At 42.7% G+C, this 72,089-nt stretch overlaps 1 pseudogene; it reads right to left on the reverse strand.

Moving 5' to 3' along the window:
• Positions 1 to 614: 614 nt before the first annotated feature.
• Positions 615 to 47,963, reverse strand: LOC100591918 (annotated as a pseudogene).
• Positions 47,964 to 72,089: the final 24,126 nt, after the last annotated feature.

Raw genomic sequence — 72,089 nt, forward strand, 5'->3', positions numbered from 1 at the left:
TTCGTCTGCTCTTTGGATGCTGTAAGATCCATATCTTTTTAATAAAGTTCCCTTTTATACGTACTAGCTTGAGTAAGTATCTAATTGTTGCACCCAAACATGCCCTGAGAAAAACAGTGAAGATGTATACACTACTCAAAGTTGCCCAGTTGGTAAGTGATAGAGACATGATTTGAAACTAGTACAAAGGCTATTCTACTTTGCTACACATTTATAGATCTTTGTAATTTTTCTTCAGTGACTTTTTTTTTTCCCACAAAAAGCACTTTTTATTTGAGGCAAAGAGAAGTCTTGCTGAAAGGATTACATTTCCAAGCAGTCAAAACTCAACTGTTAGTGGCACTGTTTTGACCTGGTAGATTTTGCTTCTCTTTGGTCAGAAAAGGGTATTCAGGGTGTACTTTCCCCAGCTGGGCAAACAGAAGGGCAAAGCAAAGCTACTCTATTGACAGGGCTCTTCAGATCCAACATCAAGCTAGACACACCCTCGCTGGCCACTACAGGTTGCTGTCCCACTGCTGAGTGACACAGGCCATACTACCTTTGCAAGGAAAAAAAAAATGAGGCAGGAAACATGGTATAGGTCACTTGGGGACAAGCAGGCATCCACAGCTTCAAAACTCTTCGTGGAAGGGGTAATCCTTGTGGGAGGCACAGCTCACCAAGGCACAGACCCTCCAGTTTCTGTTGTAACTGAATAAGGTGGTCATATCCTGGCTGTTCAGTTCAAAGCTGAAGACCTTAAAGTTCTCAGCAATGCGTTCTGGTGTGACAGACTTGGGGATCACCACCAAGTTCCTCCTCATGGGGAACCAGATCAGAACCTGGGCTGTAGTTTTATTGTGTTTGGCTGTGTTCGCCTTGATCCTGGGATCTTCCAGGAGGGAAGGGTCCTCAGGCTTGGCCAAGGGCCTGTTGGGAGAGCTGAAGGGGTGGTAGGCAGTCACCATGATGCCTTTAGACTGGCAGTACTGGATTAACTTCTCCTGAGTGAGGTACAGGTGGCACTCAATCTGATTAACCGCCTACTTATACTTTAAGTCAGGTTTGTTTAAGATCCTCTCAATCTGGAGATGGTTGAAGTTGGAGATGCCAGTAGCTTTCACCAGCCCTTCATCCACCAGCTCTTCCATGCCCGCCCATGTGTCCAGAATGTTGGTGTTACTGGGAATCACATTACCCAGCTCATCCAATGGGAAAAATTCCTTCCCAGGCTTGAAGCTGGTTGGCCAGTGAATAAGGTAGAGGTCCAGGTAGTCCAGCTTCAGGTCAATGAGCATCTTCTGGCAGGCTCCTTTCACCAGGCCCTTCTCATGGTACGCTCACCACAGCTTGCTGGCGATGAAGAGCTCCTCACACTTCACCACCTGCTCCCTGAGCTTCTCCTGAATGGCCACCCCCACCTCATTCTCATTCTGGTACATGTGGGCACAGTCGATGTGGCAGTACCCAACGTCAATGGCCACCTTCACAGCCTCAGTTACCTGGCCCGGAGGGGAATTCCAGGTGCCTAGCCCCAGGATGGGCATCTTGGTGCCATTGTTGAGCACAAGGAGGCTGGCCGTGGCTGCTGCATTCTCCAGACCCCCACCCAGAACGATGTACCTCAGTGACTCTTTAAGCAACTTAATAATATTAAAATAGTTATGTCTTTAAGAATGCCTGGTCTAATCAACAATGAAATACTTACTGTGACAGTAGAGCCACTTAATAGATTTGGATTTGCAAAGCCAGTAAGTGGGAGGTTGCTTATTTTCTAGTAGGTCCCTGACGTGAAGCAGTGGGTCCTTTTATTATGGCCACAGGGACCTACCTGATTTTCCCAACTATGGATAGGTAGAGAGACTGAAGTAGCATATAGTCTAGCCTACATGCATTTTATATATAAATATACTATTAAAATGTCAAAAATAAACTATATATTTTCTAATTAGAATATATAAAAAATGGACTCATATGTGTAATCCCAACACCTTGGGAGGCTGAGGTGGGAGGATCCTTGAGACCAGGAGTTCAAGACCAGCCTGGGCAACACTGTGAGACCCTTTCTCTATAAATATATAATGCTTTTTTAAAAAGAACATATGAAAAAGGGAAATACCATTTACAAAAAAAGATGGAAGGAACTACAAAGCATCTTCATGCAAGTGAATTACCTTCCTAGTTAATAAGATCTCACTTGTAGCTACCTCTCCTTTACCTTTTTATCACACATTTCCTACCCTGGGAAAAGGTAGGGAGACTACTCCCTTCACAAAGGAAACATGGAAAAAAGACAAACAGCTCCCCAAGAATTAGTTTCTCATGCTTGAGTTCTGATATGGGGTGTTATATTTTCACACAAAAAGCCCTGCTGAATTCCTGACTCAGGGTTAATTTGCTGAACTACTATTACCTAGTTCCACTTAATCTCATTCTAGTTTTCCTTATTCTGCCTTAGAAAAGGACTTTTCTTGGACTCCCTCATATTGATAAGCTAAGTGTCAATAACTTCCAGCCTTATGAAGATCTCCAAGTAGCACACTGCCTAAATTCCAGCTTAGAGTTCCACAGCAAAGGCAGCGGCTGAGCTCGGCTTTTCCTCTATGCCTAGTCAGACCCATTTTCATCCATCTCCAAAAAAAAACTGTACCTTGCACCTTGTGTTTTAAGCCCCCACTTCCTACATACTCTCTTCCTGAAGTAGTAACTAAGAGAAAAGGAAGATTGAATGAAAATAGAGAATGGAAAAACAATAAGGAAAATCAACAAAACCATAAGTTGGTTCTTTGAAAAGATCAACAAAATTAACAAATCTTTGATGATACTGACTAAAAATTTGAGAGAAAAGACTCAAGTTACTAAAATACAAAACGATGCTGGGAACATTACTACTGATATTACAGAAGTAAAGAAGATTACAAGGCAGTATTATGAACAATTGTATGTCAACAATTTTGATTATTGATTCAATCTACTTAATAGTTGTAGGTCTAGTAAAATTTTCCATTTCTTTATTAGTCAGTTTGGTAGATTATGTGTTTCTAGGAATTGCTCATTTCATCTAGGTTATTCAATGTGTTGCACTCCAGTCTAGGCAACAGGGCGAGACCCTGTCTCAACAACAACAAAAAACCAACTTAGAAATAAATTTAACCAAGGAAGCAAAAGACTTGTACACTGAAAACTATGAAACACTGCTGGAAGATAAATAAATGAAAAGACATCCTTTCTTCATGGATTGGCAGACTTAACATTGTTAAGATGACAAGACTACCCGAAGTAATCTACAGCTTGAATACAATTGCTATTAAAATCCCAACAGCATTTTTTGGGGCAGAAATATTGAAAAAAAAAACCCTATCCTAAAATTCATCAAGGGATCAATCTCCAATAATCTTCTAACAGGATTGCTGTAGGTTCAATTAGATCAGGGGTGTAGTGCTTTCTTTTTTTTTTTTTTTTTTTTTTTTGAGATGGAGTTTCACTCTGTCACCCAGGCTGAAGTGCAGTAGCGTGATCTCAGCTCACTGAAACTTCCACCTCCCAGATTCAAGTGATTCTCACCCCTCAACCTCCCAAAGAGCTGGGACTACAGGCGTGCGCCACCTTGCCCAGCTAAGTTTTGTATTTTTAGTAGAGACAGGGTTTCACCATGTTGACTAGGCTGGTCTAAAACTCCTGACCTCAGGTGATTTGCCCCAGCCTCCCAAAGTGCTGGGATTACAGGCATGAGCCACCACACTGGGCTGTGAATTCTTATAATTCTGTGTTGCCTTGGCATCCATTTTAAATATAAGTTGGACTTCCTCATCCCAGAAGTAGAGTTTAGTTGCCTTTGACACAATTTCTAGTTCTCTACCTCCTCCTAGTTCTGCAGTGTGGTTAATCCAGATATCTGCCTTATACAACCACCTCCTGGTGACCACCTCCCTATAAGACAACTAGATGCAACCTACTTGACTTGCCCCGCTGACCCCCATATCTTGCAGTGTCTGTGCAGATATGCTGCAGTGACCACCTCTCAGTCACAGCATGACCCCATGGAACTCATGCCTGCTTGCTTTAAACCTACCAGTTAGAACTCCCTGTGGAAAACCTGCTTGGGCAATGCCCTGGACACCAAAAAAGGCTTCGGCCCTCAGGTCCCCCCCAAACCCTCTCTCTTTTGCTTTCCACCCTCTGGTTGCCCCTGCAGGTCCCAGTCAGCACACCTCTTCCTGTTGGACCTGCTTGGGGTTTTTTTGTTTGTTTGTTTTTGAGATGGAGTCTCGCTCTGTCACCCAGGCTGGAATGCAGTGGTGCAATCTCGCCTCACTGCAACCTCCGCCTCCTAGGTTCAAGCGATTCTCATGCCTCAGCCTCCCAAGTAGCTGGGATTACAGGTGCCCAGCACCATGCCCTGTTAATTTTTGTATTTTTAGTAGAGACGGGGTTTCATCATGTTGGCCAGACTGGTCTTGAACTCCTGACCTCAAGTGATCCGTCCACCTCAGCTTCCCAAAGTGCTGGGATTATAGGCATGAGCCACCGTGCCTGGCCCCTGCTGGTTTTATGATGCCCTCTTCTCTCTGTGATCTTTAAGTAATTAAAAACTGCTTCTGTTATTTCATATGTTTTGCTGTGCCATCTCTTCCGTGTCTCACCTGGCTGACATACCTGATCCTAGCTCTCCTCAGGGCAGGCCTCTCCTAAAGAGTGACAATCTTGCATTAGGGCCACTCTCAAAAGAGAGACCTCAAAACCCAATGAGAAGAAAACACAACAAGGGGTTTGGGGGGAATTTGATGGGTTAACCCAAAGTTTACAGAGAAGTGCAAGGGACCAAGAATAGCCAAGACACACTCAAAGGAGAATAAGACAAGAGGCCTTGCCCTATTAAGTATCAAGAATTATTAAAAAGCTCTAGGAATTAAGATAGTGGAGCCACAGAGGTATACTGAACAATGAAATAGAATAGGTTCCAGAAACAGATCCATATGTATATGCACATTTATGACGAAGCTGCCATTGCTTACAGTATGGAAATTCACGGTGCTGAGAGTACTGAGTATTCACACAGGAAAAAAAAAAGAAATATGATCCTATTTCTATTGGATCTATCCTATTGAACACAAACATCAATTTCACGTAGACTGTAGTAGGCCAAAACGTGAAAGGCAAAACTATAAAACTTTTAGAAGATAATATAGGCAATGTGATTATAACATTCAGTAAGAAAGATTGCATACAAAGTTGTTGTATAAATAGTTTATACAAAAATATAAACTATAAAGGAAATGTTTGATAAGTTTGGCTAAGCTAAAATTGGAACATACGTTCACCAAAAGAAACTGTTAGAGAATTTAAAAAACAATTAAAAATGGAGAAGCTATTTGTTGCAACATACAAATGAGGTAGTATCTAAAATACATAAAGAAGTCATATAAGTCTATAAGAAAAAGACATCTTAATAGAAAAAGATAGGTGCAGCCATAAAAAAAGAACAAAATCATGTCGTTTGTGGCAACATGGATGCAGCTGGAGGCCATTATCCTAAGCAAATTAATGCAGAAACAGAACACCAAATACCACATGTTCTCACTTATAAGTGGGAGCTAAATATTGGGTACACGTGGACACAAAGGTGGCAACAACAGACACTGGGGACTACTAGAGGTGGGAGGGAGAGGGAAGGATTGAAAAACTAACTATTGGGTGCTATGCTCACTACATGGGTGACAGGATCGATTGTACCAAACTGCAGCAGCACATAATATACCCATGGAACAAACCTGCACATGTACCCCTTGAATCTAAAATAGAAATTGGAATTATTTTAAAAATCATTAATATTGGCAAGACTTTATCTCTTTAGAGTAGAAGAAACATAAGTATCCATATCCATATGAAAATATGCTTGGCCGGGTGCAGTGGCTCAAGCCTGTAATCCCGGCACTTTGTGAGGCTGAGGCAGGTGGATCACCTGAGGTTGGGAGTTCAAGACCAGCCTGGCCAACATGGTGAAACCCCATGTCTACTAAAACTACAAAAATTAGCCCAGCATGGTGGTAGGTGCCTGTAATCCCAGCTACTCTGGAGGCTGAGGCAGGAGAATCGCTTGAAGCCGGGAGGTGGAGGTTGCAGTGAGCTGAGATCACGCCATTGCACTCCAGCCTGGGCAACAGAGCAAGACTCTGTCTAAAAAAAAAAGAAAGAAGATATTCTCAACCTCATTCATAATCAGATAAAAGGAACAAACCACAATAAGATACTATTTCATACCTACCAGACTGGCAAAAGTTTAAAAGTCTGACAAAATCAGGTGTTGGCTATGATGGAAAAACCAGAACACTCACACTGCTGGTGAGAGTGTCAATTGCTACAACCACTTGAAAAATAATTAGAAATAATCTAGCAAGAATGAAGATGCATGTGCCCTGTAATCCAGCAGGTCCACATGCAGGATTATACCCTAGAGCTCCTGTACATGTGTGCAGAGGGACTCATACAAGAATGATCAAAAAAGTCTTGTCTAGATCGTGTTTTACAAATGGAAACAATGCAAATATTCATCCACATCTGAATGAATAAACCACACTGTGGTGTATTTATATGCTCTAGCGCCATATAATTCTTATTATAGGAATTAATTACAGTGACACACAACTACACAGATGAAACTCAAGATCAAATGTCTGAGTAAAATACACAAGTTGCAGAAAATTCATACAGTATGATTCCATTTGTTTAAAGTCCAACAACATTCAAAACTAAACAACATGTCATTTTGGAATATAGCAAAAAGTAAAAAAGCATTTTAGAAAAAAAGTGAACAAGGCCAGGTGCAGTGGCTCACGCCTGTAATCCCACCACTTTGGGAGGCCGAGACGGGCAGATCACCTGAGGTTGGGAGTTCGAGACCAGCCTGACCACCATGGAGAAACCCCATCTCTACTAAAAATACAAAGCCGGGTGTGGTGGCGCATGCCTGTAATCCCAGCTACTCAGGAGGCTGAGGCAGGAGAATTGCTTGAGCCTGGGAGGCGGAGGTTGCAGTGAGCTGAGATCACTCCATTGTACTTCAGCCTGGGCAACAAGAGTAAAACTCTGTCTAAAAAAAAAAAAAAGTGAACAATAAACTTCAGGAGAAAAGCTACATCTGAGAAGGGAAGAAGACAGATTCTACAGGGCACCCAAAGGTAATGCTGGACACAGGGGTTCACTCTTTTGTAATTCTTTCTATATTTTAGAGACAGGGTCTTGCTCTGTCACCCAGGCTGGAATGCAATGACGTGATCAAGGTTCACTGCAGCCCCAAGCCCCTGGGCTCAAGCAATCCTCCCACCTCAGCCTCCTGAGTAGCTGGGACTGCAGGCATGCACCACACCTGACTAATTTATTTATTTTTTGTAGAGATGAGGTCTCACTATGTTGCTCAGGCTGGTCTTGAAATCCTGGCATCAAGCAATCCTCCTGCCTTGGCCTTCAGAAGCTCTGGGATTACAGGCATGAACTACCATGCCTGGCTAATATTATAATTCCTTACACATCATATATATATTATATGAATATTCTCAATATCTAATCAAAACAATTACATGAGGTGATGACTAAGTAAAACACACAGCTCAGTAGCTGGCATCTATTAGGTGCCCATTCTTCTTCTAAGTCTTGTTTCATTATAAATTTTTTTTGTTTGTCTGCTTGTTTGTTTGAGACAGAGTCTTGCTCTGTCACCAGGCTGGAGTGCAGTGGCATGATCTCGGCTCACTGCAACCTCCGACTCCCTGGTTCAAGCAATTCTCCTCCCTCAGCCTCCAGAGTAGCTAGGATAACAGGCACGTGCCACCATGCCCAGCTAATTTTTGTATTTTTAGTAAAGACGGGGTTTTACCATGTTGGCCAGGATGGTCTTGATCTCCTGATCTCATGATCCACCCATCTTGTCCTCCCAAAGTGCTGGGATTATAGGTGTGAGCCACTGTGCCTGGCCTCATTATAAATATTTTAAAACAAATTTGAGTAAAACTAAGTGGTTTTCTTTCAAATCCAATAATTGCTCTTAGATGGAAGAATGCCACAGGATCAGATTCTAGGTCTGTTCCAAGTCAAAGACTAACAAGGCTCCCCTACTCTGGGTTCTCAATCTTACAACATCCCAGTGGGGTCATTTATGCCAACTGAACTAAAAATAAATATCTGCAACTGTTTCATCCTTTCCCCCCACCTTGATTTCTATCTGTGTGGTTCTCTTTTTGACTAGAAAATAATCCTTTTGTGAAACTATGATGAGAGAAGCCACACCCCTAAGCTGGAAGAAATAAAAATAGAGGCACAGTGGATGCCTGCACAGTCACACACTCTCTCGTTTGGGTGCTCTGCATCATCACACGTTATATTTAGGTTGGTGCAAAAGTAATTTTAATGGCAAAAAAATGCAATTGCTTTTGCACCAACCTAATACAAAAGGCAGACTAGGCGTAAAGACAGTGATCTGCTCACTGCCTGCTCTTGGGCTATCTTCTGGTCCAAATGCTGTAAATCTCAGGACACAGGCATGGGCAAAGACTTCATGTCTAAAACACTGAAAACAATGGCAACAAAAGCCAAAATTGACAAATAGGATCTAATTAAACTAAAGCGCTTCTGCACAGTAAAAGAAATTATCATCAGAGTGAACAGGCAACCTACAGAATGGGAGAAAATTTTTGCAACCTATCCATCTGACAAAGGGCTAATGTCCAGAATCTACAAAGAACTTAAACAATTTACAAGAAAAAAAAAACCCATCAAAAAGTGGGTAAAGGATATGAACAGGCACTTCACAAAAGAAGACATTTATGCAGCCAACAAACCTATGAAAAAATGTTCATCATCACTGGTCATTAGAGAAATGCAAATCAAAACCACAATGAGATACCATCTTATGCCAGTTAGAATGGCAATCATTAAAAAGTCAGGAAACAACAGATGCTGGAGAGGATGTGGAGAAATAGGAATGCTTTTACACTGTTGGTGGGAGTGTAATTAGTTCAACCATTGTGGAAGACAGTGTGGCGATTTCTCAAGGATCTAGAACTAGAAATACCATTTGACCCAGCAATCCCATTACTGGGTATATACCCAAAGAATTATATATCATTCTACTGTAAAGACACATGCACATGTATGTTTGTTGCGGCACTATTCACAATAGTGAATCAACCCAAATATCCATCAATGATAGACTAGATAAAGAAAATGTGGCACATATACACCATGGAATACTATGCAGCCATAAAAAAGAATGAGTTCATGTCCTTTGCATGGGCATGGATGAAGCTGGAAACCATCATTCTCAGCAAACTATCATAGGAACAGAAAACCAAACACCACATGTTCTCACTCATAAATGGGAGTTGAGGAAGAAGAGCATAGACACAGGGAGGGGAACATCACACACCAGGGTCTGTCGGGGGATGGGGGATAGGGGAGGGATAGTATTAGGAGAAATACCTAATGTAGGTGACAGGTTGATGGGTGCAGCAAACCACCATGGCACGTGTATACCTATGTAACAAAACTGCATGTTCTGCACATGTACCCCAGAACTTAAAGTATAATTTAAAAAAAAAAAAGAAATTAAACTCATGCTTAATCCTGGAAAAAAAAAAAGGAAAGAAAACATCTGTGACACAAAGGAGCCCCAAAACAAAGAGAGTTGCAAGTAATGCTGACCTTTTAGTAATAAAGGCTCTGGCACTGGTCTTCTCTCCAGTTTGGCTTTGCTTTATAACCAGGAGGCAGCTGGAAAACAAACAAAACATACAAGGTTTTATCACTTTATTCAAACAGACTTCAGAGAAGTGGCATCCAGGTATACTATAGAGATAATCAAATTCTATTGTTTGTCTAAGTGTCCACTGAATTTCTAAGTTAATTAAAGCAATTGGGAGAGAGTAAAAAAAAAAACAGAAGGCCAGGCAAGGACTGTGTTTTCACTGGTGCTCCAGAAGAGTCAGCAAGAAACAAGGGAGAGGAGAAAGGGAAACGAGCTGGCCAGACCTTCTCAGTGTGAGGGAAGCAAAGAATCACCGAGATGGTCCATTCATCTGCTCAACCACTGAGCACCCAGTGTGCACCAGGCTCTGTGCTGGAAAAATAAACACATAAGTCCCTACGTCATGGAGAATGTAGCTCAGTAGGGGAAAGTCAGAAGCAAGTTGGCAATAAGTGGTGTACAGGAGAAGCAGGGGCTGCCACAGGAGCACACAGCACCAGGCTTGGGGGCTCAGAAAAGCCTCCCCACAGGAAGCAACAGCGAACCTCAGACTCTCCTGCGGAGTAAGACCAGTTGGCCTGACATAGTGCATAGTGGGCTGAGGGAGGGAAGTACGAAGCAAGAGGAGAAAGCCTCAATCTGGAGAACAGCAGGTGTCAGGGCTCAGGGAGCAAGCATGGGGTATAGGAAAAGGACAACTAGGTGAGAAGGCCTGGAGCAAAGAATGCAAGCAGGGTGGTGCCGGGTTCGCCACCTCTAAATATTATGCTCTCCATGGCTTCAGGCCCACTGGACAAACCCAGGCAATGAACGGCCTCAGACCTGAAGAGCAGAACTCCTGACTCATACAGCTCATCTGTCTTTGCACAGTGCCTTGTGTTCTTGCAGTCACACTCTTGGTTGCAGATACAATGCCAGCCAGAAATATGGCTGTGACAGGACAGTGACTCAGAGTATACAGTTGGGCAATGAGAACTTAAACCATAAGACTTTTTGCAAGAAAAACCTATTAGACAGAGACATACACACACTCAGATCAGCTACTCCTAGCAACTCCTCCATTATATATCAAGAGGAGAGCTCAAGCATTGCAAAATCTATTTGGGGGAATGGTGACCAGTCTTATTGTCTGCCTGTTCTTGAGAAAACCTGTGATAAATGGAATCAACTGAATCTTTTTTATTTTCAAATCTGCTCACACATAGCCTTAGGGTCATTTGTGATGTGAGACTGAAGGGGACTGGGATGCAGTGGATGACAGCTGCCCACCATCTATCTGGTCCTAAACCATCCACCTTCCCACTGTAGCTGCTCAGGCCCTCCTAATCAGAGGCCTGTCAGGAGCCAATTGAGCTGTATCTATCCAGGTATCGTTACATATTTGTTTCAGTTGTGATTATTCTTTCTGGCAGACAAAGCCATCCTTGTGGAAGGCAGAGCAGGACAATCCCACCCAGGCACATGGACCAGGCAGCTGGCAGAGTGCATTGAGGTGGCTCTGCCATCTGCTGCTTAGAAGGAAGGGCCTGAGGCTCACACATGCCTCCAAAGCCTGTAAACCCCAGACTTCACCAAACCAAGTGGTAACGCCTCCATCCAAGTGGTAACGCCTCCATCCAAGTATCGTTAGCCCTTCTGGTCACATGGATGCATTGTGCAATTTGTCATCCTCTTCAAGTTTTAACCCTTGTCATTCACTTTGACCTGATAAAAACGATGGGTTGCCAGTGGGAGGGGTTGAGAATAGGAAGCAAAGAGACTTCATAGTACGATTTGTCTTGCACTGGAGACGAATCAAGCCCTGGGGATGGCCTTAGCCTCTTCTGTCCAGAGATGGTCCTGCTAAAAATAATAATGGATTATACTCCTCAAAAAATTCATGTCATGTTTAGAGCTAAATCATTCTTCATTTTTGTCATTTTAGAAAACCAGAGATATATTTCAAACTGGTAGTGACACTTTCTTCTACCACTCTGTGCCACCAGTGCCTAGCATACAGCAGGTATTTATAAACAGTTATTGATACTATGTGATGAATTACTAGCACACAAACCTGCTTATTTAGAAAAGCAAATCCTACAAAATCAAAGATCTAGAAGCACAGGTATGGACTATCCAGTATAGAGTACACTTCAATATGTGACTGCTCAAGAAGCCACTTATCAAATCAAACACAAGTGTGACTCTCATCACATGGGTCCTTTCAATGTGGGGACCTATTCCTCTCCAGGATCTCACCTATTAGAAAAATGTATATTCACCCTATAGATTTTGTTTAAGATTCTGTCCTCTCTGTGGGGAGATACTTGGAGTTGTCACTCAGCAGCAGAGATCCGGAGGGACCAGATGGCTGGTAAAACAGGAGGCTATTCTCAATCCAGGGCCAACAGGAAAGCTGGAAGGCAGAGCCCAAATTTAGTTTAAAACCTGATGCCCAACAGTATAAAATTAGAAACTCCTTTGAACCATCTGGTTCTTTTAAATAAATACCTGTCTGTCCAATCCTAGAATGGAAGGAGCTTCAAAGTCTAGCTCCCTTCCCTAAGACACAACATCTGTCCCAACATTAGTGAACGGTAGCCACGGGAGATACTTAATATTGGCTAGCTGACAGAGCCTAGGCTAATGGCTGCCAATCTTAAGTACTCTAAAGTTCTTTAGAATCTTTCTGATTCCAATATCTCTTTCACTCTTCTCTTCCAACCACCAAATCCCCTCTTCTTACTCTCCCTGAGGCTAGAATACACACACACACACACACACACACACACACACACACCCTCTAAAATATTTCAATGTATTATTGTCCTTCTTCTGCCAACCCACCCATAACGATCATTCCTTCTATATATTGCTCTACTTTCTGTTGTCCTTCTCTCCCCTTCTCTGACAGTGATATAATTTATCCATGACCCCTAAAAATCAACACTTCACACCCTTGTGGGGTGACCGTCTTAGTTCATTTTGTGTTGCTATAAAGGAATACCTGAGACTGGGTAATTTAAAAAAAAAAGAGGTTTATTTGGCTTATGGTTCTGCAGCCTGTACAAGAAGCATGACCACAGGTTTACTGTTGGACATTTGCTTCATATTAATAATAGTGAATAATGCTGCTATGAACATTCTTGGGCATGGCTTTTCATGTGTATATCCTATATTATGTAAAACCACTTCTAGGCACTTCCATACCTAGGAGTGGAATTTCTGGGTCACAGGATGAGCAATATTGAACAGCAGATTTTGCAAACAGTTTTCCAAAGTGGTGGAATCATCTTACACACTCTTCAGTAGCACATAGGAACTTCTATTGCTCCTCATTCTTTTCAGCACTTTGTGTTATCTTTTAATCAGGACTGTCCAACCCCTGGTATCAGTCTGTGGCCTGTTAGGAACTGCACCAGCATCTGCTCCTGGTGAAGACTTCAGGAAGCTTCCAGTTGCAGTGGAAGAGGAAGGAGAGCAGTGTGTCATATGGTGAGGGAGGGGGTGAGAGAGAGAGTGAGGGGAGGGGTGTCATGATCTTTTAAACAACCAGTCTCATGTGAAGTAGTAGAGTAAGCACTCACTCATTATGATGGGAAGGGCACCAAGCCATTCATGAGGGATCTGCCCACCTGATCCAAACACCTCCCATTATGCCCCATCTTCCAACACTGGGGATCAAATTTCAACATGAGATTTGGGGGGACAAATATCCAAACTATATCAGTCACCATCCTTAAATATTATAAAATAATCTGTCCCCAGCCAAATCAATGTATATCCCAGACCCTTCTCCCTTAAACCCCCATTTTTCAGCCTTCACATGGCCTAAGATCTCTTCCACCACACATCATCTCACCACATGCTAACACCACCCCGACCTTTTATCTTGACTGGAGATGGCCCAACCTGAGTGATTTAGTGATTTCATCCCTTGGACACAGAAGTGAAGAAGAGTCTGGAGTGGAAGGGTCAGCAGTGAAGACCACAGGAAAGGAGAGTCAAATAGGACCTCCCTAAGTGCTTCCATTTTCTCTTGTATTCCAAAGGCCAGTTAAAGAGTAAATGAGATGATGTATAAATTCATCTAGTAAACTGGTGAAGCCCAATACAAAAGTAACAACATTATTATTAAATTATTTCCACAAAAATCCCTTAATTAGCATAGAAATAGTGTCATTATGTTTCCCTCAAATGAGTTCCTTTTCAGTGATATGGTGATCAAGTCTCAATGTTGGAGTTGTCTCCAACTCCACCCCCTCCCTTGCCCTCTACATTGTTAGGCACAAGTTTCCATGCACTCTTCTTCGAGAAAGTCCTTCAATCCATTCTCCATATCCATTCTCTTTTGCCCTGAACTTAGCCCAGCCCTTTGTCCCTTTGACACTGAAGCATGACTCCTTATTCTAGGGTCTACTCACTCTATGTGAGCTCAGGTCCTCCAGTAAGCTGATGTGAACATGAACCAGACATGCAAGATACTTGTTGGGGGAGATACTTGGGCAGGATAGAGAGGGAGAGAGCATGCATAGGCAGAGGGAGCCTTCAGACCACACCTGTCTGACACCGTTGACAAGAGGGAAAGAAGACTGGTAGGAAGATCCTCAGACCACACTGCAGTTCTAAGAAAGTCTTGTTTGGCTGATGGGTAGTATGCTAGCCCAGGTTCCCATTAGAAGAGTCCACATCGAGCAGAATTGGCCCAGCTTTAGTACCTTCAACATGTCAATGAGGGACAGACACAGCTCAGGGAAAGTGTGGCCCCAGCGTAAAGATCAGAGTAATGAGGAAAAGATAGCTTCTCAAGTACTAAGTGAAACGGATAGACAAGGGCAAAAACGGAAACTTGACTCCCTCTCATGCCATTCACAAAAATCAGCTCCGGGTGGATTGTAGATCTAAGTTTGAAATGATAAAACTTTTAGAAAATTATATATAGGAAAATTCATGACTGAGAAAGGAAACCTGTAAACCATAAAGGAAAAGAGAGATGCACTAGAATACATTAAAGTTAGGAATTTTTATTTACCAAAATTAAGAGCTTCTGTTTTGATAAGCAGAAGAGTGAAAAGACAAACAAAAGTGGGAAAGTGTCATTTTAATACATATAACTAAGAGGCTCATAACCAGACTATATTAAAAACTGGTAAAAGTTAATCAAAAGCAAAATAACAGAGAACCCAGTAGAATAAAGGGTAAGAAACTCAAACTGGTATTCCACAAAAGAGGCCATGCAAATGGCCAGTAAACATATATAGGTGCTGAATATCATTAATCACAAGGGAAATGCAAATTGAAATCACAACAAGATACATTCAACACACACCTGAATGGTCAAAATCTAAAACAGTGGTCTCCAAACTTTTTGGCACCAGGGACTGGTTTCATGGAAGACAATTTTCCCACAGACCCAGGGGAATGGTTTCAGGATAATTCAAGTGCATTACACTTACTGTGCACTTTATTTCTATTATTACATTGTAATATATGATGAAACAATTATTCAACTCACCATAATGTAGAATCCGTGGGAGCCCTGAGCTTCTTTTCCTGCAACTAGATGGTCCCATGTGGGGGTGATGGGAGACAGTGACAGATCACCAGGCATTAGATTTTCATAAGGAGCATGTAACCTAGATCTCTTGCATGCACAGTACACAATAGGGTTGACGCTCCTATGAGAATCTAATGCTACCACTGATCTGAAAGGAGGCGGAGCTTAGGTGGCCTGTTAGGGATGGGGGAGCAGCTCTAAATGCAGATGAAACTGCGCTCGCTCACCCACTGCTCGCCTCCTGCTGTGGGGCCCGGTTCCTAACAGGCCACAGACTGGTACCAGGGGTTGGAGGGTCCTGATTAAAAGATAACACAAAGTGCTGAAAAGAATGAGGAGCAATAGAAGTTCCTATGTGCTACTGAAGAGTGTGTAAAATGATTCCACCACTTTGGAAAACTGTTTGCAAAATCTGCTATTCAATATTGCTCATCCTGTGACCCAGAAATTCCACTCCTAGGTATGGAAGTGCCTAGAAGTGGTTTTACATAATATAGGATATACACATGAAAAGTCATGCCCAAGAATGTTCATAGCAGCATTACTCACTATTATTAATATGAAGCAAATGTCCAACAGTAAAACTGTGGTCATATTCATTCCATGGCATACCGTAGTGAAAAGTAATGCATCAAAACTACACCCAACAATATAGATAAATTTCACAAATACAATGCTGAGTGACACATATTCTATGATTATATAAAGTTATAAATATATAAAGTTCAAAAATTTTTGAAACTAAAATATCATATTTAGGGATTCACACTTAGGTGGTAAAACTATTGGAAAAAATGCAAAGACATGATAACCATGAAGGCCAGGATAGTGGTTACCTTTAGGGAGAGGGAAAGAGTATAATTGGGGAGGGGTATGCAGGGCCTACTGGAATGCTAGCAGTAGACTATTTTTGCCCTGAGTGTTTGCTTTATAATAATTCAAAAAACTTTACTAACATATTTTATGCATTTATCTTAATTGTGTTATATTTCTCAATGTTTTTTAAAAGGAATTCTTTTTTAAAAAAATTACAGATGTAGTGGCTCACGCCTATAATCCCAGCATATTGGGAGGCCAATGTGGGAGTATTGCTTGAGGTCAGGAGTTGGAGATCAGCCTGGGCAACACAGTGACACCCCATCTCTACAAAAATTTTAAAAATAAAAATCTAGCCAGCCATGGTGGCACGTGCCTGTAGTTCTAACTACTTGGGAGGCTGAGGCAGGAGGATCCCTCGAGCCCATGAATACAAGGTTACAATGAGCTATGATAGGGCCACCACACTCCAGCCTGGGTGACAGAGCAAGACCAGAAGCTTAGTGTAACAGAGAATAAGTGAAAAACCCAGCAAAACATAGAAGACTAATCACAAATAAGTTAGTTTCATCACACGATAAAGCATGTTTATCATTTTTTTAAAACAAAAGAAGTGGGAAACAGAAGGTATTATTAATAGAAACATCCTCTGAAGCAAAACTGTCTGCCTAGAACCCAAACTGTATAGAAAGAGTAGAAATTACTCTGCCTCTTCCTAGCAGGTAAAGATTCCCTTCCCTTCACCTGGCTGGCAGTTTGAATTGCAAGGAAAGATGAAACACTGTGACTCATGTTGGCAAAAGATGATTGAGGACTAATTTTACCAACGTACTTTAAGTACCAGTTTGCAAAGCGTGCTTTTAAGTACTCTGATAATTAATGGGTAAGCTGGCAGGCACTTTTTCACTCAAATACATTTATTTCTTAATTAAAACGACATGCAGATGTTAACATTTATTAATTATTTTACTAGTTCACAGCAATATAATTAACTGACTTTAAAAAGCTGAAAATGATACTGCCATCCTTCAGAAGTTGCAGCATTTGGTCTAAATGAAAATGTGAAGTAGGAAAAGGTGTCCTCATTTCACAGTCTTTCTCCCCATATCTCTCCCCTGTGACTGCTTACAAAGTGGGCTATAATAATTCTTCCCAACCCAGTGCATGTGCCCCTTTGCAATGTGACTTTGTCACCACTCCCATCAAGGGGTGGGGACTTTTTCCCCACTAGGGACTGACTAAGAAGGAGGAGTGGTGGGAGCAGTTTACTCCAGTGGGGAAGAGAATTTTATTGCATTGTTTAGAATTGCTAGCATACAGTGATAATAAAATAAAAAGCAACCAACTTTTCATTAGTTTTATTATTGCTTTTCAATTCTTTACAGAAAATGCACCCTTTTACTGTCTGCACCCAGGAGTTGTTCTCCCACTGCCAATCATTTCCCTGCTTGGTATGCCATCGTTCCCCACCCCTTGAATCTGAGCAGGCCTGGGACTTGCTTTGACCAATAGTATGTGGTGAAAATGACACTTTGGGACTTCCAAGCCAAGACCTCAAGACATTTGCAAATTTTGCTCTAGTCCTCTTGGAACCCTGAGACCTCCATGTGGGGAAGCTGAGCATGGCCTCCTTGAAGATAGAAGAACACATGAAAAGAGAGGTCCAGCTGATAGCCAGCACCAGTTATCATCAGGCATGTGAGTGGGGCCATCTTATATCATTGACCCCAATCCAGCCATCAGATGGCTACAGCCACATGAGTGACTCCAGGCAAGACTGGCAGAAGAACTCTCCAGCTGAGCCCAGCCCAAATGGTGGACCCACATATTTCTGAGCAGTTCGAATGGTTGTTTGAAGTCACTAAATTGGGTTCTCATCCTAGCTCTTCCTCTTAGCGGTGAGACCACGAACAAGTCACTTAACTCTTCTAAGCCTTTTCCTTTATCGGTAAAATGGGGATAACAATGTAGAACTTTCTACAGATGCCTGTGGTAAGGACTGAATAGGATTATGTGTACGTGCCAGGGTGGAGACACTAAGATGTGAAAGGTGCTAGATACCAAAATGAGTATGAACATATCCCACTGAAGGAATTCTCAAAGTAGACAGTTAAGAACTGGTTGAGGGCCAGGTGTGGTGGCTTGCACCTGTAATCCCAGCACTTTGGGAGGCTGAAGCGGGCAGATCATTTGAGGTCAGGAGTTCAAGATGAGCCTGGCCAACATGGCGAAACCCCCTCTCTACTAAAAATACAAAAATTAGCTGGGCATGGTGGCATGTGCCTGTAGTCCCAGCGACTCCAGAGGCTGAGGCAGGAGAATCACCTGAACCAGGGAGGTGGAGGTTGCAGTGAGCTGAGATCGTGCCACTGCACTCCAGCCTGGGTGACAGAGCGAGACTGTCTAAAAAAAAAAAGAACTGGTTGAGGACTCTTGAACCCCTCAATTCCACCTCAAGGGAGTAAAGACAGAGAGAGGATTTTGTGAGGGGGTTTTCTTTGAAGAAAGCACTGTTGTAAGACTCCTTCTAAGAGGGGAGAGTGGGCTGGGTGCAGTGGCTCACACCTGTAATCCTAGCACTTTGGAAGGCTGAGGTGGGAGGATTGCTTGAGCCCAGGAGTTTGAGACCAGCCTGAGCAACACAGCAACACCCTGTCTCTATAAAAAACTAAAATAAAAATAATTAGCCAGGCATGGTGATGCACGCCTGTGGTCCCAGCTACTAGGAGTCTGAGGTGGGAGGATTGCTTGAGCCTGGGAGTTGGAAGCTGCAGTGAGCTGTGATCGCACCACTACACTCCAGACTGGGTGACAGAGTGAGACCCTCTCTCAAAAATACAAAAGAGGGGAGGCTGCAGAGTGCTTCCCTTTCTCTTCAAGCCTGTTTGAGAATGGGTCCTTCACCAAGGCTGCTCAGAGAGCCTGAGATGTGCTCCTTGTAGTCCAGGAGCTCCTCAGATTCATGCCTGAGAAAGTGAAACAGCAAAGGGGAGGGCTGTCTTTGGAACACAAGGTCTAGAGAGCAATTTTATAGGGAGCTGCTGCCTAGACCAGGGATCCCCAACCCGCAGGCCACTGACTGGTACTGGTCCGTGGCCTGTTAGGAACCAGGCCACACAGAGGAGGTGAGCAGTGGGTGAGAGAGCACTACTGCTTGAGCTCCGCCTCCTGTCAGATCAGTGGCAGCATTAGATTCTCACAGGAGCGTGAATCCTTTGGTGAACTGCGCATGCAAGGGATCTGGGTTGTACATTCCTTATGAGAATCTAATGCCTGATGATCTGAAGTGGAATAGTTTCATCCTGAAACCATACACCCTGCCCCAGCCATGGAAAAATTGTCTTCCATGAAACCAGTCCCTGGTACCAAAAACGTTGGGAATTGCTGGCCTAGAGGGTCCAGCAAAAGTGTTTGAGGGAATCTATGGAAGAAAGTAAGGTTTAAACAGCTGCCAGCTCCAAAGAACACAAAGCCAGCCAGTTTGGAATAGAATCTATGAAGCAGGTACTATTACTATCATTTTACTAACTAGAAATGCAGGCTTAGAGAGGTTAAGTGGTTTGCCTAAGATCATACAGTAAGTACCACAGACAGGATGAGAATCCAAGCTGATTCTTAACTATGCTATTCCACATTACCTGGTAAACCATATGTGAAATAGACAAACACCATCACCAAGCAAGACCAAGTGATAAAAAAAAAAAAAAGCAGGAAAACCAAGCTATAGGCATGGCAGTTTCTCTGTTATCCCAGGAAACAAACTAGATGTCCCATGCCTGCAGGCAAAGAATTGAAACAAGTAAATGAGAGCACTTTGAGACATGAATATACCATGCCAGCTGTAATGTACAACCCTTCCTCAGCAGTCTTCGCTCAGCTCCCCCTGTAAAAAACCCCAGCAGCCAGTGAGTAAAGCCGGCTGGGGCAGGAAGGTCTTTACATCCATCAAACTGGCGAGAGTCAATATTCTGCCAGCTGTAGGAAACAAGGAACCATGGAGGATGACTGGGAGCACAGCCATTTCATTCATGAGGTCCCACAGCCACAGTGCAGGACCTACAAGTCAGTCAAGGGCAAGGGAAAGGTTTGAGACCGAGGAAAAAAAAGGATTAGCTCAAAACACTAAAAGAAACATTGCTAATTCATAATCAATAACTTTTAATGAAATCTCTACCAAAAGTAACATTATGCCAACCTCATTTGTTAAATTAATATTCATAAGTATTTCATTACATTTGTAAACAATCTGTAGGTTAGGTTTCCTTACTTCACAAGAATTCCAAGTGTGGGTGAGAAATCACAGGAATTGAAAATTAAAGAAGTTGTTCATAGACTGATCATTTCAAAGGCAAAATTGTTATTTGTTAAAAGTCTTCCAAAATACTTATAGAAGAAAAAGTTACATTTAATATAGCATTTTTTAAAATTGTGCAGGGTGGGGGCCTCTAAAAGGATGAGTTCCTAGAGTCTTTAAACAGTGTCATCCTGAGCAAGGAAAGAAGGGCCATTAAAGCCATCAATTAATTCAAGTTTTTCACACAATGTCTGAGATTAGGGTGGTCTTCACTAAATCTTCATTACATTTACAGGCAACACTTTCTGTGACAGCACAGGATCTGAAGTCTGACTGCCCCCATTCAAATCCCCACTCCACACTTAGCTGTGTGTCCTGGGGCAAGTGGCTCAATCTTTTTGAGCCTCATTTTCCTTATATGTGAAGGATGGAGATTAATGAACCCACTTCAAAAGGTTGGAAGAACTGAGCTAACACAATTATCCCATAGTATCCATGGGGGATTGATTCCAGGACACTACCACCTCCCCTACTACCCCCCACAAATACCAAAACCCACGGATGCTCAAGTCCCTGACATAAAATTGTGCCATATATTTGCATATAACCTATTCACATCCTCCTGTATACTTTAAATCCTCTCTAGATTACTTATAATACCTAATACAATGCTATGTAAATAGTTGTTATACTGGACCAAGCACAGTGACTCATGCCAGTAATCCCAGCACTTTGGGAGGCCGAGGCAGAAGGATCACTTGAGCCCAGGGGTTAAAGACCAGCGTAGGCAACACAGTGAGACCCTATCTCTACAAAAACAATAATAATCATTATTTCTCCACATCCTCTCCAGCACCTGTTGTTTCCTGATTTTTTAATGATGGCCATTCTAACTGGTGTGAGATGGTATCTCACTGTGGTTTTGATTTGCATTTCTCTGATGGCCAGTGATGATGAGCATTTGCATGGTGGCATGCAACTGTAGTTCCACCTACTCAAGAGGCTGAGGTGGGAGGATTACGTAAGCCTGGGAAGTCAAGGCTTCACTAAGCCATGATCACACCACTGCACTCCATTCTGGGTGACAGAACAAGATGCTGACTCAAAACAACAACAACAACAACAAAAAACCTACAAAAATTGCTGTTGTTATACTGTAATACTATATTGCTTAGGGAATAATGACAAGAAAAAACATCTGCGGGTGTTCAATACAGACTCAACCATCCATTTTTTAAAAAAATATTTTCAATCTTCAGTGGGTTGAATCCGTAGACGTGAAACCCATGATACAGAGGGGTGATTGTACATGTAAAGCACTGTACAGTGCTGGCACACAGTAAATGTTGAATAAATGTTAGTTGTTCACAGAAACTTGGATCTGCCAAGAGAACCCCATCCCATGGCCTTACTGTGTAATCATTTTTATGTCTTTCCAACGTGAGTGTGTGCAAAGGTGGAGATGCTTCTTCAACAAGTTTCCTCCTGCACAAGGTCAGGGCCTGTCTGCCAGACAGAAGCCAAGCAGGAGTTCAGGGTCAGGCGCCAGACAGGAGTTGAGCAGAGAGCTATTAATAGAAATCTAGGGCACAGGCATTTTGTTCAGAACTGCGTCCCTTACTCCGTGTTGGTTCTAAAAATCATTTTCTAGCACCCCTGTGGTGGACTATTTATGCCTATGGTGATGAAAAAGATAATTTTTACAAAGCTATGTAACGAATGAATCCTCAACAAACTGAGTGGTTGATCTGCAGCAAATGGATTTGTTCTACAGAGGTACGAAGTATTTGAATGCAAATTCACTGTTTTGTAGACCCATAGAGGATCAAGATAACTGTCTATAAACATCTATTTGGCTGAGGGTAGGGGGAGAAAGAGGGAGGGAGGGAGGGAGGCAGAGAGACATAAAGCCAAAGAATTTGTAGTATAAACTCACTTGTATTAAAAAAAAGAAAGAAAGAAAAACCCAAATTCCACTCTTGTTTATACCACACGTGTAAATGCACAGAAGACTGGAGGGTGCATGTCAAACTGTTTGCAGTGCTAATTCTTACTGGGGAGCAGAGCAGATTTTCCACAGCGAGCTGTAGCAGGAGCACAATAGGAAGCAGAGGGCACTAACAGCCTGAAGGGATGCCCACAATCTAAAGGGAATGAAATTTGGTGAACCAGCTGAGTCCCAGAACCTTGAGCTGAACTCACAATATGGCCACATCGCACCAGAGGTCTCCCAGTGAGATTGGGTTGTGAGAGTGAGCATTGAGGAATTCTTGCCAGGGAAGAAGAAACCCCATCTGCGTCTTTCAAGCGAAGTAGCATCACCAGGCAAGGATGGCAGAAAACAACCTGGATATTATAGATATATCTAAGGGAGATACATTACTCCTAATATCACAGGGGGTGTACACCCTGTGATATTATTCATGATATCTAAGTGAGATGATATATTACTTCTAATATCACAGGGGATATACACCCTGTGATATTATTCATACTATCTAAAAGAGATATATTACTCCTAATATCACAGTGGGTGTACACCCTGTGTATACACCCTATGATATTAATCATAATATCTAAGGGAGATATATTACTCCTAATATCACAGGAGGTGTACACCTTGTGTGCCCACCCAATGTCTACCCCCTGTGATATTATTTGTAGTATCTAAGGGAGATATATTACTCCTAACATCACAGGGAGTGTACACCCTGTGATGTTATTCATAATATCTAAGAGAGACTTATTACTCCTAATATCACAATGGGGGTACACCCTGTGAAAATATTCGTAATATCTAAGCGAGATTTATTACTCGTAAAATCACAGTCCACCCTGTGATGTTTTTCATAAAATTTAAGGGAGATATATTATTCCTAAGATCACAGTTGGTGTACACCCTGTGATATCATTCATAATATCTAAGGCAGATATGAGCACAATGAATGTACATCTTGTGATATTATTCCTAATATCTAAGGGAGATATTACTGCTAATATCACAGTGGGTGTACACCCTGTGATATTATTTGTAATATCTAAGGGAAATATTACTCCTAATATCACAGTGGATGGACGCCCTTTGATATTATTCATAGTATCTAAGGGAGAGGATATATTACTCCTAATATCACAGAGGGTGTATGGCCTGTGATATTATTCATAATATCTAAAGGAGATGACATATTACTCCTAATATCAGAGTGGGTGTTAACCCTGTGATATTACTGGTAATATCTTAGGGAGATAGATTACTCCTAATATCACAGGGGGTATACACCCTGTGATATTATTTGTAATATCTAAGGGAGATATATGACTTCTAATACCACCGGGGGTGTTCTCTGTGTGTGTTCATCCCCTGTGATATTATTCATAATATCTAAGGGAGATATATTACTCTTAATATCACACAGGGTATACACAGAGGGAGTACACCCCGTGTGATATTAGTAGTATAACTCCCTTAGATATTACAAATAATACAACAGTGCGTGTACACAGAGGTAGTACACCCCCTGTGTAATCCCTGTGATTTTATTCGTAATATTTATGGGAGATACATGACTACTAATATCACAGGGGGTGTACTCCCTCTGTGTACACCCACTGTTGTATTATTCATAATATCTAAGGGAGATATACTACTCCTAATATCAAATCCCTAAAATATCCAGGGTGTACACACTGTGATATTAATGAAATAACATAGCTGTGATATTTCTATAACACCTAGTGTTTACATGCTGTGATATTTCTATAATATCTAGTGTTTACACACTGTGATATTAATGAAATAACATCGCTTTGATATTTCTATATAATCCAAGTGTTACACCCAATGTTAACACACTGTGATATTAATGAAATATCATTCCTCTGATACTTCTATAATATTCAGTGATTACATACAATGTTTGTCCACTGTGATATTAATGAAATATCATCACTCTGATATTTCTATTATATCCAGTGTTTACACACTTTGATGATATTTATGAAATATCGCTTTGATAGTTGTATAACGTTCAGTGTTTACACACCGTGTTTGCCCACCGTGACATTAAAGAAACACCATCACTCTGTTATTGCTATAATATCCTGTGTTTACACACTGTGTTATTACTGAAATAACATGGCTCTGATATTTCTATAATATCCAGTGCTTACACACAGTTTACACACTGTGATATTAATGAAATATCATCGCTGATATTTATTTAACATTTAGTGTTTACACAGTGATATTAATGTAATATATTCGCTCTGATATTTCTATAATATCCAGTGTTTACACAGTTTTTACACACTGTGATAATAATGAAATAACATTGCTCTGATATTTCTATACTATTCAGTGTTTACACACTGTGATATTAATGAAATATCATCACACCTATTTTCTATAAAATCTAGTGGTTACACACACTGTTTACCCACTATGATATTAATGTAATATCATTGCTCTGATATTTCTATAATATCCTGTGTTTACACACAGTACATGTACATTGTGATATTAATAAAATATCATCACTCTGATATTTCTATAATATCTACAGTTGTCATACTGTGACATTGACAACTGTAGGTATTATAGAAATATCATCCCTCTGATATTCTATGATATCCTGTGTTTACACACTGTGATATTAATGACATATAATCGCTCTAATATTTTTATATTATCCAGTGGTTACACACAGTGTTTACACACTGTGAAATTAATGAAATATTATCTCTCTGATATTTCTTTAATAACCAGTGTTTACATGCTGTCATATTAATAAAATATCATGGCTCTAATATTTCTATAATATCCAGTATTTGTCAGTGTAAATGTAAGCACTGTGATAATAATGAAACATCATCACTCTGATATTTCCACAGTATTCAGTGTTTACACACCGTGATATTAATGAAATATCATCGCTCTCATAGTTCTATAATATCCAGTGTTTACACACTGTGGTATTAGTGAAATATCATCGCTCTCGTATTTCTATAATATTCAGTATTACATACTGTATTTCTGATATTTCTATAATATTCAGTATGTACACCCTCTGATATTAATGAAATGTCATCGCTCTGATTTGTCTGTAACATTTAGTGTGTGTGTACAGTCTGCGAGATCAAGAAAATATCATCACTCTCATTTATCTGTAACAACCAGTGTATGTGTACACACTAGGATATTAAGGAAACATCATCACTCTGATATTTCCATTATATCCAGTGTGTACACATGGTGATATTAATGAAATATCGTATTAATGAAATAGAATCGGTCTGCTATTCCTATAATATCCAGTGTGTTTGTACACACTGTTATTAAGGAAACATCATCACTCTGATATGTCTATTCATCCAGTGTGTGAGTACACACTGTGATATTAATGAAGCATCATTGCTCTGATAGTTCCGTAACATCCAGTGTGTGTGTACACACTATGATATTAATGAAGCATCATTGCTCTGATATTTTTATAACATCCCCTGTGTGTGTACACACTGTGATATAAATGAAATATCATCACTCCGATCTTTCTATAATATCCAGTGTGTACACACTATGATATTAATGAAATATCATCGCTCTGATATTTGTAATAATTATTTGTAATAATGTGTACACAAAGTGTACACCCACTGTGATATTACGAGTAGTATCACCATGGGATACTATGAACAATGTCCCAGGGTGTACACACAGTGTGATGCTACCAGGAGTATCTCCCTTGAATACTATGAATAATGTCCTAGAATGTACAAACAGGGTGTATACCCGCTGTGATATTACAAGTAGTATCTCCCCGGGATACTACGAATAAAGTCCCAGGGTGTACACACAGAGTGTACACCCCCGTTATAATATGAGTAGTGTCACCTTTAAATGTTACAAACAATGTGCCAGGGTGTACGCACAGCGTGTACACCCCCTGTGATATTAAGAGTAGTATCTGCCTTAGATATTACTAATAATATCACAGGGTGTACACACAGGGTGTACTGCCATCATGATATTGGCAGTAATATCTCCCTTAAATATTACAAATAATATTACAGGATGTACACAGAGTGTACTCCCACTATGATATTAGGAACAACATCTTTTTAGAAATAACGAATAATATCACAGGATGTACACTGACAGTGATATTAAATGTAATATCTTTTATAGATATTATGAATAATATCAGAGGGTATATACCCACTGTTATATTAGGAGTAACGTCTCCCCTATATATTACAAATAATATCACAGGGTGTACACACAGGGTGAATGCTTACTGTGATATTAGGAGAAATATTTCCCTTAAATATTACAAATCATATCACAGGGTGTACACCCACTGTGATATTAAAAGTAATGTCTCCCTTAGATATTGCAAGTAATATCACAAGGTGTACACACAGGGTTACGTTAACTGTGATGTTAGGAGTAATATCTCCCTAAGATATTGCCTATAATATCACAGGGTGTACACCCATTGTGATATTAGGAGTAATGTATCCCTTAGATATTACAAAAAATATCCGAGGGTATGCACCCACTGTGATATTAGGAATAATACCTCCCTTAGATGTTACAAATAACATTAGGGGGTGTACACCCACTGTGATATTAGGAGTAGTATCTCCCTGAGATGTTATGAATAATATCATGTGGTGTACACTTACTGTGATATTAGGAGTAGTATCTCCCTTAGATCTTACGAATAATATCACCAGATGTACATAAAGGGTGTCTACCCACTGTGATATTAGGAGTAATATCTCTCTTAGATACTATAAACAATATCATGGGGTGTACACACAGGGTATACTCCCACTTTGATATTAGGAATAATATCTTCTTTAGATATTACAAATAATGTCATAGGATGTACACCACTGTGATATTGGAAGTAATATCTCATTTGGTATTATGAATAATATCACGAGGTATACACCCATGTGATATTAAAAGTGATATCTCCCTTAGTAGATATACGAATAATATCATGGAGTGTACACCCACTGTAATATTAGGAGTAATACCTCGCTTAGATATTACAAGTAATATCATTGGGTGTACACACACTGTGATATTAGGAGTAACATCGCCCTTATATATTATGAAGAATATCACAGGGGGTGTACACACAGGGTGTTTCACCCCCCTTAATTATTACTAATACTATGACAGGGTGTACACCCATTGTGATATTAAGAGTAATAGCTCCCTTAGATATTATGAATACTATCACAGTGTGTACACCCACTGTGATATTGGGGTAATATCTTTTTTCAGATATTATGAATAATATCACAGGGTATATAGCCACAGTGATATTAGGGGTAATATCTCCTTTCAGATATTACAAATACTGTCACAGGGTGTACACCCACTGTGATATTTGGAATAATATCTCCTTTCGGATATTATGAATGATATTACAGGGTGTACACCCACTGTGGTATTAGCAGGAATTTCTGGCATTGTTTCCAGACTAATTGAGAATTACAGGGCCCTCTTTATTCTTCCCCAGTCATCTGCCAAATTGCCAGAGAAGCTGGAACATCTCCAATTGTTAGGAAATCTTGCAATTTTGGAGATAATATTCTTTTGTTCATTCAGCCTCCAGCATGGAGACAACCTTGCGTGTATGAACACAGGTGGGCCCATTAGGTACTCACCCATCTTACCACTACCAATTACTACTTCAAAAGTCCTAATTCAGTGGTTGAGTGTCTTCTTTCTGGCTTACGATAGTCACAGTCTTTGTCACTAAAAATATGTGCTTCTTCCAGCACCTGCTGTGTCCCATGTCAAATGGCCCCATCATCATCTCTTCAGGGAAGGTGTTCCATGAGGATCACTGGAGGACAATGAGGGAGATACAGACTCCAGTGTATTTATTTGTCAAAGCTGAGGCTCTGCTGACCTTAGAGTTTCATGAAAGTTGGAAGATACATTTTGACAACTCAACAGAAGGCATGAAGAATAGGTGCTTCCTGGAGCAGTGGGTTGGATAAGGGATATTTTACATAAATTTTCTCTGGGACCCATGACACACACGGGGTCACAATGGAACTCCTCCCTTTTCTTTGTTCTCTACGTCTCACCAAGGCGTGAGACTCCAGCTCCACCGCACCTCTGTGACCTCTTCTCCTCATTTCCCCTGACACTATTCAGCATTCATTACCCCCTCCAGGTTGACTACGACCTGCTGGGCTGTCTAACCTCGTGTGTCTCCTAATTCATGCTAACTGATGGCACCACGGTGCAGTTTGGAGGCTGGGTGTCTTGGGACAGCAGGGAGTGCAGCATCTTACTGTGTTCTATTGTCATTTTTGTTTGCAAACCATTTCAGTTCTCCCTGTAAGCCTTCTGGAAATTAACGGCATGGGAGATATGAGTTCATATATTGGGATTTCCCTTTGAGAAAAACTTCCATAAAAGATGTATCCAAACATACAAGAATGAAACAAAGCTTGCTGCTTTGGTGTTAGGGACTGAATTGTGTTCCCTTAAAATTCATGTGTTGGAAGTCCTAATCCCAAGTAACTGAGAATGTATCTGCATTTGGATATAAGGTATTTAAAGAGGTAATTAAGTTAAAATGAGGTCATTAGGGTGGGCTCTAACCCAGTACGACTGGTGTCCTTATAAGAAGAGGAGATTAGGACACAAACACACAGAGAAACCATGGGAAGCCACCTGCAAACCAAGGAGAGGGGCCTCGGGAGAAACCAAAGCTGCCAGCACCTTGATGTTGGACTTTCCAGCCTCCAGAACAGTAGAAAATCCATTTCTATAGTGAAGCCACCCAGTCTGTGGTATTGTGTTACAGCAGCCCTAGCACACTAAGCCACATAGTAATTTTTAATGTTGCAAAAGCCAAATAGTGACTAGAAGCCTGATGTTCAAGCTGATTCAGGGGAAATTACCCTCTGCATCACACTTTGTCCAAGGCCACAATGTCCTGACCCAGACTCTTTATTCACATAAATCCCCTCCTCTGTGCCCCTTCTTCCTCTGCCAAGAACTTAATGATGTTTGTTCTTACAGACACTGCCTTTATATCCTTCCTATGGCACCTAGTCTTCCAACTGACACCTAAGCTTAATGTGACCTGAAAAGAGGAGGGACACACAAACTTGCATGCTCATCCTGAGGGGCAGGAATTCTGAAAGGACTAGAATGCCTGGGAATTTGAGTAGCCTAATTGATACTGTTGTGAAATATGTATTTTTAAAGGTGATGAGAACTCATCTAAAAGCTCGTTTCTCACTCCAAGTCTCACAGTTCATTGTAGAATCTGAATGTTATAATAGAAAGGGACTGAATTAAGATGAGAGAAGAGACAAGGGTGAAGGATGGGCAGAAAGGCAGAGCTGTTTGAAGCCGTTCATTGGTTCAGCACACATTTGAGTCCCCACCATGTGCAGGAGCTACAGGTATGGTGGAGAGCAAGAGCTACACAGTCACTGCCTTTGGGGAGCTTCTACACACATAGGAGATACACACATACATTTGTACATATACATTGCAATATGCAATCACAAACTGTAGAAACTTCTATGAGGAGAAAGTGCCAACAGCTTTGAGAGTGAGCTCAGCGTGATCTGCTCTGGTATCGGGGGCAAGGAAGGCTTATCTGAGCAGGACCTCTGAGTTTGTGCCACGTGGCATCCATGGTCTCTTAGCTAACACTCGCCCCACTCTACTTCCTCCTTCAGGCCAGAAGCCTGAAGACTACATTTTCCAGACTCATCTGCCAGCTGATTATGCTCATAGGAGGCACTGGCAGGATACTGGAAAGTATGAGGCATGGAGATGCCATGTGTTTTCTTGATTCTAGCAGTGACAGCAGCAATAGCAACAGCGACAGTGACAGCAGTGACAAAAGCAATAATGGTGGTGGTGGTAGTAGTGCCAAGAGTAACTGAGAGCTCTTTAGTTCCTCCTTGGGCAGTCAAGTTCCAGCAGCTGCAGCCTCAGCAGCACAGCGGTCATGGGCTCTGGGTGACATGGTGTTTGCTTCTGTGCACTCAGCCCTAGAGGTGGAGTGGTGTCCTAAAATTACCAATCTTTGAGTCATTTTGCCTTCCTCTTTGTTCTCCCACCATTCCAAGACCTCTGTTACCAATTTCCTGAATTGAACTCCCTATTTTAAAAACATAGAGTAGTTTTGCTTCCCTGAATAAACAAAATATTCCTAAAATAGCTCCAGGAATCTGATTCAAAGATAGGATCTGGGACTGATTATCTGAGTTGGCGTGCATGAGATGATGACCTCAATGCCAGTGGAAAATAAGATACTGGTAGTCCATAGGATGCTGTAGCAAACTGTTAGTTAAATTATCACTGCTGACTGCTTGAGATGAAGTGCATATGGAAGGTAAGGAAGGCTTCCTTCTCCCTATGGAGACCAAGTGATGGTTGCAACTATTTTGGAGGGAGCAATAAATATAAAGACTCTGAATGAACTGGCTGTTTCTGAATGCACTGGTGAGTTCACAGAAAGAAAACTACAAACTTGGAGCTTAAATATCTTAGCTAATGCCATGGTCCAAGAACCAAAAAGCTTTGATAACAGCACAAAAAGAACCTCTATCTCTTAACAGCCAAAGAGCCAATTTAGCTAAAAAGACAGACCTAGAATCTGATCCTGTAGGTTGCAGAATTATAATGAACAGACCCACCCAGATCTCTTATGTGACCTATAAGTGTATAATCAATCAACCAATGCAGTTACTGCTGTAGGTCTTGGGTATAAAAGTAAACAAGACCAACAGTGCTTCTACCCTCAAAGAAGTCCACACAAAGATCTGGAAGAAAGGTATTCCAAGCAGAGGAAAGAGCAAGTGCAAAGCACTGAAATGGAGTCAGCTTGGTGTGTGCGAGGGACAGGAGAAATGTCATCCTGAAATGCAGTGAATATGGAGGAGAGTAGAGGGAGGTAAGGCCAGGGAGAGAGGCAGGAAGAAGATCTGGCAAGGTCACTGCAGGCCATTGTGAACAGTTGTTTTATTCTGGTCTAATAAAAACCATTTGGAAGTGCTAAGCAGGTGGTGTAATGCAATACAATTCTGACACTAACCACCCAGAGTCAGCACTGACTCCATAAGCCAAAAGGCATGGTCTCCAACAACACTGTCCCTATTTAGACACCAGCTGCAAGTTTGAGGGTCTTTAGGCCACCCACTCTTCTGACCAACTAGCTACAAATTCTAAGATTTTCATGGCCCCCTCAGGTTTGCTAATTGTTAGAATGACTCACAGAACTCCCGTGAACTAAAGTACACAGGAGAGTACTGGTAATTACAGTTTTATGATAAAGGATACAAATCAGAAGCAGGCAAACAAAGAGACACACAGGGCAAGATCCAGAAGGATCCCACACATAGAGCTCCTGTGCCCTCTTTCCCCACAGAATCAGGGCATGTCACCCTCCCAGCACCAACCAGGAAGCTCCACTAAACTTCCGTGTCGAGTTTCTATTAGGATTTCGTTACCCAGGCATGTGTCAATGAATTATTGGCCCACATGATTAGACTCAATCTCCAGCTTCCCTCCCCTCTCCAGAGATCGGGCTGATATCACATAGCTCAAAGCTCCAACCTTCTAATCTCATGGTTGGTCTTTCTGGCTCAGCCTACCCACATCCTGAATCATCTCATTTGCGGAAGCTGTCTAGAGGCCTAGCATGAGTCACCTCATTAGCATAAGCAATCAGGACCCACCATGGGTAACAAAGACATTCTTATCACTTGGGAAATTCCAATGGTATTAGAGGCTCCATGCCAGGAACTAGGACAAAGACCAGACAAATTATTACATAATAGCAGGAGAATATCATAATCTGAGTTAAATTTTAGAAAGATCACTGCAGCTACTATCTGGAGGGGTTGATGAGAAAGAGGCAAGAGTGGAGCTTACAGTGGCATTCTAACTGTACTGTTCCTAGGAAGACACCTTGGCTGTCTTTGAGCTGCCTAGTCTCTCTTGGTCCATTTTCCAAATCTGGTTCCCAGCCTTCTCACTGATCCTATGAGCTACATAATATCCTTACAGTAAATATTTTCTGCTAAGCTAACTAGAATTTGTTTCTGCTGTTTTCTACCAAGTACTCTAACTATTACATACTCTCTCTTTCCCTTTCTACCATGGGGCTGCCATAGTTTCTCTTCCACAAAATAGAATGTGGCTATTCTATTTCGTGTTCCTGAGTCACATGTTCCATCTCTAGACACCCACACTGGTTTTCAGTTCCATTTCCAAATTCCTAGGGAAGAGAATTTGATCATTCCATTTTAGGTCATAGGTACTCTGTTAGTCCAATCAAGTGTGGCTAAGAAAGCAGGGTCATGTAGTACAAAATCGTTGCTAGGGCTTCATTGCCCAAAATTATTTTTATGTAGAATAGACACCCCAAATGTTGCTTCCTACAAATAGATGGAATTTAGGTAGCCAAGGAGAAAAAAGAATGAATTTTAAGAAGGAAAACATGAATTGATGATGCATAGAAGCTGGAATGGTTGTGGCATTTTCAAACAATAGGAAAGATTCTGGCCAAACCAGAGCAGAGGCATCTGATAGGAAGTGGAGGAGGTGTGGGCTTGACTGGGAAGTGTGAAGCCATTCTATGGAGGCCCTGAACATCCGGCAGAAAAGTTTCAACGTGTGAAGAAAATTGGAAGCCACTGAACTTGTCTTGGCTGGAGAAGATTCTGAAAGGTATTACCTAAACAGCAGTAGCAAGTAGAATTGGCGGGGCCATGAGTTTTGGAGTTCACTGGAGGTGATGCTTACAAAGAGTGAGAGACATTAAGATTTTTAAAAAATAAGATAAGATACAGTCATTTTCTGTGTATGGAAAATGAAAGAGAAATAAATCATAGTTATGCCCACAAAATTAGTTAATGACAGAGTACCATGAATTGCAAAGCTATAAACACCCAATTTGTGAATCTCCTCTAAAAAAGAATAGCCAGTTGCATACAGAGCTCTTTCTGTGCTTGTTCCTCTGGTAGCCTCTACCCTTTGAGAAGCAATAGCATGGCCTGGGACTGCAAAGAGCTCTCAAATCTAATGAATAGCTTTTTTCTTCTTTAGGAAATCATGCATTTTTGCTGACTCAGCTCAGGGTAACCACGGTAGAAAATTTATTTTTCATATGCATGCACATCCTTTTTAAGGGCCTTTTCTCCCTCTTTCCTCTTATCTAACTTTTGCTCAATTATCTCAGAAGAAAATGTCCCATTTTGTCCCCTTTTTCTTCCATTTGTAAGCCAAAGAAAAATGACCCTAATCATGAATGATAAGCCTAAAGTACTGCCAGTGATACAACCATATGAGGAAAAAGGAAAGCCATAAATTTGGAAGTGAGACTTAATGTCATAAAGAGCCAGTAGCATCAAATTAGAAAGTCCTGGAAAGGGCCCAAATTTCCCTTCGGAATCTCCACCACGGTACTCATCTATATTTTCAGCCCTTAATTAAATCTGCTTTCCGCTGTGCTTTTCATTCACCATTTAGTAAAAATGAAAACCTTTCTTAATAGATTTCAGAGATGGGAGATTAAATTACTTACATACATGCTAATATGGCAATGGAATTTTTTACTTAATTTTTTCTGGTAAATACATCATATGGCATCAATATAAATGAGTATGAATGACTTTAGTGGGCTAACCTGGGCACCCACTTGCATTTATAATACCATTTTTATGAGAAAATGTGTTCTATCTTCAAGCAAACAGACTTGCAGGCTGATTTCTGGAAATCTAGTTTTCGAAAGTTGAACACTGTTTAATTCTATAAAAATATTCTAATGAGAAATGCAAAATTGTATAATTATTTTAAGTATGAAATTGTATAATTATTTTAAGTCCAATAATGGAGAATTCCAACATGCAAGTTTAATGCATGTGACTTCCTTTTCTCACCACTTAATTAGTTTTGGCAAGCAGCCAGTTCCTTATTTGTTGTTCTTAAGCTATCATTACAAATTCTGCTAGCTTACAGAGTAAAAAAAGATGAGCTGGAGGTAGGGGTTTGGCTGCACGAGTTTTCTAAATATATTTATTAATGCTTCTTAAATTATCTTCAAAGCTGGGTATCTCCCTCAGTTTGGAGCATCTTGTCACTTGGTTTAGCACCACGATCTCACTTTAATGTCCATATAGCCAGATGCAGCTGCATTTATTTACATCTTTTAAATGAATGAAACTCTTAACTTGTTGACATATTGGAGAGTCTAAAAATGTCCCTTTTAAACTCATCCTCACAACTACATCCGCATGGGTGGCAGTTGAATTAGCCCCACTTTGTAGCAGAGCTGATTTTCAAGAGAAATGTTTGAGTGAAACTGAAGGGTTTAGAAAGCCTTATTATTGGGTGACACAGAAGAAACTACTTTGGTTGCATTTCAAGTTTCCAACTGAAATTTTGAGTCAGGGCCATGAGACAAAACCACAGGAACAAAATGGAACGAGAGTGCAGCTGCATTTCTACATAAGTTGGCCCGCAGGATACTTCCCCAGGAACTAGAAGATTTTCTTTTGAACTTTTAGCTATGGTGAAGAAAGATCAGAAATTTTGAAGCTATGAGACATACTTCAAGGCCAGCCTCCCAATTACCCACGTTGTGTGCTGTGAATAGTACCCATTCATTCATTGATATTTGAGAGCCTTACTATGTGTAAAGCTCTGTGTGATCAATGTTACAGGAATACAGAAAGGAATAAAATTCAGTGCACCCTCAAGGAGCTTACAATCTGGAGGGAAGGCAATTAACTATAATATAAAGCATATAGCACTTCTCAGAAGAAGTACTATATGAATAGAAAATAAGCAAAATATAGAAACACAGAATACAGGAAATACAGAAAGACAAAGTTCAAAATACAGAAAGACAAAGTAGGGAATGATTAGTTCTAACTAGGTGGCACAGGGAAAGGTAGAGAGGTGGGTCTACCTCTCACAGATAGCATAAGCAAAAACATGGAGGTATGAATGGCATATTCAGTGAAAGGCAAGTAGTGCAGTGTGGCCAGTATGGGGCAGTGACCAGCATGGTGCATAAGGAAGGCATAGGGTAGGTTGGGACTGAATCCTAGAGGGTTGTAAAGTCCCAGCCTGGAACTGAACCACATATCTTGAAGAGCAAGGAGCCACTGACGATTCTGAGGAGGTAAAACTATCTGACCTGGATCAGAGAGAAAGATAACTCATGCGACAATGAAGAAAAAGTAGAAGTTGGAAATTTGATATGTCATGAAGCTATTGAAATAATCCAGAAGAGTCAAAAAGTACTTAAATTATAGCAGAATCAAGGTATTGGACTGGGAGGAAAGTTCAAAGGAAGAAAGGACAGAACTTGGCAATTGATGATTTGGATGTCAGGAGACCCTGGAGTTTAAAGAGAATGGAGAACAAGAAATGGAAGATGACTGAGGCTTCTGGCCCAAATGAAAGCAAGGGTAGAAGTCCCAATAGCCATGATAAGTAAATACGGCAAGAGGAGCAGTATGCAGGATGACATGTTAAAGTAAATGTGCTAAGTTTTAGTTAAGGAAGAGAAATGCATGGGAAAATATCCAGGAGAACACTGGAAATCTGTGTTAGCCACAGGAAATTTAGAGGTGAATATAGGTGAGCCCCCTCAGACAGAGAATCTGAGCAGGAAAAGATGGGAAGATAAAACTTTGAGGAAAGGTACATTTAAACAATAAGTAGAGGCCAGGCATAATGGGTTTACACCTGTAATCCCAGCACTTTGGGAGGCTGAGGCGGGAGAATCACTTGAGACCAGGAGTTCGAGACCAGCCTGGGCAACATGAAACACCATCTCTACAAGAAAAAAAAAAAATTAATTAGCTGGGCTAGGTGGCCATTCCTGTAGTCCCAGCTACTCAGGAGGCTGAGGTGGGAGGATCACATAAGCCGAGGAGTTAGAGGTTACGGTGAGCTCTGACTGCACCACTACATTCCAGCCTGGGCAACACACAAGACCCTGTCTCTTAAAAAAAAAAAACAGAGAGAGAGAAGGAGGAGGCAGGGAGAATCATAGAGAAGGCATTATCCAAGATGTAGTAAAGAGGCCGATGTTCTTCCTCGCAGCTAAAGGATGGGGTACTGGGAGGCATGGGGTTTGAAAACTCCGCCAAATAAAAGCTCTTCAAGATTGCTACTTATATATGTAGCAATCTCATTCGGTGCCACGACCACATCAAAGGACTTAAACAGGGTCTCTCCTTAGGAACAGAATTCTGTCCCCAAGCTCTCCTCCATACTCCTAAGAGACTCATCTTGGTCAGACAGTTATGGTGCAAAAAATTACCACATTCCTGAGACTCTTATGGGATGAATTAAGCAGAGAACAAATCTAGAAGCTTGGTAAAGCTGAAGGTACAAACTTTTCTACTTTAACATGTCTGGGCCAGGCGCAGTGGCTCACTCCTGTAATCCTAGCACTTTGGGAGGCTGATGCGGACAGATCACTTGAGGTCAGGAGTTCAAAACCAGCCTGGCCAACATGATGAAACTCTGTCTCTACTAAAAATACAAAAAAATTAGCCGGGCATGATGGCCCCTGTAATCCCAACTACTCGGGAGGCTGAGGCAGGAGAATTGCTTGAACCTGGGAAGTAGAGGTTGCAGTGAGCTGAGATCACGCCATTACACTCCAGCCTGGGTGACAGTGAGACTCTGTCTCAAAAAAAAAAACAAAAAAAGTGTCTGATTTCTACTCTACTCCACTTCATATCCTGGGTCCTCTACCTTTAGTTGAGAAAATAAAGTTCCTTTCGCTTATTATGGATGGTACTGACAATAAATAGTCACACACTATCTATCAGTTAAGCTAAAATTAATCCCACAACTCCCTGTGTCCCCAATTAAATGGCTGTTATTGTTCTTATAACTGCTGTTATATATTATATATGCATACAGTGCTTTATATGTGTGAACCAAAAGTATCTGAGACAGGTCTCGATCAACTTAGAAAGTTTCTTTTGCCAAGGTTAAGGACAAACCCGTGACACAGCCTCAGGAGGGCCTGACAATGTGTGCCCTGGTGGTTGGGGCACAGCTTGATTTTATGCATTTAGAGAGACATGAGACATCAATCCATATGTGTAAGAGGTACATTGGTTTGGTCTGGAAAGGCAGGACAACTCAAAGCACCGGGGCGGAGGCTTCCAGATCATAGGTAGGTAAGAGACAAATGGTTGCAGTCTTTCAAGTCTTTGATCAGCCTTTCACTGAATACACGATTTACATGTGAGGGGTGGGTAGAGGAATGGTCACTTAGCCTTAGTGAATCTGCAGTTTTGCATAAACAGTAAGGCAGGGAGAGCAATCAGATACGCATTTGTCTCAGGTGAGCAGAGGAATGACTTTGAGTTCTGTCCTTTGTCCCACAGCTGTGAAGATCAGCTATCAACTTACATTGCCAAGGTGAAATTCAACAAAACCGTTTTAGGGTAAAGATCTTGAGGCCCACAAAAATTTCCTTGCGGGCAAATTGTGACGGAGATATGTAGTTTTTTTCTTTTTTAAAAAATCTTTGTAGCTACCTTATTTAGCAATTAAATGGGAGGCAGGTTTGCCTGATGCAGTTCCCAGCTTGACTTTTCTCTTTGGTGTAGGATTTGGGGGTCCCGAGATTGAATTTCCTTTCACAGACGCGACCATCCCTTGCCCATGCATTGATTCATTTGCTCCTCACCACAGTCCTGTAAGGAAGACACTGTTTTGCCGTCTCCAGTTCTCACTTTCAGAAATTCCTTATGCTAATCTCTTCCCCCAGGATTGAGTCCAGTCATCTTCCCAAGTCTTTCTCTAGCACTTGCTCTCCACTAACTGGAATCCCTCTCACCTCTTTTCCTTTAATATGATTCTTTCTTTCTAACTTTGTCCCTAGTCAATGTCTTTCTTCTGACAATCATTGCCTCTGAGCTAACAAGACCACTACTGTCTATCCCATTTTGTCTCATCTGTCCCATCTCTGCCCTGTCACCTTGGAGCATTAAAGGGCTCTACAGTATGACTTAGCATTTCCCACAATTAAAACAATTATGGGCCAGGAACAGTGGCTCACGCCTGTAATCCCAGCAATTTGGGAAGCCGAGGTGGGCAGATCACCTGAGGTCAGGAGTTCGAGACCAGCCCGATCAACATGGAGAAACCCCGTCTCTATTAAAAATACAAAATTAGCCAGCCATGGTGGCACATGCCTGTAATCCCAGCTACTCGGGAGGCTGAGGCAGGGGAATCGCTTGAACCCAGGAGGCGGAGGTTGCAGTGAGCTGAGATCATGCCATTGTACTCCAGCCTGGGCGACAAGAGTGCAATGTCTCAAAAAAAAAAACAAAGACAACAATTATGACAGCTATTTCCCACAATTAAAAAAAGGGGATGCCACCAAAATGCAGATAGGCTTGAAAGGGAGACTTTTCCTACTAGACATATCCTTGGAAAGTCAAATGAAAGGTGGGGAGGGGTAGGTTGCTGACAGATGGATCCTAGCCCCATCTGACATTGTCAGGACACATTTCCCATCCTCACCCCTGCCGGGGGACCTCACTTTTGTCCACTCTTCTTTGTACCCCAGGGAGGCCGACTTTTGCAACTGCATCCACAGGTTCCTTTACCCTCCAGCTTCTGGTTAAGGGATGTTAACAAAAGAGCCAGAGGGCGAGAGAAAGAGCAAGTGTTTATCCTCTAGCTCCCTCCCTGCCTTGCTGCAGGTGACAGTGGTCCCATGCCTCTACAGAAGGCCACAGATCCCACTAGGCAGCCATCTCCTGCGGCCACACTACGGCTGTCCCCAGCTCTAGGAATAGGCCCTTTCCCTGCCTCCTTGACGCCTACAGGTGGATTTAATGGCGCCCACTGTTACCAGCCCCAGTGGCAGCAGCCCTCCCTTGCATCCTTGGTGCTTCCCTTACCCCTGTTCACATCTTTCTAGTGTCCCTTCATTCCACTCTCCTCGGTTACTACATTCGACAGTGACCTGCCAGACAAGGTCCCTGCTACAGACCATGCAGTTCCCCACACCCCTATTATGCCATCAGCAGCTGTAAATCCCTTCACAGTAATTAATTTGCTAAGTCAATTCAGTTGAGTACAGTAACATTAGAAAATGAAACTTCAGACAGGTAAACCTTGGTGAAAGGGACAGTCTGTTTCTCAGTGATGCTGTAACAAAGTACTATATATTGAATGGTTTGAAACAACATAAGCTTATTCTCTTGCAGTCTGAAGTCTGAAGTCAAGGTGTCAGCAGGGTCATCCTTCCTCTCAAACCTGCAGGGGAGGTGCCTTCCTTGCTTCTTCTAGCTCCTGGTGTTTGCTGGCATCCTTGGCTGCAGCTGCAGCCCTCCTCTGTCATGGCATGGAGTTCTCCCTGTGTGTCTCTGTCTTCTCTTGATGCTCTCCTCGCTGCGTCTACATTCAGATTCCCCTCTTCCTATGAGGACATCAGTCCTATTGGATTAGGGCCTGCCCTAATGACCTCACCTTAACTTGACTTCATCTGCAAAGTGCCTATTTTCAGATAACATCCCATCTGAGTTGCTGGGGGTTAGGACTTCAACATATCTTTTTGCGGGGGAAACACAATTCAGCCCAGAACAGACAGATGTAGAAGTATAGGCCGGTAGGTGTCTATGAGTACCTGATGTTTCTGAAGAGGCTGAATCTGCAAGGCACACTGCCTACAGCTGATGAGTACCTGCCGGGGTGGCACCTGCACCTGCCACTGGGGGATTGGCAAGAGGTACTTAGGAAAAACAGACCAACCTTCGGGACTTGTTCATTGCGGATCAGCCCCTATAATGCAGCTGTGAAAAGGTGAGGAAAGTAATGTGTCAAGTTTGTAAAATACTTGAGGGGGTGCAGGTGGAAGACACTGTCTGTGGTGATATATGATCATAGCAGCTATGTTTAGACTCTCCTGTTATAGAAAAGGACTCCATGTTCATGCTAGTCTCACCACTGATTTTTTCCATGTTTTCTCTGTTGAGTCCATTACTGCTTCTTCCAAAGACTTTAACTCAAGAAAAATAATCTCTGTTCTAAGACCACAGACTTGCTGCTTGGGTGTTCCAAGCTGACAACTGGTATTTTTAACAGTCATTTTTTTTATAGAATCGAGAGATAAAAATCTGGGGACATCTATAGACAGATTGAAGATCTAAAAGTCTTAAATCCCAAATTACAAACTAGAATCCTCCACTTCCTCACCCTATAAAATCAACTCCCAGCATTTTGATGAACAAGTTTTACCACCCTGGATAAAGCATTTTCCAAACTCCACCAGACATTTCAGACGCTCAGTAGTTTCAACCATTTACACTCTTCATATCCAATCACACGTCATCCATTTCATGCATTCATTCAACACATAGTAATTTGCTTAGCAGATGTTATGGTTGAATTGTGTTCCCCAAGAAGATATGTTCAAGGGTTTTTTGTTGTTTTGTTTTATTTAAGACAGGGTCTCGCTCTGTCACCCAAGCTAGAGTGCAGTGGTATGATCATGGCTCACTGAAGTCTCAACCTCTGAGGTTCAAGCAATCATCCCACCTCAGCCTCTGGAGTAGCTGGGACCACAGACATGTGCCACCATGCCCACCTAATTTTTGTAGTTTATGTAAAGACGGGGTTTCACCATGTTGCCCAGGCTAGTCTCAAACTCCTGGGCTCAAGTGATCCAACTGCCTCAGCCTCCCAAAGTGCTGGGATTACAGGCACGAGCCACTGCTCCCAGCCTATGTGCTTCCAGCCTATGTTCAAGATTTAACCCTCAGTACCTGTGAAAGTGACCTTATTTGGAAATGGGAACTTGCCAATGTAATCAAGCTGAGATGCGGTTAGACTGAATTGGGGCAAGCCTTGATGCAGTATGACAGGTGTCATTATAAAAAGAGGATAGGAAACACAGGGACAGACATGCAGGGAGAGCTCCACATGATAAAAAGGCAGAAACTGGATGAGGCAAGAAAGGCCACGGATTACTAGCAGCACCAAAAGCTAAGAGAAGGGCACACAACAGATTCTCGCCTTGAGGCTTCAGAGAGAGCGTGGCCCTGCTGACACCTTGATGGCAGACTTCCAGCCCCCAGAACTATGAGATAGTATGTTTCCGTTGTTTTAAGCCACCCAATTTGTGGTGATTTGTTACAAAAGTACTAGAAAACTGACACAGCAGACAGACTCCTAAATTCAGCCAGACTGTCCTCTCTCTGATTCTTTTTTTTTTTTTTTGAGACAGGGTCTCACTCTTCAGAGCTCATTGTAATCTTGAACTCCTAGGCTCAAGCGATCCTCCCACCTCAGCCTCCCAAGTAGCTAGGAATATAAGGGTGCATCACCACTCTCAGCTAATTTTATTTTATTTCTTTTGTAGAGACACGGTCTTGCTGTGTTTCCCATGCTGGTGTCTCTGATACTTTAATCTGTAACCCAACTCTATGACTTTGCCAGAGCATTTTCCTCTATTTGGAATTCTCCTCTCTACCTCTACAAATCAACAAAGTCTAACCTTTTCTCACAGCCTGACTCAGGTTTCTCTGTTCCTTGAAGCTTCCTGAATGATGCCAGCCCACATAAATTTCTCCTGAATAGACTCACATAATATTTATTATATAAATGAAATTATTTAGTCCCTCATTATACCCTTTGTTTTATTGTCTTTGCCACCACTTCTCTACTGAAACTTCCTGAGCCTCAATGTCCTCATCTGTACAATAGGAATAATCTAAACTCACAAGGTGGTTGCAATGGTTAACTTAGATAATATTAAGTTGAACCATATAAAGCTGCGAAACAGTCAACCTGATATATATAAAGTCTTTATTATAGCATTTAGCATTTAGTAGATACAATTTGGCGATGGTGTTATTCCTGCTCTTGTTATTCTTGACTCAATTTAGTTTTATCTCCTAGATCATTTAAAAGGTCTTGAAAACAAAAATATTTCTATTATCTGACATTATGACTATGTTAGGTAGATTCTATTCCACTTAATTTAGCAAATGTTAATAAATACCTGTTGGTTGTCCTATGGGCTCCAAGCTAGATCTCAGGCCCAGAATCCAACCACTTCTGCCCACTTCCCGTACCACCACCCAGATGGGAGCCGCCATCACCTCTCACCTGGATGACTGCAAGAGCCTCTGCTGGTGCTGCTTCCACTTTGCCCTCGACAAGGTCTGTTCCTAACGCAGTTATGAGAGCGGTCCTCTTACTTGTCACATCATCCCACCCTTCTTCTTCAAACCTTCCACAGGCTCCCCCTTCTCAGACTAAAACCCAAAGCCCACAAGGCCTTCTGTGCCCAGACCTCCTGTTTTCTGTCTGACCTCATCTCCTGGCTCCAGGCACTGGGTGTCTGTGCTGTTCCTCACACTCGCTAGAGCCTTTGCATGGGAAACACTCTTGTTTGTGGCTCTCTCCTTTACCTTCTTGGAAAAACCTACCTTGATCGCTCTATTTAAAATTGCAATCCACTCATGCCCCAAGTTCCCACTCCCCTTACCCTCTTCTATTTTGTCTTTCTGCACCATACCTTATAAGTACATCTTTATTACTATAGATCTGTTACTTATTGTCTGACTTCCCTCCCACTCCACCCTCTACCTTTCCTTACTAGAATACAGGCCCCACAATGGATGAATCTTTGTCTTTTTTATTCTTCAACCCAAGTACCTAGAACACCAGCAGTCAGGAGCAATACCTGTTTATAGAGTGAATGAATGCCCTCCCTTGCCTCTCTACCATCTCCCCAAATAGACTTCCTCCACTTCGTTTGTTTTATTTGTGCCAATTGTCTCTCATCTGCCTCTGTGCTGCAGACCCTCTCCTGAGCTCCAGCTGCCCACCTCAGTCACTTGGATGTCTCACAGTTGGGTCCAGAACTCACACACATATTCTCCACAGTGCGGTTAAATTCATACTTTGAAATTCAAATCCAATCATGTCACACCCCTGCTAAAAATCCTTCTATTGCTTCCCATTACTCTTAGGATAAAGACTAAAATTCTTTCATTCTCTGCATAACCTGGTTCCAACACACCTCCATTGATCTACAATCCTCCCTTGACTCATTCCAGTTGTCCCGGCCTTTCAACAATTCAAAAGTACCATATTCTCTATGACCTAGAGCTTCACTTCGCTAATTGCACACTCAGCTTTAACACTGCTCTCCCTAGAAAGCCTTTCCAGACACCGTAGGTGGGGTCTTCCTATCTTAGACCCCCGTATTGTATAAAGGTACACAGTGCACCTCTTCATAACATTCAGTAGAGTGACTAATGACTCACTGAGTCCCTGTTTTCCCCATAGAGTTCCAGGCTCCATGGAGTTCCAGGCTTCATGAGGGCAGGGTTCATGCCTGTCATCTTCCCCACTGTACCCCCAGTGCCTAGGGCAGTACTTGGCACAGAGCAGGTATTTAGTAAATGGTTACTAAATAAATGAAGAGACTGATGTGACTACAGCTGGAGTACACTATTCTCTCTTTCTCCACTCCCACATTCCTGAATCTTTCTTCTTGATGTCTCCAAATCAACATGATAGGAAGAGGAAATTGGAAGATGAAGAGAGGCCCTACACCCTGAACCCCCAATTCCATGCCTAGGAAGTCTGCCCTATTCAGCTAGCCCAGGAAAAGTTTATTTTATCCCAGGGGGCAAAAGAGGAGAGTCATGGAATGATGTGGTGGAAATAATGCTGGGTTTACAGTAAGAAATGTAGGGTTTAGGCCGCACAGTGGCTCATGTCTGTAATCCTAGCACTTTGGGAGGCCAAGGCGGGTGGATCACAAGGTCAGGAGATCGAGACCATCCTGGCCAACATGGTGAAACTGCATCTCTACTAAAAATACAAAAATTAGCCATGCATGTTGGCAGCCACCTGTAATCCCAACTACTTGGGAGGCTGAGGCAGGAGAACCGCTTGAACCCAGGAGGCAGAGGTTGCAGTGAGCCGAGATCATGCCACTGCACTCCAGTCTGGCGACACAGCAAGACTCCATCTAGAAAAAAAAAAAAGAAACGTAGGGTTTAAAATTCCAGCTCAGCATCTTGAGAGCTGTGTAGTTTTGGATGTGTCTCAGCCTCACTCCTTTCATCTGTAAAGTGTGGATACTAATCCCCACTTCACAGGCTTGCTGTATTAAATGTAATACTGTGCATGAAAGTGGTTCCTAAGCTCTAAAGCCTAGAACACACAAATTTTAGTTAATATTGATAATGATAACCTAGGAGTAATTACAAAGGAACAGCCAAATGCAATTTGAGACTTGACTAATGGGACTTAATTTACTCTATACATAATAAATAATTGAGAAATAATTCCTGAATGGAGGCACATAGAAACTGCACAAACAAAATATAATACTACATAATGATTTATAGAAACAAGATTTTACAGCATATTCTCTAGTCCCCTCCAGCATTCCTCCTGGAAACGACCTTACCCTGGGACCCAGGGAACTGCAGAAGATGCATTTGGTGAAGCTTTGCCCAGGTTCCAGACTTCCCAGAAGTGCACCCCTCTCCTGCCCCAGAAGGCAGACTGTTTTCCATGCCTCCACAGCACGATGTAAGGGCAGCAAACAGCAGGTGCTCAGCAATGCCAGTACATAGCAAGTGCTCAGCAATACCAAGCTGGCTCCCCTCCATGGATCTTTGGGTCCATGTTGGCCAAAACAGTCTTGGTTCCCATGCCTACATCAGCATGTAAAAATTCAGGACAAAGTCTCTAACCCCTCATTATGTCCATTACACCTACAAGGGCATGAAGGTACAGCCCGTTATCAGAAACAATGTCTGACTTTTAGCAGGTTAGCCCTAACTAGAGTTCAGAGGAATATACAAAGCATTTCTTCATTTTCCCCATGGAGTCCCTTATCAATTCCCACTCAGATGAGCACTAGAAAATAACCTTCCCTCTCTGCCTTCCCACTTCGTATGTCCTATCCTACCAACTGCCCCCATTAGCATTTGAGTTTCACCTGAAAGGGGCAGCATAAGTTCACTAGGGTTGTATGTGAATCTAGAGGAGGCTATAGGTCCTTCTGGTCATTCGGAGCAGCACATCTCCAAAACAGCCCTCTCTTTTTGCTAATATTGACTACTTTGATAGCATCCTTGTGTCACATCAAAACCCCCGTCCTGGTAAGATGGAATAATGTAATTATGCATCCCTCCACTGCTCAAACCTGAATGTTTCTTCTCCTATACTTTATTTTGAATTCACCCTCTCTTGCAAAGATGCTGATAAATATCCTGCAGGAGCTGGATTTTATGCAAAAAAAAAAAAAATTAAGATGCCGCTAAATAAATTAACTGCCAGGCTGACACAGATTGTATCAAAGTGGAAACTGTGTCTCTGTGCCAATGGATGACTGGATCCCAGTGTAACACAAACAAAGTAAGAACAAAGCTGAACAGTTGCTCTGAATTTACAAACTTAAACAAGCTGGAAACCAAAATTCAGGAGGTCATCTGACCTATGACTCACCCTGCTTTCCCATTTCCGGTGGGAGCAGGGAGAGCTGCCTGGGGGAGGCTGCCCTGGCCGACTCGCCCTCACAGTGTCCATCTCCTCTTCCCCCAAATGGTACACAGGCCATGAAATAGTGATGCCAGCAGTCCGCCTACCATAGGCACGTGGGCAAGGGCTCTCAGGAAGACAGCAAAGAACCTCAACATTCTCCAAATTCAATTCTTAATCCCACCATTAGCTTCCTAAATGGCCACACGCAAATTGGGTAGTCTCTAAAATGTAGGATATTTGTGATATGCTCCACATGGACATTGTCAAATACATTATTATTGTTCATAGGTTTCAGGTAATTCTTTTTAAAAATGAATTTGTCTTTATATTGTGACCATAAAATATAATCATGTAGAAAAACAACACATAATCATTATAGAAAATTTGAAAATACAAAGGAAGAAAACCCAAATTGCCTGTAACGCTATGACCTAAAGGTAACTACTGTTAGCACCAGGCATTGGCCAGCTGCCGTGGCTCATGCCTGTAATCCCAGCACTCCAGGAGGCTGAGGTGGGAGGATCACTTGAAGCCAGGAGTTCAAGACCAGCATGGGCAAAAAAGCGAGACCCCCAACTCTCTAAAAAAAACTTTTTAATTTGCCAGGTGTGGTGATGCCCACCATGGTACCAGCTACTCAGGTGGCTGAGGGAGGAGGATCCTTTGAGCTCAGGAGGTTAAGGCTACAGTGAGCCATGATCACACCACTGCACTCCAACCTGTACAATATAATAAGATCTTGTCTCTTAAAAATACATAAATAAATAAGCAAATAAAATTTCAAAAAATAGGCATTTTGTTAATTTTATTTTATTATTTTAGAGACAGAGCCTTGCACTGTCACCCAGGCTGGAGTGCAGTGACATGATCATAGCATACTGCAGCCTTGACCTCCCAGGCTCAATCAATCCTCACACCTCAGCTTCCCAAGTAGCTCAAACTACGGGCATGTGCCACCAGACCTGGCTAATTTTTTGTATTTTTTATAGAGATGGGGGTCCTGCCATGTTGCCCAGTCTGGTCTTGAACTCCTGGCCTCAAGCAATCCTCTTACCTCAGCCTCCCAAAGTGCTGGAATTACAGGCATGAGCCACCGCACCCAGCCCAGGATTTTCCTTTTAACTGTTATGTGTGTGTACGTATACAGATATAGATCCAGCTACTCAGATATACTTTAAAAGAAGTATTATTATTGTATAGATATAGATATATGCATATGCATATACATATACAATTTTGATACTTTCATATTTGTAATTGACTCATAAGTATATATTTATTGGGTACATAGTACTGTTTTGATGCATCTAATGTATAGTGATCAAATCAGGGTAATTAGGATATCCATCATCTCAAATATATTTTTTTTTACAAACTCTATATATATAGTGTCCTGTTTTTATTGCCTAACATTGTATCCAAGCCAATTTTCCATGACTTTAAAAGTCTTTTTAGAAACTACTTTGCATAAAATTCTGCATAAGATTCCATCGTAGGGTTTTAGTAAAATCATGTTGTGCTATAAATACAGAGTGGAGTAACTGGTAGCAAAGTGTTCATCAAACAGCCTGATATGAGCACACACCAGCCCCTGTTTTAGGATCTGCTGCCTTAGTGACACCCATCAGGCAAAGTTCAGAATTTTATTCAACAGCCGTTTCACTGGTGCTTTTGTGAAGTGAAGAAAATAAAAGTTTCCTGCAGTAAGAAACAGTATTTTCCCTGCAGTAAGAAAGAGTATTTTCTCTTTCTGGAATTAAAAAATTACCTTAGTGGCTCACACAATTCCTTGAACAGATGGGTGATAAATGCGGTTGTTTACAATGTCAGTAGGGCACAGGACTGACAGCAGGCCAAGCCCCTGTGATGCCTCCCTCAGCAGTACAAGCTCCTGGTATGCAAGATCTGTGCAGGGTTCATCTTCATGTCCCCCCAAGCACCTGTCCCCCACACACTTTGCATGTACACACAGTGAGCACTCACACTCATCAAAATTTTTCAGCCCCGTCTTAGTCTGTTTGGGCTGTGACATTATCGGATATTTGTACCCGCCAAATCTCAGGTTGAAATGTAATCCCCAATGTTGGAGGCGGTCCTGGTGGGAGGTGATTGAGTCGTGGGGCTGGAGCTCTCATGAATGGCTTAGTGCTTCCTCGTGATAGTGAGTGAGTTCTCATGAGACCTGGTCGTTTAGAAGTGTGTGGCCCCCTCCCCGTCTCTCTCTTGCTCCTTCTTTCACCATGTTATGTGTAGGCTCACGCTTTGCCTTCTGCCATAATTGGAAGCTTCTAGAGGCCTCCCCAGAAGCAGAAGCCATCGCTATGCTTCCTATACAGCCTGCAGAACCATGGGCCAGTTAAACCTGTTATAAATTACCCAGTCTCAGGTGTTTCTTTGTAGCAATGAAAGAATGACCAAATACAGGCTGCTATAACCAAATGCCTTAAACTAGGTAGCTTATAAACAACAAAAATTTATTTCTCAATGGAGATAATTTGTAATACTGAGACCTAAAGCCCTCCAAATACATGCTGCATTGCAAAAAATAAATAAATAAATAAAGTGAATCTGCTCTCCCACCCCCAAAAAAGAAATCTACTTCTCACCATTCCAGAGACATGAAGTCCAAGATCAGGCACGAGCAGCTCTGGTGTCTGGTGGGAGCTCTTTGTTTCACAGATGGTAATTTGTTGCTGTGTCCTCACATGGCATAAAGGGGGAAAAAGGCTCCCTTCAGTCTTTTACAAGGGCACTAATCCCATTCATGGTTCATTAGTTTGCCCTCATGGCTTAATCACTTCCCAAAGGACCCAACTTCTTAATACGATCACATTGGGGATTCAGTTTCAAATATGAATTTGGGGGGACACCAACATTCAGACACTAGAAAGCACCTACTTTTGGCCTGGTTAGCCAGATGCTGAGGAGGAGTTTTGACTTGAAGTTTTGTAGGAGGATAAAATTCATACATTTGTAATAGAAAAAACCAGCAAATGTAACTGTAGTTAAGTGAATCTGCTGTGCTCCCATTCTGGTCTCTGATCTAGAGCACATACATGTGACACAGTGCCCAGCTGAAGCAGAGGATGAGAGAGAACCCCACAGAGCTCAACAGGCATGGTGATACCTTAGTGGTAGCACATAGCTCAGGCAAACCCTTCAACATACCCTCAAGCAGCACAAACTCCATGCTCCAGCATATGGCGGGCCTGTCCAGGGCCTCCTTAGAGCATCTCTGTCTCCTGGCTCCTCTGCCTGGCCAGTTTCTAACTCTTATTCTGTATTTCCTGGATCCTATTCTGATACCCCCATCTCCTCAGCTTTTGGCTCCTTCCATTCATACTCCCAAGATTCCATCCTTCCCTAATCTCACTGTTTCACCTCCTTGTGACTCAGACTGAATCTAATACACATCCCTGACCCTTGAACACCACAGATCTTGCTATATTCCATGCTATCCTAGGCCCAAGGGTGATGGCCCACAAAGCTACTGCCTCTACACCCCATTTCCTGGGTAGAACACACTGCTGTCACATGTGCATGTAGAGCAGAAAATACTGCCATCATTGTGGCATCCATGCATCAGTGAGCTGGCTCAGCTGGAAATTCACAAGGACACACCCTGACTGTGGAAGGTCTGATGCTCTTCACCTGGGAGGAGGGGAAAACAAGCTATGTGGACCTGAGCAATGAATTCCTGATATGGACTGCTCCCAAGCCTTGGATGCCAAAGCAAGGAAACGAAAGAATATATTCAACTAGGTCTTCCCCTACTGGGTTAATGCCTGCAACTTAGGCATTTCAGTAAAAGCCACTCTCCTTTCATTTAGTTAAAAGTTGCATGACACCAAATATATGCAAAACACACTAAGTGTTTATGCATTTCCCATAGCTGGTCGCAATTACAAGATTCTCAGTTGAAAGTTTCAGAAACCCAACTCATGTGATCTCAAGCAAAATATGAGATTTGTGGGGTCCATGCAACTAAAACATACAGGAGTGTAATTGCCACGAGAGCTTAGATTAGAACATCAAACTTGGTCTTTTTTTCCTGCCTTGTTTTCATCTTGAATGGCTACATTTAGGCGGATACTTCCTATGTAATGGCAAGAGAACACCCAATGGCTACAGATTTATATCCTATAGTCTAACAGCATCAGTGCAAAGCGAACTCTTCTCTCCCAGGAGATTCTCAAACGTTCTGGAATCCAGTCTCATCGCTTGGGCTCCTGGTCTGAGTCACTTGCCTATCTCTGAATCAACCACTGTGATCCAGGGAAAGGGATAAACCACACAATCTCGGTTGGGAAGACACTGTTTCTCCAAAAGAAAATCAGGGGGCTATTATCATAAGAGGAAGAAATTGATACTTGAAGGCAAAAATAACAAATACACCCAACAACCCACCCCTTGGCTTCTCATTTTCTACACACATCCTTCTTTGCATTTGTTCAATTTCAGTAATATCCCTACCTAACACAATGCAACTACACTACATACTTCCAAAAATTAAGTCATTCCCTCTACAGTCATAGACAACCCAAAATTATGTCCCTGTTTCTGCACCTAGCTCCAAGACCAAGATCTCAAGGTCATACAGATTTCTATCAATGTGATCTGTATGTACCAATTCATAGTTTGACACCCTAGAGGCTAAATGATAAATGTAAACCACCTCAACACACTCAGTATATAAGACAGAAGAGAAAATAGCAGAATATAATAGAATTTCCCATTTGGAAATGAGAAGGGGAAACAGTCTACTGTGATCACCAGTCCTTTATGTACATCATGGTCTGTTGGACAAGAACAGCAAGGACTCACGCTAGCAGGGGACTGAGGTCCTTGACCAGCCGATCTGACAACCCTGGTTCTGCTGTCTGAGAGGGTCCCCTTTGCCAGTCGTCCTCCATTTCCACATCTGAGGTAGGACCCTGGGAGGATCCTTTAGTGACCCATTTCCAGATGGTGCAGATTTGAGAGCAGGGGTTTACCTTGGGCTGACCAGTCAGAGGCCCTTTTTAATCATGCTGCGAGTTTTCTGGCAAAGCAATTCCCTAAGAAGTTTATAACTTAGTACTCTTTCAGTCCATTTGCATCTGGTCATTTCATGGGACATTAGGCAAAGCAAGAGACAGTGTCCTCATCTAGACTCTGGCCTGGGAGTTCTGTTTCTTAGCAGCAGCCTCAGGGCTCCACCCTCCTTCTCAGCTTAATGGCCTCCACTTTATCCTCTGCATCAGTGAAATTCAAACTACAGCCTGGAATGGGGAGGCCCTGCTAATCTGCCTCTTGCCCTGCAGCTCAGGGATAATTATTATTTTAATGAATCACTGATTTGTACTCTCACAGCCATCTCTTCCTCCATAATCTATGATTAGAAGACTTTTTAACATTTTTATTGACACGTAACACACGTATAGAGAAGCGCAGAGATCACACATCTTACAGCCCACACACATCATCATCACAAAGTAAGCACCTCTGTGTAACCATCGCCAGGTCGAGAAATAGAACAAAACGAGGACCTCAGAAGCCCCTCTTTTCCCCTTCCTATCACCAACCCTTTACCCTGTCCTCAAAGGTCTCCATTCACTTGACTGCTAACACCATATATTCATTTTGCCTGGTCTTGAATCTTACATAAACAAGACTCTATGGTATTTCATCATATCAAGCTTCTTTCACTCAAAATTATATCTGCAAGATTCTTTCATGTTGTTGCATGTAGCAATAGTTTGTTCTGTGTATTTACAAAGTGTTCATTGCAAAGCTACACCACAACGTATTTACCCACTCTGCTGTTGATGGGTATTTAGGTTTTCTCAATTTGGGACTATTATAAACAATGTTGCTAAGAACTTTTTTTTTTTTTTTGAGACAGGGTCCCTCTCTGTCACTCAGGCTGGCGTGCAGTGGCCCAGTCATAGCTCACTATAACCTTGAATTCCTGCACTCAAGCGATCCTTCTGCCTCAGCCTCCATAGCTAGGACTACAAGTACACACTACCATGCTCATCTAATTTTATTTTTATTTTTTATTTTTTTGTAGAGATGGAGTCTTCCTATGTTGCCCAGGCTGGTCTCGAATTCCTGGCCTCAAACAATACTCCTGCCTCAGGTTCCCCAAAACACTGGGCTTAAGGGCTTGAGCCATGGCGCCAAGCCAGCATATTTTTTGTGTTTTTTCTTACACATATGCACACATAGACCTAGGAGTGGAATTGCTTTGTAGTAAGATATGCATACATTCGCCTTTAATAGATAATGCCACACTGTTTTCCAAAGTATGTGGGCCTCTTTATACTCCCACCAGCAGAGGATGAGGGTTCCAACAGTTCCACATATTGATTAACACTGATATGATCAGTTGTTTTTTTAGATTTTAGCTGTTCTCCTAGAATGTGTAGTGGGATCTCCTTGCTGTTTCCAGGCATGTCCCTGATGACAGGTGAGGCTGAGCACTTTTCCTGTTCATTGTCATCTGGATCTCCTCTGTTGTGAAATGCCCTGTCAATCTCTTCCTCTCACTGTTCTATTGAACTGACTGTCCTTTTCTGATTTACTGGTTTATTTGCTGGAGTTGTTTGTATATTCCAGATAGGAGCACTTTGCCAGTTAGACACACTGCAATACCTTCTCCCACCTGTGGCTTGGGCTTTCACTCTTCAGTGACAACTTTTGATAACCCCAAGGATGGTTGTCATCTGTCCTGGAGGAGTCAAAATCGGGCTCCAGCTCCTTCCCAATTTTAGTAGTACTTCTATTCTGTTTCCAGTGTCTCTGTCTTTGCTGGAATGAGCTTCATCATGTAACAGAGAACTCATCTTTTCCAACCCTGCAAAGTACAGTGTTGTCTGGCTCTCAGTTACCAAAAGAGAAAGGACTTCTTCTATTAAAGACACATTTTTCTTCTTTTTTAACTTTCAGATGATAGAAGCTTGTCTTTTTCTCATAGGAACTCACTAAGAACCTCAGGAACTAGCCTACACACTCCACAGCCTGACAAGTTCTATCAAGTGCTTTAATGATCCAATCTCCCATGGCACATGCTGTGAGTCCTAAGGGAGAATAGGCAACAATTTATTATGCTTTATCGGAGCATAACAAAGACTGCCAACTTCTTAGCCAGGGATAGGAGACCTTTATTGCCTTCCATTCTACCTTCGATTTGCCAATCCACATTTTAGGGTCTATTACTTGTAACACTCTATTGCTAGGTACCGATTCCTGTCAGTAATCTTTTGCAACTCAAACTAACTTACATACAAAAGAAAAAAATAAGGTGGGGGATGAGGGAAAGATTTATTATGTCATGTAACTGAATCATCTGTCACAGCTGCATACCGGTCTCAAGCAATTTCATTTGGACCAAGTTTCTCACCATCTCTCTGTTCTCCTCTCCTCATCCCTCTACCACCCCTTTGTGTCAGCTTAATTCATTCATCCATTCATTCATTCAGGTAGGTAGGCAGGTAAAATAGCCCCCAACAATTCTAGGCTAGCATGTTATCTTTTCAGACACCCCAGGTCAGGGAGAACTTGTCTTTCCCAAGAGTTCCAACAGAAGTCCTGAAATAAACCTCACTGACCTGGCTCAGATCATGTGCTCACACTGGAATGATGGACACAGAGGCCCCTTTACACCCAAAGAAAATCCAGTGTGCGTTTCTGAAGGAGGCACAATGGAGACTGGACAGGTGAAAACAAAAGGTAATCTCGACAGTTATTTACTAATTGAAAGCATCTTAAAACTTGTGACAACCCCTATCATGTGCCTACCCAATATTCATCTTCCTTACCCCTTCTTCCTGGCTGATGGAATCTCAATTTCACTTGCTTGGCAATATGTCCAATTTCAGGGCGTGAATCATAACCAGTCTAAACCAAGGACAATATGCACACTCCCCTTGTCCAGATTATTTAATGGGTGGATTTATAACACTCTCCGATCAATAAGCTGGACAGAAAATCGACTTGGGGGGTCATTTTCCTTCCCAAGAGGAAGGGAGGTTTATGCAGACAGCCTACTTGCTGTCCTGGCCACCTCCAAGCCTATTCCCAGTTCCTGCCTCTGGATGGAGTTGTATGTGGACGTGACGCCTGGAGCCACAGCAGCCGACTGTAGAGGGAAGGTGGAGAGAATAGCAGAGATGCCAAGTTAGTGCCCTGACGACATGGAATTACTGATCCAGATCCAGAAATACCACCTCCAGGCTGCTTGTTCAGAATGCAGTATGTATAAAAGCCATTGGTTTTCAGGCTTTCTGGTTCTTACAGCTGTATATACTCTAACTCTCCCATAACTATTCTCCATAAACACACATGAGCCTCTCTTCATGCAGCTGTGGCAGGCAATGAATAAGCAGTTGTTCAGTCAACCATCCTTCCTTAAGGTGAAACCACCTGGATTATCCCCATCTCACAGTACACAAATCTGGGACTGAAAAAGGAACACAAGCTATGCATGCACTTCCTGTCCCAGAACCTCTATCACTCTTCTCACTTTACTTTGTGTTAGCCTGAACCTTATGAAACTGACAATATTCAATTCAGTGCCTTTTCTGATCTACAAAAAAGGGAATTCCATGTGGTTCAATCTAACTCTTACATATCTCTATGTGAACTAGTTGCCCACCTAAAATAATAAAAAGGTCAGAATCTATTTTAAAGAGAGTTTATTCAAGAGCAATTGTTGAGGATGAGCCTGCTTGGGAAGCACAGATTCCAAAGAATGGAAGTCAGTGTTCCTAAGTGTAGAGGTGTGGGATCGCTTATATGGACAAAGCTTAGGGGAAGCTTAACAGAATTTCGACATCTTTCTATATAAGGCTTAATGTGTTGTGCTCAAGCCTTTCTATGTAAGGCTTGCGAGGTGTTGTGCTGCATAATAAATTTAGGGTGTCCTAAAATTTTATTTACTTTTACAAAGTGTAGAAGCGGAGAAATTGTTTCCTTCATTTCCAAGCCATGGTGAATCCTTGAGCAACAGGGAACAAAATAATAATAGTAAATGGTGCTAGGGGAGATGTGGCAAAGATGCAGCTATTGTTGAGTCACCCTGGGAGACAGGTTTGCTGTTTATCGACTGGGTACACAGCCTTGGCCTCTGGGTACTCTAAACTAGCACTAGTTAATAGAACTTTCTACAGTGATGGAAATATTCGATTCTGCACTGTCCAACAGAGTAGTCACTATCCACATTGGCTAGTAAGCACTTGAAATATGGGCTACTGTGACTGAGAAAATCAATTTTAATTACATTTAATTTTAATTCATTTCAATTTCAATAGCCACATGTGGCTAGTAGCTACCGTGTTAGTCAAAGTTCTCCCAAGAAACAGAACCAACAGGAGATACATATTAAATAATATATATAATATAAACTATACATGTCACATATTATATATTTTTATGGGTGTACATATATATTGTATACATATACATATTGCCTGCCACTTCTGCATGAAGAGTACACACACATAAAATGTATAATATGTGATGTGTATATTATATATATTATTTAATATAAAACTACATATATAACATGTACATATGTACACACACATAAAATATATAGTATGTGATGTGTATCTTTCACACACACAAGCATACACATACATGCATACATAGAAAGAGAAATTTTGAGAACTCACGCAATCATAGAGGCTAAGAGGTCCCATGATCTACCGTCTGCAAGCTGGAGACCCAGGAAGGCTGGTGGTGTAGTTCTGTCCTAGTCTGAAGGCCTGAGAACCAGGGGAGCCAATAGTGTAAGTCTCACTCCACGAACAGGAGTAGATTGATGCCCCAGCTCAAGCAGTCAGGCAGAAAAAGAGGCAAGTTCTCCCTTCCTCTGCCTTCTGTTCTATTCAGGCCTTTCTGCCATGATTGTGAGGCCTCCCCAGCCATGTGGTACTGTGAGTCAATTAAACCTCTTTCCTTTATAAATTGCCCAGTTTCAGGCATGTGTTTATTAGCAGCATTAGAACAGATGAATACAATAACCATAGTAGTAACTGCCATTTATTAAGTGCTATATATATGCCAAGTGCTATGCTAACATCGTTACAAACTTTATCTCATTTCATCTTCAGAACAACCCAGTGGGGTAGGTATTATTATTACTTCCTTTTATAGATGATGAAACTTAGGCTAAAAAGGTAATTTACCAAGATCACATGCTCGTAATTGGTACCACTAAGAGATTCAACCCATTGCGCCATGCCTGGATCTTAAGAAAACCTGTTTCTAACCACTATTCCTCCATATGAAGCAAAAGGAGGACTAAACTCGAAATCCAAAGGCTGGTTTCTGGTTCTCCTTCTTCCTCTTGTCCTCTGGAGCTGTACGGGTTGTTGTGTATCTCTGAATCTCAGTTTCCTCAGCATAAAACGAGGCTAGTCCTTCCGCCCTGCATGTGTCACAAGGTTGTCACAGTGACTGAATGAGCAAGAGGGGGTCTAGAAGAGACCTCGAGGGGCTGAAAAGCAAACAAAAAAGCCTCGATGCCATGGCTCACACCAGTAATCCCAGTGCTTTGGAAGGCCAAAGTGGGAGATCTCTTGAAGCCAGAGGTCAAGACCAGCCTGGGCAGCATAGCAAGACCCTGTCTCTAAAAAAAAAAAAAAAAAAAAGTTTCAAAAATTAGGCAGGTGTGTTGGTGCATGCCTGTAGTCCCAGGAAGGCTGAAGCAGGAGGATCCCTTGGAACCCAAGAGTCCGAGGCTACAGTGAGCTATGATTGCACCACTGCACTCCAGACTGGGTGACAGAGACCTTGTCTCTAAAAAACTAAATAAATAAAAATAAAAAATAAGACAAGGTCTGAAGGCAGGCACCAAGTCTGCCTGGCATCCCCAGTACTTTGCACTCAATTAATGTTTATTGAAGTAATAATGCATCTAAAAGTGCTTAGAAAGCTGTAGAGCATCATAAAGTATGAGGTTCATAAATCGCTGCAGTCTGTGGCCACCTCGGGTGAGGGCCAGCTCTGCTGCTAAAGCCTCCCCAGGGTATCTAGAGAATTCATCTCTAAGGTACTAAACCTTAGACCTCTAAGCACTAGAAATGAACAGCACTCCATTATCCAGTCTACAAATTTCAGTAGTGAACCATAAGCATGCTGACCTGCCACTTGCTAAAGGATCGCTCGGTTTATCAAGCTTTATGATGAAAGGGTCTGTTCTGCATTCCTTACCCTCCTCAAGGCACCCCCATCATTCCCAAGGCCCAGCACAAAGCATTAACACCTCCACTGGGTTGGCAGTAATAACATCCTAGTGTTTCTCCTCAGCAAAGATTTGCTCAGAAATAAAAAAGACAAGAATATATTTCCCTAATGGCAAATGCAGCAACCTGGATCGAGACTGTTATTCTAAGTGAAGTATCTCAGGAATGGAAAACCAAACATCGTATGTTCTCACTCATAGGTGGGAGTTAAGCTATAAGGACGCAAAGGCATAAGAATGATATAATAGACTATGGGGATTCAGGGGGAAGGGTGGTAGGGGTGAGGGATAAAAGACTACACACTAGGTACAGTGTACACCGTTTAGGTGATGGGTGCACCCAAATCTCAGAAATCACCACTAAAGAACTTATACATGTAATCAAACACCACCTGCTCCCCAAAAACTACTGAAATAATAATAATAAACTGCAAAAAAAAAAGGAATATCTTTCCCCTCAGAGAGAAACGTCCTAGAAGGTGAGGCATCAAACGCCACTCCATGGGGGTGAGTAAACCCTGTGGTTGAGATCAGCCCCACCGCAGCCTACAAAAATGCTGTGTGTAATCAGAGTTTCAGCATCCCAATTTATGAAATGGCTCCATTAAATAGGCTCCCAGCTGGCATTTCTGCACACACTATGGGGCGTGCAGAACAGGCTCCTGCTCCAAGGCGTGCTCAGCACTGCCCCATGGGAGTATGGGGGTCATCCCACCGCCGCTGCGAACCTCCATCAGGTGAAGAGAGCAGAGAGATAGGGGAAAATGCAAGAAACAGATAGACACACACGCCAAAAAAAAAAAACACCATATCCCACGGCCAGAACAGTCATACCTGGACATCACAGTATGCAAGATGCCCCATCTCCAGGATCCAGGTGAAATCTTCCCCTACTCCCTAAAAACAGCTCTTAATTTCTGTCACTGAAACAGAAGCAGAGCTGGGGAAGTGGGTGGAGCCATCTGGCTTTATACCTATATCTCCTAAAAAAAAAAAAAAAAAAAAAAAAAAGAGGGGGGCCAGGAAGGGCTCACAAGGAAAGGGTGTGTCCTTAGCACTGCGTAGAGACAGATTTTCTGGCAGGGATGATGCGATGATGGCAGAGGGTAGGAAAACGTGCTGCAAAGTTTACAATCTGCCCCATCTGTTCAGCGCTGTTCTGTCCATGGCAGGCGCCGAATGGCTTATCTGCTCTTGCAGTGCAGACCCATGCAGGGGCCAGGCTGTCTGGGGAGGCCTACAGAGACGTGGAGGGCCAACACCACTGCCTGGGGCATGCAGAGGGTTTGCAGAGGCCCCACCCCAAAGGCAGAAAGCCCATGACTCTTCATGGCAGCCCTTTTGCTTTGAGATCTAGGAACTTTTCATCTCTAGCATTGAGCTAGGCTTTGAAAACACAAGGATGAATAAGATGCCATACCTGTCCCCTAAGGTTCACAGTCTCTTGGGAAGCCCATAGATGTGGCCCAATGGTAGCACCTGGAGTTGACTATGAAGTCAGCAAGGTAAGTTGAGCTGTGAAGGGCTTTATGTGCCAAGCCAAAGTGCATGGATTTTTTTTTTTTTTTTGAGACAGAGTCTCGCTTTGTCACCAGGCTGGAGTGCAGTGGTACAATCTCGACTCACTGCAACCTCCGCCTCCTGGTTCAAGCGATTCTCCTGCCTCAGCCTCTCAAGTAGCTGGGACTACAGGCACGTGCCACCATGCCCAGCTAATTTTTGTATTTTTAGTAGAGACGGGGTTTCACCATGTTGGCTAGGATGGTCTCTATCTCTTGACCTCATTATCTGCCCAAAGTTCTGGGATTACAGGGGTGAGCCACCGAGCCCGGGCACTGCATGGATTTTTTTCTCTACATTTGTGGGTCATAAAACACAATCCAGAGGGTACAAGAAGAAAATACTAAAATGTTCATGTATTTATTTGTATACAATTAAATAGATAATAAGCTAAGCTTTATTAATATTCACTCTAAGCAACGACCTTCGTACCTTCACTTGGTCCACTCATCAGTGACCACAAGTCACAGGGTCTTGAGTGATCCTGGGGGAACCGTGGGCATCCCACAACGTGGATGGGTTGACAGTGGCGATTCCACTTCTTGGCTCTCGTTCAGCATGATGTGGCCTATTATAGACAAGCTTGAGTAAGTGGAACTACAGAGAAGATCCAAAGTTTAGCTATCCCCAAAGTGGGCAAGAGGCTTAAGCTTTTTTCAAAAAAGAAACTGTGGATTGAAGTAATAATGCAAAACAAGATGAACAGCAAGAAAGAGGCAGACCTGACAAGTTGTTAGCCACATTTCAAGGGCAAACAAGACAATATAATCAGATCTCACAAGCCAGCCAAAAAGTTTTCAAATTACCAAAAGACTCTTTTGAAACATGGCTTGGCGTGTGCTGTTGCTAATGAGGAATCTAACCCTAAGTGTAATTGTGCTGAAGATATTAGCTGACAACAGTAATGAAACCATTGCAGTTAGCAAGACATTTTAAAATACTGCTTTCATTTTCTTTACCGTTTTTTGAGTTAATATTTGTGTATACTTTACAATGAGCATAATATATTGGTACAGTCATGCATGTATAAAAGTACACATAAATGAGCATACATCTGCTGGGAGTGCATACTCAACACTTTTCACTGCTAAAGAGTGGTAATCAAATCAATGCAACTGTAAATAGCCTAGACCCCCGCCCAGACCCTCCTGTTCTTGGCTTTCACCTTCCAGAAGCAGTAGGAAAAACACTAAAAACATTAAAAGTGGGCACTGCCTACTAAAACTTTGTCAAAGATCATTCCAAAGACTAAGACCTGCTGGTTTAACCAAACACTTTCTTCCTAGTCATGGCCATGTGCCAGAGAGGAACAGGTACCCAGCTAAATCTCAGCTCTGCAACTCACCAAGATGTGGGGCAATTCAAGTCACTTCTCTGGCCTAGGCTCCACACATGCAAAATAAAAGAGTGTGAGGTAGTATGGGAGGCAGAGAAGGGGCTTCTATTTTAATGGGGGTTTTGTTGTTGTTTGTTTTTTGAGACAGGGTCTCACTCTCGCCAAGGCTAGAATACGGTGGCATGATCACGGCTCACTGCAGCCTCAACCTCCCTGGGCTCAGGTGATCCTGCCATCACACCCCGCCAAGTGGCTGGGACTACAGGCTCGCACCACCACACTCAGTTAATTTTTGTATGTTTCATACAGACAGGATTTTGCTATGTTGCTCAGGCTGTTCTTGAACTCCTGGCTTCAAGTGATCTGCCCACCTCAGCCTCCCAAAGTGCTGGGATTACAGGCGTGAGCCATTATGCCCAGCTTATTTTAATGTTAATTCTTTATCTTAATATGTATTTGAAAAATAGCAATTTTCCATTTATGATGGTGGTCTTTTTTAAATGAACTTATGTAAGTTTTACAGGAGTAGATATTAAAATACTAAGCAAATAATATAGCTAGTGTGCAGATTTAGATGTCAAAAACTGGGGGCTGGAGTGTAACTCTGGACTCAGAAACCCTGGCTAGATGATATTTATCTAGTGCCCAGGTCTGAAACTCTATGATTATTCTTAACCTGTACGCATATAAACTAAAATATTGTAAGGTCCTTATAGCAAACAATAAGACTTAGACAAGTATGTTCCAGTTCAGTTCAGGTAGATCATTTTATCCCTCTTGGTCTCTGGCCCCTGATTTAAGATGAAAAAATGCAAATCAAAAGAAGATGAATGAAGTGGCTTTTTGTGGTGACAGCTTCTGCTGCTGTTGGAGATGAGGTTTGAAGGAAAGGGGTGTTTGTTTGTTTGTTTGTTTGTTTGTTTGTTTGTTTGTTTGTTGCTTTAATAAAGAAAGCTCTCTGCCTTGCCGCTGTGGGAGTCTAACACTACTGTAGAAAGAAATGTCCAAATACCAGCAAAGGGAGGGAAGGAACGCTCACCCAGACGCCCTCTCCCAGCAGAAACGTGCGGGTTTGGTGCCCCCTGCTGGCCCTTTTCTGACAAAGACGGACACCCAACCACGGAGGGTCTGGGAGGGCCACTGTGAAGTGAGCCTCTCAATGGTCGTGTGAGTGCGCAGTCTTGCAAAAATGCACCTGAAACAACAGCAGTGCATAATGCATGATTGTTAAGAAAACAGATCCCATGAAGTAGCTCTGTGTCTCCTCCTTCATGCCACTATATTGAATTAATGCCACTATTAACTTGAATAGACAACAGCAGAACCCGGGGGAAAATTCGAAAGGCCTCTTCTCATCACTGCTTCTGTCCTCAGCCAAATGGTTCCCCGTGTTCTCCAGGTGCACTGAGAACACAGTTAGCTTTTGCAACAGCCCTTACATGCATCTGAACTGAGGCTGGGAAGTGGGGCTCGGGCATTGCAATCATTTCCTCAAGAAACAAGCTGGCCAGGCACAGGGGCTCACACCTGTAATCCCAGCACGTTGGGAAGCTGAGGCAGGAGGATCACTTGAGTCCAGGAGTTCGAGACCAGCCTGGGCAACATAGAGAGACTCCACCCCCAACTCTACAAAAATTAAAAAAAAAAAATTAGCCAGGTGTGGTGGTATGTGCCTATAGTCCCAGCTATTCAGCAGGCTGAGATGGGACGATTGCTTGAATCTGGAAGGTTTAGGCTGCAGTGAGCTGTGATCACACCACTGCACTCCAGCCTGAGTGACAGAGCAAGATCCACTGTTTAAAAAAAAAAGGTAGGTAGCACAAATTGTAAATTATACAAAGGGATACAGACTGCGGGTAGGGTCTCTGCTGTCAAAGGGCTTTCCATCTAGAAAAAGAGATAAAACCAGAAGTGGTTAACAATGTCAGTTACCATTTATTAAGCCAGCCACTTTACCATTATCTCCAATGTCAACAACAATGCCGTAAGCTAATAATTGGCACGTTGCAGATGGGTAAACAGGTTCAAAGAGGCCAAAGGACAGAGGCCAAAAGCGGGAGAGCCAGGTCTTCAACCCTGGTCAGCTTGACTCTGAACTCCATTCTGTGTTCACTCGCATCATTTTTAGCTTAGTTCCTCTATACACATGGGAAGATAAACTACACCCACCCACACATGGGCCCACACACAAACAGGGAGGGCACATACCCATGACAGTAGCCACCTCAGGGTCTGGAGGGAGGTAAATGGGCTGGAGGGGTGGCAGGGTGGGTGGGATGAAGGAAATACAAATGTGTTCCCTCTTTTATTTTAAAAACAAACAAGGTTTAAAGCCCACATATACCTCATGGTATGTTGTTAGACAAAAATACTTTTAAATGCAAATAAAAAATGGTTAAATGTAAAAAAGTTAACATTTGTTCATTTTGGTTGATGGGTACCTGGCTATTCATTATTGTATTCTCTGTATAGCTCCATTTTTTCTTTTTTGTTTTTGAAACAAGGTCTCACTCTGTTGCCTCAGCTGAAGCGCAGAGGCACCATCATAGTTCACTGTAACCTCAAACACCTGGGCTCAAGTGATTCCCCCCTCAGCCTCCCAAGTAGCTAGAACTACAGGCGTGCACCACCACGCCTCACTAATTTTTTGATTTTCTGTAGAGATGGGGTCTCACTTTGTTGCCCAGGCTAGTCTCAAATTCCTGACCTCAAGCGATCCTTTGCCTTGGCCTCTCAAAGTGCTAGGATCACAGGCATGAGCCACCATGCTCATTCTTAGCTCCAAACTTTTTTTTTTTTTTTTGAGACAGAATTTCACTCTTGTTGCCCAGGCTGGAGTGCAATGGTGCGATCTTGGCTCACTGCAACCTCCACCTCCAGGGTTCAAGCGATTCTCCTGCCTCAGCCTCCCTAGTAGCTAGGATTACAGGCATGTGCCACCACGCCCAGCTAATTTTGTATTTTTAGTAGAGACGGGGTTTCTCCATGTTGGTCAGGCTGGTCTCGAACTCCTGACCTCAGGTGATCCACCCCCCCTCAGCCTCCCAAAGTGCTGGGATTACAGGCATGAGCTATCGCGCCTGACCAGCTCCAAACTTTTAAAAATTTTCTTAAATTTGTTTTGTTTGAGATAGGGTCTTGTCCTGTCACCCAGGTTGGAGTGCAGTGGCATGATCATAGCTCACTGCAGCCTTGCCCTCCTAAACTCAAAGGATCCTCCTACTTCAGCCTCTTGAATAACTGGGACTACAGGTGTATGCCGCCACACCCAGGTAATTTCTTAATTTTTGATAGGCAAGGAGTCTCGCTATGTTGCCCAGTCTGGTTGCAAACCAGCCTAAAATGATCTTCCCACCTCAGCCTCCCAACATGCTAGGATTACAGGCATGAGCCACCACACCTGGACTAGTAAATAATATTTTTATTTAGGAAGAAAGAAGGAAAGAAACCGAAAGGAAATAAGTATCCTCCAAGGATCTGAATATGAAATCATGAAAACCAGTCTACCCACTTTGTAATCACATGCGAGTCTGACTATGAACCCACAGGTTCAATCCAAGTGGAGAATACTCAGCTATTTACATAGTGGCTTTTGTCTGGGGACCTCAAAGCACTTCACAAACACAAATTAATTCCACCTCTTGTCACCTCCTAAAAGATGGAGGAGTATTTTACAGATTATTAAATAGGGTCTGGGGAAAATGAAGTGTCTTATCTAACATCACACCATGAGTTACAGACTGAATAGGGAATAGAGCCTTGGAAACGACAAGCAGCCCTCTGGCTTAACCACAACTGTGACAGCATCACTGATAAAGGAGAAACCTATAGCATCTGCCGCTCCCATTCTTTTCATGATATCTTGTAATGCACTGTGCCTTTAAGAAGCAGCCCGTTCAGAAAGGTCAGCCTCCCTTTCCTCACATTAAGCCTCATCTGAAAATATCCTACCATGCACAAACAGAGATCTTTTTCAGGGACAACCCAAACCACATCCTCTGGCTTTCATTTTGCATCTCCAGCTAGGCTGTGTTCAGTGCTGGCCTGTGGTGGAATGAAACAACTCTCCTTTCCCCCTTGCCCCTTCTCCCAGAGGACAAAGCCAGGGAGGAAGGGGACAACCTGTTACCATCAGACCTCAGTGCCAGGGAGGCCTGGTGTGTGCTGAGCCAGGACAGAGAATATGTGCTCCAGAACCCCCTTTGGAGTGTCAGTCAGCAAACTCTGGTTGTGCCATCCTGGAACCCGGCTCCTCTATGTTTCCTCTTACCTGCCTACCTGAGCCCCACGGCATCAAGGTCAATGACTGCATTGACTGGCTAGGACATTAATATGGTTCTAGTTCTTTTTTTTTTTTTTTTTTTTTTTTTGAGACAGGGTCTTGTTTTGTTGCCCAGGCTGGAGTGCAGTGGCATGATCATGGCTCACTGCAGCCTCAAACTCCTGCCCTCAAATAAGCCTCCTGCCTCAGCTTCCCAAAGTACTGGGATTACAGCCATAAGCCATGTGCCCAGCCTTGTTTCTGGTTCTTGCTGTCACTCACCTCAATTCTGAGTCTCCCAACTGGCCTCCGTGGCTCCCAACTGCTGATAGTGATGGTTTTAAAACACATCGCTGACCACGCGGTGCCCCTACTGACATTCCATGCCTGCCCATCAGCTGAGGATGAAGGAATGGGGCAAACTGGCTCCCACTGACCCCTCCAGCTTCTTCTACCTCTGCTCCCCCTTCCCAGTAACAGAGCCTCTCACGGGGGCAGTTCCAAGGGGAACATCCATAGACTTCCCTCAGTGAGTCAAGAGGGAGGAGTCCAGAGTTCAGTTATCAAGTTTAAATAAGGCAGGATGAGAAGTACAGGCCAGCGGCAGAGCCATGAGGTCCACGCTGCTAGGAGCCCACGGGAAGCGGACTAAGAAAAGGAAGGCCTGAAGCCCAGAAACCAGCGGCCAAAGGAGCTTCCTCTATGGTTCCTGCATCAAGGGCCAGAAAGCATTGAGGAGGAGACACCACCACTTTCTGGGGCCCTTTTTCTAGGTGGGACGGCTGGGGCTCGCCCCTGGGAGACACTGGCACTGTCACCTGCAGCTCTGAGGAGGGAAGGAGGTTGCAGGACTGCTCCTCAGGCCTGGACGCCACCCCAGCATGCACTCGGACTTCGGGCGAGGGAGGCACAGAGGTGCCAGAGACTGAGCATGGGTCTCATCGTCACCGGCCTGGCACCTCACACTTCTGTTTGTTTGGATTAATCTTGTAGCCAAGAGGGAGCTGTGGAGGATCTCACCTGGGGAGTAACATGATCAGATTGAGGTTTGCAGAAAAACCGCTCTGGCAGCTGTTTGGGGCAGGGAGGGTACTTGGGAGATGACAAGAGTCCAGAGGACAGGACAGCAAGAGCCTGACCTGTGGCAAGGAGGGTGGGCCAGGGAGAGGGGGCTGCATGGATTGGGCACTGGGTCTCTGGTGAGGGTAGATTATATGTGAGCTGGAGGAAAGCACGGAACCAGAACAGACAGGAGAAGCTGAGAGGAAGACTCACAGCCAATAAACAAACCACAACCCAGGCTTTCTTTTCTTCTTTCCTTTCTTCTTTCTGTTCTACTTTCCCTTCTTATTTTCTTTCCTCTTTCTCTCTTTCTGTCTATCTTCAGGATTTCACTCTCTCACCCAGGCTGGAGTGCAGTGGCATGATCTCAGCTCACTGCAAACCTCCACCTCCCAGGTTCAAGCAATTTTGTGCCTCAGCCTCCCGAGTAGCTGGGATTACAGGTGTGTACCACCACACCAGTCTAATTTTTGTATTTTTAGTATAAATGGGGTTTCACCATGTTGGCCATGCTGGTCTTGAACTCCTGACCTCAAGTGATCCACCCACCTCAGCCTCCCAAAGTGCTGGGATTACAGGCGTGAGCCACCATGCCCAGCCAGGGCTTTTTTTTTTTACCATGAGGTTTTCCCAGGAGTAAACAATACAGGCAACTTCTCTCTTTTAGTATCTAATAACACATTTTTACCTCTAGCTTTTACTCAAATGCCTAGTTCCACTACTAAACCTTAAAGTACTTTAGAATACAAATCGTAGTTATCTTTGAACCCCTCAGGGTCTAATACTGTACCTCACATATAACACGTGTTTAATAAACAAAATCTCATTGGCTAGAATACAGGAATACATATATACATACATTTATATCTATATGATTATGACAAACCTATATGATTAGTGGGAGAAGCTGGAAGTTAGAGTTGTACTATATTTTGAAGAATGTTGAATTAAAGATATATTTGATACTCTAAGTAATGGGATATCATTGAAGTTTTATGAGGAGAGTAATTTTATCAGAGCTATGCTTAGGAAACTAAACTGGGCAAGATGTTTTATGGAATAAAGCAGGAAGGAACTGGAAGTAAGGTTAACAGAAAGTTACAGCAATATCTTATCATAAAGAGTTCCTGCACAGGGTATAACCAATGGTCCATGGCCCCATTCTACAGACTGCAACATAAGTCATTGACCATTAAGTTAAAAATCACATCTTAGGAATTCCAATTAAGACACAGACAAATACAGTATAAAATCCAACTGTGCTAGTCCGAATATTTCTGTCTTTACTGGGAAAGCCTGCCCCTTCAAATGCCAGAAGCATTTACAATTCTACCAGATCTGAGCCTGTGCCATGTTGTGAGTTAATGATCATTGTCTAAAAAGAAACATGTCTGAAGGATTGGAGAGAAAGGAAAACTTTGAGGGGGAAAGAAGAGAAGGACATGTTTTATCTCAAGCCACCTAGCTTCTATTTTATAAATTTATCTATTGCCAAATACATTTCAGGAGTAGATTCTCACAAAACATACATATACCAGAAAATAGCAGTCTCAAATGGAAATACCTCTCATTCACTACTCTGGCATAGCAGATGGCCCTCTCCAGGTATTCAGGGAAATGGACTTTGCTTTCAGAGAGAAAAGCCTATAAAACAATGAGTTGTCTAGCGTATGCAGAAATGCTTAACCCCTTGCCTGCAGATATCAAACTTGTATATGGAATACAAACAGCATTCCTGAGCAGGGACTAAGTCTTATTCATCTTATATCACCACAGTGCATTGCACATAGTAAATATCTCTAAATGTGAGCATACATGGTTTAATAAGAAGCCTCAACTCTTGAGGTATAAAGATAAATTGGCCTCCCGCACTGGTAAGTCTATGGGGTTTCCGCAGTTCAGCAAGAATCCAACTACAGGACAAGACACCAGGTACCCCTTTCTTGCAGACACTCTTGATAACAGAATGGAGATGAAGGTGAGTTTTGGGGCTTAGACTGTGTTATTTTCAAAAGCATTTTGATTGAACTATGGGCCCTCAGGCTGCAGCATCTAACATCATGGGGATACACATATACCAGAGAAAGATCACATACGCATATACATTTGGCAAACATTAAATAGAATTTATGATGTGCTAGGCACTATTTTAATCACCTTAAAAATATTAACCCATTTAATGTAATTCTCAGAACAAACCCCAGAACACAGGCACTATTATTATCCTCATTTACAAATGAGAAAACTGAGGCACAGAGAGGACACTTGCCCAGGGTCACATTGCTATTAAGTGACAGAGTCAAGATTTGAACCCCATCTGTCTGGCTCCAAGTCTGTGTCTTAATAACACCTGGCCTCGTGCACAGCTCTTTTCTGGGTTGCTACAACAATTCTCTATTTGGTTTGTTGGATCTGGAGGGATATATACATGTTGATATGTTTATAAGAATTGGTGCCTGGGCATGGTGGCTCATGCCTGTAATCCCAGCACTGTGAGAAGCTGAGGCCAGCAGGTCACTCAAGCCCAGGAATGAGACCAGCCTGGACAACATGGTGAAACCCCGTCTCTACAAAAAATACAAAAATTAGCCAGGTGTGGTGGCTCACACCTGTGGTCCCAGCTACTCAGAAGGCTGAGGTAGGAGGATCACCTGAGCCCCAAGAAGTTGAGGCTGCAGTGAGCCGTGATCACACCGCTACACTCCAGCCTGGGAGACAGAGACCCTGTCTCAAAAAAAAAAAAAAAAAAAGAATCAGTGCTTCCCTTGTTTTATGAGTATGACTACTTCTCATCAACGTGTAGATACTGAGCTTGTTGATAATTAAAATGTGATCACTTTCTCTCTAGTCCAGTTCTGGGCATGGTCTAATTGCTTAACATATGTGAAATTCTAGTATGGAGAAGGGTCTAATGGAAAAGCAAGCAACTCCATTTCCCAAGGGTGGCTGCTAGACACGTGGCTTTTTGGCTGCCCTTCTGATCTCACATTGTTACCCTAAAAGGGCTGTATCAGGTTTAACTTCAGGGAAGCCCTTGGAACAGGGACGATGCAATCTCAGCTCTCACTCATCCTCCCCCACTTGCACACACCCTACAGAGTAACATGCAGACTAAAACTCCACTGAGCAGTGGAGACTGCCAGCAGGTCCTCTGCCACTGGGGCCAGGAGGGTGGCACTGAGCAGGGCCCTGGAGCCTGGCAGAGCAGAAGCCAAGGCTGAAGGAGGAAGGAGGGAAGACAGTAAAAATGGAATGTGCTAGCTTCATCACTGTGCCTGAAGTCTTTTACATCCCACGGTTCTGGGACAAAGAGGGGTGACCGTGTGTGTGTGTGTGTGTGTGTGTGTGTGTGCGCGCGCGCGCGCACACATGCATATGAGTGCAAGGAATGGGAATGTGGCCCCAGGCCTGGTGACACACCAGCAGCACTTCACTGCTGATTTTTTGGTTTGTTTAATACTCAGCTGCCTTTGTTACAAAGGAATTTCATTCCTAAGAGATCCACTACTTTCAAAAGATTCATTCTCGAAAGATCATTATTGTTCAATATTCTATAAACCAAGACTCCTTAAAATAAAAAGGCTTCGGTCTTGGGAGCAATCTTTCCAACTGGGAGCAGGGGAGGGAGTATACTTCCAAAGTGGCAAACAAGATGAAGCCTTTAAGCCAATCATTTCAAGAGAAATAACCAAACTTTTAGTGCAATAGGTCACAGGGATCAATGTACTATTTTCTGTTAAAGCTTTGGCTTGTTCAAAGGACTTTGCATCTCCAGATTTTTTTGGTAATCAATTGGTAGTTTACCAATTTTATTGAACAACAAGGGTTCATATGGTGTTGGTATAAACAATAAATAAAATTAAAGTTTAGAATCTGCCCTACAAAGACAGTGTTATTGAAAGGCACAAACAATATAAATAAAATGAAACAAGATCTTAGAGTCAAACTGACCTGAGTCTGAATTCCAGCTCTGGCAGCTATGTAATCCTAGTCAAGTTACTCAATCTTTTTGAGCCCTAGTTTTCTTGTGGGTAAAATGGAGATAATTACACCTACCCTAGGGGTTTGATTTTCCTGTGAAAGTTAAAGGAGATAATATGTAAAAGTTTTCAGCATGATGCAAAAATAAGTGTTTACTAAATATTAGTTCTCTCCCCTGTGAAAATAAAGAAAAGTAATGTGTCATCATTGAGAAGTAACATCACTCTGCAAATTTACAGACAACTTAACAAAAATGAATGGGAAAATGTATTCAAGGTATCTACTGAGTACCCACTACGTGTATACCACAATTCATGATATGGCGAAAAAGACTTTTTTTTTTTCCTTTTTGAGACAAGGTCTTGCTTTGTCACCCCGGCTAGAGTGCAGTAGCATGAACACAGCTCACTGAAGCCTTGACTTCCCTGGCTCAAACAATCCTCCCACCTCAGCCTCCTGGACCACAGGCACGCACTACCACACCTGGCTAATTTTTGTATTTTTTGTAGAGACAGAGTTTGGCCATGTTGCCTAGGCTCATAATCCACTTTTTAAAAGCTTACACTTGACCTGTCTCTCATGAGAGAAAGGAAGGAAGGAAGGAAGGAAGGAAGGAAGGAAGGAAGGAAGGAAGGAAGGAAGGAAGGCAGGAGCAGGAAGGCAGGAAGGCAGGCAGGAAGGCAGGAAGGCAGGCAGGCAGGCAGGCAGGAAGGAAAGAATGAAGGAAGGGAAGGAAAGGGAAAATAATACAGAGCTTACACTCAAGTCAGGGAATAAAAATGTTCATATTAAACACTCAGTGGCATAAAAGCCATACTTGCCCTCCACTGAGCACTTACAGTGTGTCAGGCATCATGCTGACCACTTCAGGAACAGGGTCTCATCTGCTTAGAGAAGCAGCCTGATGAGATAGTTATTGCAATGTCCCATTTCCCAGATGAGAAAACTGAGGCCTAGCAAGGTTAAATTACTTACCCCAAGGTCACAGAGTTAATATGTGGGCTTTGAACTCAAGCAGTCTGAATCTATAAGCAGCAGCATGCAAAGACCAGTTACAACTAAGTCACAGGAGAACCCAGAGAAAGATTAAGGTGGGGTTGGACTAGTGACACAGGACTCCTTGGAGGAATTGAGCTGGGCTCTAGAGGAAACATGGAAGGCAGCGGGGGACAGGAGGGGAGGGGAGGGGATCATGGGAGTAGCCTCCTGCTGAAGCCTCCAGAGGACCACAGGAGGAAAGGGGAACTTTCTTAGGGGGAGAGGAAATTGGAAGAGGAATCCCTTTACCAAATGTTGCTTGGAGCCCAGAATTTCAGCCAGTCTGCATAAGAATAATGTCCTACATTTTTAAAGAACACGCCATAGTTTACAAAATACTTGCACAAAACTGTCCATTTGATGATGACAATGGGTAACATTTATTGAGAAATTTATAATAAACCAGGCACTACACTAGCTAATTCCAGCCTTAACAGGGTGGGAGGAAGTAGGTTGTAGTCTTGTCCTCCCAGGTGAGAAAACAGAGGCCAAGGTCAGCTAACATGTGGCAACAGTAGGGTTTCAGGTTTGAACCTAGATCTAACTCGGGAAGGCATCACCCATACAGTCCTCAAAACAACCTGTTTAAGTAAGTAGGGCAAGTATTGTATCCACTTTTCAGATGAAGAAACTGAGCCTTAAAGAGAGGATGGAAATGAGTAACAACTCCGCTAATAACTAAACCAGGTTTTGTGTCACCCAGTCCACAAGTCCCCTCCACCCCACCTCCAAGTTTGCCTTCCCAGGCCTGAGGGCGTCTCCGTCCCAGCACCCCACCCTCCTGGAGCAGCCAGAGGCCTCAGAGCCTGTGGTTGCTGTAGCCTACAGCACAGCATGCCCGAGCCTGCAGGGCTGGGCCTGTTATTCCACAGTAGTTGGCACTCCCACGGCAATCCCTGCCAGAGGGCTGGGTCGGGTTTCCTGTCTATCTCCCTTGCCACAGCTGTGTTTTCAACAGGGAAGTCGCCTGCTGCCTCTCCTGGGGGAGGACCACACTCCACCTCCCCTTGCTAAACACCAGGCAGCCCTGTGCGGTTGCCAGGGTTGTGTGAGGATAAGATTAGGAGGGGACCCGCCCCTGTGCAGGCCTGAGCAGCTGGACAACCGCCCATGAGACACGGGCTTCCCCGAGGCCCCGGCTGTCACCTCCGCTCTGGGAGGCCCTGTGGGGTTGCAGACAGCAGCGACAGCCCTCCTCCTGCAGGGGAGCCACCTGGCTGTTTCAGAGTGAGAGTCCAGGCTGCCTGTGGGGTCAAAACAGGAGGAAGAAGGAAATAAGAGGGGGGAGGGTGACAGAGACAAGGGGAACGAAGACAGAAGCAAGGGAGGAAAAGACAGAGAGGAATTAGGGCCAAAAGACCAACAAGGGAAGGAGACGTGGAACACTCTGTGGTCCTGGCTTTCAGCAAGTGCAGCACCCGTGCCTCAGGCTCTCCCTAGCTGATAGGAATTTTAATTACACAAAATTAAATTGTATATGACATTTAGTACATTGTGTTCTAAATAGTGCATTGGATTTGAATACAAAGTAAAGGCCATCTTCTTTCATATCCTGCTCCCAAAAGGGTGGTGACTTCATCCTTGCAGAAGTCTCCCAGGTTTCCTCCACCCCTGCCCCCACCTCCTTTCCTCCCTCCCTGGGAGAGCTGTTTGCCTTCCTCCTACCCTTCTGGGTTTGGCACCCAGCTGT

This window comes from Nomascus leucogenys, chromosome 5, assembly GCF_006542625.1.
Source record: "Nomascus leucogenys isolate Asia chromosome 5, Asia_NLE_v1, whole genome shotgun sequence".
NCBI classification, from domain to species: domain Eukaryota; kingdom Metazoa; phylum Chordata; class Mammalia; order Primates; family Hylobatidae; genus Nomascus; species Nomascus leucogenys.